At 49.4% G+C, this 72,089-nt stretch overlaps 1 protein-coding gene across 1 annotated transcript; it reads left to right on the forward strand.

Annotated features, from left to right (window-relative positions):
- Positions 1–11,793: 11,793 nt before the first annotated feature.
- Positions 11,794–33,448, forward strand: vg (vestigial). The gene is made up of 5 exons (XM_068774490.1): positions 11,794–11,877; positions 16,675–16,951; positions 17,364–17,522; positions 26,413–26,691; positions 32,877–33,448. The coding sequence occupies exons 1-5, from the start codon at positions 11,794–11,796 to the stop codon at positions 32,924–32,926; spliced, it is 849 nt and encodes a 282-aa protein (XP_068630591.1). The 3' UTR covers positions 32,927–33,448.
- Positions 33,449–72,089: the final 38,641 nt, after the last annotated feature.

Here is a 72,089-nt window from a genome sequence, read left to right on the forward strand (position 1 = left end):
TATGGCGATGTTTATTATTACATCTTCAATGGAACTTAAGCAAATCACTTTAATAGAAAATTGTGAAACAGCTATGGAAATAATGACGAAACTTTAATCAATATATGTTCTGTTCATAGTAGTGAGTTGTGTAAAATGTTAATCCATGAAAAGTTTTATCAGTATAAAATGTCTACAACTGACAGTTGAAAACATATCTCCAAAGTTGAATCGTCGGCCAAGCTGTTGAAAGAAAGCGGTGAAGTGTTAGTGACATGGCTGCGATTACAAAAATACTTGGAACACTGCCACCAAAGTACAGATCACTCCGTCAAGCATCGATGTCATTGGATCCAAAGCAACAGACTCTTGTCAATCTCACTGCGCGCTCGCTAGACGAAGAAGCTAGTTCACAATGTGAAGAGGAGCAGGAAACTGCTCTCCTTGTGGCTAACAGAGGTTAGAAGAATAGTCCTAAACAAAGTGAGCCAAATAAAAGTGCTTGTAATTCAAATCAGAATAAAAACACTGAACATAGATTTAAATGTTACAATTGTGGAAAACGAGGATATTTTTCTCGCGAATTTCGTTATCCAAAGAAATCCAAGAACAGAAAACATCAACAAAATGATGCAGATATGTTAGCGTTCAATGTAGAAACAAGTTTGCATGAAGCTAAACAGAATGCTTGGATTTTATATATTGGTGCCTCCGCATATATGACCTTCAGGAAGGAGTTATTTGCAGACCTTTTTGAATGCAATCAGAAATTATTGAAATTAGGAAACAAGCAATCAGTGGAAGTGGCTGGCATCGGCAAGGTGTTAATAAAGAGATATGTCAAAGGACAGTTGGAGAACAGTGAACTACACGGTGTATAGTATGTTCCGAATTTGCGACGAAATCTATTCTCGGGGGGTGTGGTTATGCGTAAATCCTATACCATTCTCAAGAAAGACTCTAGTGCATTCATTTACAAAGGCAATAACTTGGTGATGTATGCGACAATAACTGAAAATAATTTATATAAGTTGAAAATAAAAGCTGTGGTCTCTGATACCCGGAACTTAGTTCAAAGTGGTCAAAATAACATTAAAATGTGGCTTGAAAGACTGGGACATGTTAACCTGCAACAAATTAAGAATATGAGTGCTAATGATGTGGTAGGAGGTTTGAAACTGAATGAGAGTGATGCAACTGTTTTTGTCTGCGAAGCACGTGCATATGGAAAGCAGTGCAGATTTAGATTTCACAAATCCGTAAGAGGAGAACTGCAGCCAGGTGACCTTATATGTAGTGATGTCTGTGGACCAATGAGTCATACATCTATTCAAGGTACAAGATACTTTGTATTCCACGTGTAGGCCACGTGAAGGTGTTTGGAAGCATTGGAAATGTCCATATTCCTGGCCAACTAAGAACAAAACTTGATAAGAAGAGTGGGAAAATGATATTAGTTGCGTATGATAACAATAATTACAGGATGTTCAGTCCAGAAACCAAAAAGATTAAAATATCTAGAAATGTTATTTTTGAACAACATAATGTTCCAGAGATTATGAAAAATATTACACAAATAAACATTGATGATGAAGAGAAGACATTAGAACAAGAAAATCAAATGCAAGAAACCAATGTAGAGGATACTCTTTTAGAAATGTCATCATCAGAAAATGAAAACAGCGTGTTGTGTTGTAGTAGTTGTGACCCTACATATGAACTGTCTCCAGAATTAGATGATGATTCAATTCAAAGGAATATAAATTTGAGACCAAGAATTAATAGGAGGTTTGAAGCAAATCTTGTTGAACTGTCACTGCCTCAGACTTACGCTGAAGCAATGAAGAGTCCACAAAGAAATGACTGGCCAAAAGCTATTAATGAAGAACTGCTTCCGCATGAAGAAAATAATACTTGGACTCCAGCTGAGAGGTCTGGTCAACGTACGCTTACTACAAAGTGGGTTTTTGTAATAAAAAAGGAAAAAAATAATCAGGGAAAAAGGTTCAAAGCTCGTTTATGTGCACGAGGTTTTAATCAAATTAAAAACATAGATTATCGAGAAATATTCTCTCCAACAACGAGATACGGCTCTATAAGAATTGTTCTTTCTATTGCAGCTAAATATAAATTAGAAATTCAACAATATGATGTAAAAACTGCTTTTTTGAATGGGTACTTGAATGAGGATATTTTTATAGAAGTACCAGAAGGAAGTTAAAATGATTATGTCTTAAAACTTAATAAATCATTGTATGATCCGAAACCGGTATCACGTTGTTGGAATAGAAGATTCACTGAGTTTTTGTGCAATCTCAGGCTGACAGTTGTGTTTATGTAGGTATTTTAAAAGGGGTAAAGATATTCTTAATAATTTATGTTGATGATGCACTTGAAGTCTTTTCCAGTTCCTCGATGATTAAAATAATTATGAAAGATTTGAAACAAGAATTTAAAATAAAAGAACTAAAATTGAAATATTTTGTGGGAATGGAAATCGAGAGAATAAATAATGGTATCAAATAATAGAGAAGTTTTGTATGAGTAATTCAAATCCTGTCAATACCCCTGCAGATGTAAATGCTGTTATTTCAAAGAAAATTGATGAAGATAGAAGATATTGTTTATTTTCCATGCAGAGATGATATAGGCTTCTTGTTATTTTTAAGTTATGTTTCAAGACCTGACATTTCTTTTGATGTAAATGTTTTGAGTAGGTATGTAAACAATCCAGGTCAACAACATGTTAAACGCCATTAAACGTGTAATTAGATACCTAATAACTACCAAGGAGTTATGTATAAGTTACGTAGAAAGTAGTGATCTCACTTGCTATTCAGATTCAGATATTGCAGCGACATCGACACGCGTCACAAGTCTACTACGGGTTACATTTTCAATATGAATGGTGTAGCCAGAAACAAAAGACTACTGCTCTCTCCACGACTGAAGCAGAATTTGTAGCAGCTTGTGAAGCTGCAAAAGAGATATTGTGGTTAAAACAATTATTGTTAGATTTAGGTGGAAATATTGAATCTGTTCCGTTGTATGTTGATAACCAGAGTGCAATCAAACTAATCAACAATCCTGTTTATCATAAGAAAACCAAACATATAGATATAAAATTTAACTTTATAAGAGAAAAGGTTGAGATGGGTAATTAAGCTAAATTATATTCCTAGTAACAATCAATTTGCCGATATGTTAACTAAAGCATTACCAACTCAATAGATAAAAATCTATTTAAGAGATCAGATTTTGTTTTCTTTTCACAACTTTTGATTTGTGAATTTCAGTGGGAGATTTCTTTTTGAATTATTGTTGAATTTTAGTGGAGGTGTTGAGTAATACAGTATATAGTTTTTATTTATACCTGAAAATTGAACTAGGTGGCAACACTGTGTATGTTTTCATTGTAACTGCGTTGTTCTTGCTGTATCTGTAAAACTTTAATAAAAAGTTCTATTTGAAATCATTACTATTGTTTAATAATTAAATATTCTATAACCGTATAGGTTATTTAAACAGTGGTAACGAAACTCGCCATCCTCGGGAACCCAGCGCTCCGTCACACCTCTGAACACCCGCCAGTCACCTAAAATTCTGGTCGCCCCCTGATCTGGTCTGCAATGTTATGCAACGGTACTAGATGAAGTCCCCGAGGCAGAACTCGCGTTCAATTACTTTAAAGAGCCCGTGGCGTTCTGCCATCGCCGCGCCGTGCTGCATCGCGCCGTGCTGGGGCCGGCGGCGGCGGCGGCGCAAAGGCCGGCTCCCCGTTTCGAGGAAGCGGCGATTTGCATGTGCCGCACCGCGCCGCACCGCGCCGCACCGCGCCGCACCGCGCTCGTCTCGGGCCCCGGTAATAATCGGTGTAAATGGCCCTTATCGCGCGTCTCCATCTGCGCCGATTGGTTTGCAAGAATCGTATCGGTGTTTGTGTTTATTTTTAAACAGAAATCCCTTTCAGTGCGAAGTATAGTTTCGCTATTCCCACGTCGGCCGCGCAGACGATATCGTTTCCTCGCGTCGCCATAAATCTGCGCGGGCGCTCGACTCAAACGCGCGCTTTGCGGTGGCGGCCGGGAGCGGAGGCGCGCAGCGGCGGAGCGAGGGGGAGGGAGTGTCGGCGAGCTTTTGCTCTTGTTGCGGACTTCAGCGGCCTCCGATTTATTTGTCAACGGCGTGTAAAGCGAAGTCTGTCGGTTACGATTCCCGAACGTGAACATAACGCGGCCCCCGCCACCCGCGCCCCCCGCGCCTCGCGCGCCTCCCGCGCCTCCCGCGCCTCCCGCGCCTCCCGCGCCCCTCATCACACGGCCGGAGGTTTTTGCAAAGCATGGCTCGCCGCTTCCTGCGCAGCTTCGTCGTTCAGGTGTTATGTCAGTGACGAGCTGGTCCGATCTCAGCAGATGAGCGCCGTGTCGCCGCGGACGTTGCTGCCGTTCTCATCCTTGGACCAACATTGTAGAAAGATCAGATCAAATCGAATCAAAAAAATTGAAGAGAAAAGTGACCGCACGCAAGAGCAAACATCTGGCTTGCGAGTTTAGACATCCATAGAGCTCTTAATTTAAATATGTTTCCTCCGGCGCGCAATCTTCTTCTGTGCAAAGCTGTGCGCATAAAAATACTAACTTAAATTACAAATCTGTTATGCATGCAGTGAATTATTAAGTCGGTTCTAAAGACTCCAAGAGCCACGAAGGATATCGATGGCGGGCAATTGTGCAAATATTCTGTTACAAGAGAAAGCCGGAGCGCACGCTCGCTTCTGTCGGCGCTTCAAGCTCGTGGAGGTGCAGCGACTGTGGCCAGCGGTGCCCAGCGGTGCGCAGCTGTGCTCTGCTCTCGATCATTTCGTGTGGTCACGTGTGTGTGAACGACGAGTTATTTCGTTTTGTTTAAATTTCGAATAATCCGGCTGTATTTCGAATATTTATTCTGTGTCGCTACTGAAAAACCCACACTTAATTACTTTGTTTATACTTAATATTTAATTATCAAAAGTTTGTGAGTTTGAATGTACTCGTATGTTTGCTAGGCGTAAACTTAGAAGCGGCGCGATAGCTTCGTGCGCAACTGTGCGCACGTGACCCCCGCGCCCCGGATTAACATATGAGCAAAGTTTTACATTCATGTCTGCCGTTTGAATACAGACTTAATTAACACAGAACGCAGTTTCTTATTCCGCTGCGTTGCAAGTTCTTGATCGAAGTCTCGTCAAAATTAAATGCCTCCGACAAATCACAACAGACGCCAATAGTGTCGCGTAACCGTTTTCATAGGAATGTTAACACATTTGTATTAAAATGAACTTTACAAACTGTTTCTGAACGTTAGAGAGACAGGTCTAGAGGCAGAGGGGTATCTGAAGACCGCTTGACTCGTGCAGCCGAGTTGTTTTACATTTTGTTGAGGCAGGCAGCTCCCCCGCTACGCAACTTCAATATTACCGCCAAGTCAGACGCCAAAATATTATAATATATACACTTCGGAATCGAAGTCGCTACAGAATTAATGCATTTTTTTAAAAATTAAGTCGTAGTAGCTACCGATGAACGGGGGCCTGACTGCGCTCGTTGCCCGCGCTGCACCGGCCGCCGGCGCGCCCCGGACGCATCTCCCGGCTGGTACTTGGAGAGGCGTCGACATCGCTAAACAAAAACAATTGTTTGTTTATTTCTGACTGATATGCCTGCACTCAAAGGTCAAATATTTAAAACTGCAAAATTAAAACTAAAAATGGTTTTCCGCCATTTCTCGAAAATTAATGATTTTCAAAAGAGTTTATGGAAGTTTTCTTATAAAAAAATGAAAGATGAGTAAGTGCGGTTCGTGGCCGGTTTGGCAGCACACAGTTTAACGAAGCGCCCTATAATTACTGTAATACAATTATTACAAATGTAGAACAGGACGATTGGAACTGGGTATAAAACCTTTCAGAAATGAATGTTTAGCTTATTGTCAGCAAACACCATCAAAGTTTTTAGACCTTTTCACCACGTATGGGTGCGGTAGCTCTGAAATATGTCATATTAATCTATATTTTCCTCTTGTAATGCGACAGGCCAATAATTTCGAGCTCTAGAAAGTCTGCAATTACAGATTGTGAACAATAATTAATTTTAACAAGCAGTAATAATAAATAATAAATAATTGAGTTATTTACATACCATAACTTTAATATTTTGACAGCAAAGGAGTGATGCATGTAATAACTAAGCCTTTATTGCTGTTTACAATTTCACACAAATTATTTTTTTCTCGTTTCTCGTTCCCACACCGAGTCGTGCTCGGTGACGAGGCGTTTGTGCGCATGTTCACTTGTCGACGGCCTGTCCTCGCCGGCTCGAAATTTTTCCATATTCCTCTTGCCCGTGCTGGTGCAGCCACTTTTTTAAGGTTGTCGTTTCGATACTCGCCCTTTCTTTCTTTTCCCGATACCGAGATATCATTCTGTTGTGAATGTAGTCCACTTTTCATTAGTCTCTCTAAGCACGTGTCCTGTCCATCTTCGTTTTAAAGTCTCACGTGTCTTTTTTGCATCTTTAAATTTAGTTTTGTATTTAATTTCTTTCGGTATCACTTTGCTTTTCCTTTTTACATTTCTCTCTATCCCACTCTATAGAACACTTGATTGATTAGCTTTTAAGTTAATGCCCATGTTTTGCAGCCAAACGTCAAGCACGATGTATGCGTTGACGCATGTTTCATATAATTTTCTTTTCTCATTGATTTACATGTCTTTATTTTTGTATGACTTCTCTCCTCTCCTCCTCTCAATTTCTTCGTATGTAGTATCTATGGGGCTGTTAGCTGCCCTGGATGTACGTACTCTAGTACATATTTTATTTCTCGGAGTTATCTGTGAATTTTAATGACTGTGAGGAGTTCGCCATAATTTTTGTCTTCGCCGTGTTCATCATAAGCCTGGTTTTTACGCTCTAGTCCGACAGTTACTGTAACATTAGCTCCAGTTGCATTGGACACTCGGAAAGAAAAGTTAGGTCACCTGCAAGGCGCAGGTGGTTTGGCTTTTTAACTATTTATGTTCAGTCCTTCGTGACCCCATTACATTTTACATATCCCTAAACATATTTTCTAGGGACGCTGAAAACAGCTTGCGCCAAATAGTGTCTCCTTTGACACTTTTCCCAATAGGAAATTGTACTCCTGTGGTTTCGCGCCTGACCTGGGTTGTGTTAGTGGAATATATGTATGTTATGTAGTAGTCGTATATATTTTTCATGTGCTCCCTGTCGTTACTGTGCTTCCCGGTTGTACCCTTTTCTAAAGAGTCGAAGACTATATAATAATCAACAAATCCCCGCTAGTTTGTTTTGTTGTATTTTGTATAACTTTCCTTGAGTCGTGTTTATGGTCAATCGTTAAATATCTATTGCGGAAACCTGCCTGTTCTCTCTGTTGGTTTTCATTCAGGGTAGAGGTAATTAGCGCTACAATTATTTTTAAGGACCTTGTAGACATTGTACATAAACCTAATGAGTCTGTAGTTCCCTGTATCGCCTTTATCTGCTTTCTTGTGCAGTCATATTATGTTGGATTTAATCCAATCCTTGAAAATATTTTTCGTCTCCAATGTTCCGTTAAATATGTCAGTTGATGTAGGAGCAATCGCTGGTGCAGTGGAGTTTAGAAGGTGATTAGTTGTACGACCAGAGCCGAATGTCCCTTCCTTTAATTTCTTCTTCTTTCAACGTCCTGGGCAGCGGCTCGGGGTCTGTACATAGATTCCGCGGGACGTCTTTTTGATTTTGACTTCGGTAAAAATTCGATGGTAGTTTGTAGCTATTTTTTAATATTTCAGTTCTTTCATCTGTGTACTTGTAATTAGTGACAGTTTCAGCCTTCAGCGTCTTTTCTTACTTTTTATTTCTTTTTTTGCCTATTTGTATCCCATCAGTTTTTCCTTCATATTTATTTTATTAGTTTTGCCTTTTCATTTTATTATTTGTTTTTATATTTTATCTTTTCACTGAGCTAGATAGTTTTGGACGGTTAATGCTCTTTTCTTTGCTCCCTAATACTTCTTCGGCATCTCGTGGTATCGGATATGTTTTCGTACGACGTTCATCGATTCCTACTAGTTTTTGTTTTCTTGGTTTCTGTTTTCAACAAATGTATAAGTTTATAATATTGTTCCTAGATCGGTTTTGGTATCTGCCTCCTTTGAATGTTTTTTTTTTTAATTTTTTTTTTGCAAATCAATTCTACAAACGCAGTTTCATACAAACAGCTCAGCCACGTTGATTGTATGAAATTGACTTTTATTTTCAATGTGTGATCCTGTTGGATTAGCACGAACTATTTTATGACCTGAATTAAAATTGAAGTTGTGTGTTGTGGACACGTCTGTGGTTGCTTTGCTAGTGTTGCTTGTACATTTGGGGAAATTCATGTCCATCATTTTGTTTCTTTTACTTATAAAAACTGCTCATGATCTTCAGTTTCTTTTCTAAAAGGTGACTAGTCTGAATGAATTTTTGTTTCTTGCACCGTGTTCAAATTTTCCTTCCGTGAATTCTTCTTCACTATTGTTACCCATTCCGGTTTGCACATTGCTTATTACATTATTTGGGTATTAATTTTGCAAATTTGTTCTCAAGTCTTTGTAGAAGAAAAAAAGGGTCAATTATACAAGCATACTCATTTACGGAATCCGAGTTATACGTTGGCCCGTTTTAATCGTTTACATCTATTTTCAGCCAACCCTGTGTAAAATAAATGTAATGAAGCCAAATGGGACAGCAGCGGTCGAGCAGCAAGCGGCGCACTCGCGGCGCGCGCCGAGCGAACCGATCGTTTGTTTTGTAAGCTGAGCGTTCGGGCTGGCTGCTCCGGCGGCTCCGGCGGCTCCGGCGCGCCGGGAGCACGCGCTCGTGTAACGGTGCGCGCGGGCAACAGAAGGACCCGCATCTCGCGGACAGTCGGACGCCCGAGAGTGTCGCGACGGCTCCCGTCGGGCTGGATTGAATTGTCAGGCAATGCGCGTTGAGCCTATTTAATGCAAGGGTTTCCGAGTGAGCCGAACTTTGATTTTTCGGTAGCTGTTGCAGTTCAGTTATTTCTAATATTCTTGAAAGCGTTTCATGAGCAACGTTTCTGGCGAGGCTTTGAAGAAAACTCGCCGAAAAGTGGCGGCACCTCTTGTAAGGTTGCGCACGCGCAGCCGGGAAAAGCGAGGGCTCGTCGCGTGGCGATTTGTTTTTGTTATCCTTGTTTCAGATGGCGCGCGTTAAATTTTCCGTAGCGGCATAGTTCTGCAAGTTTTCGCTAGAGCCAAATTGTGTTTAATATCGGGTACAAGCCGTCGTGCCATCGTGGGCACCTGCGGCTGCACGCGGGACTGATGTATGACGCAGTGCGACGAATGCGCGCCGCCGCGTCTGCGCGCGCGCCCGCCGGCCGCGTCCTGTGCACTTTATCGGCAACAGGCTCCCCTCGGCGCGACCCCGCCGCAGCCGGACGCCCGGTGCATTGGTACTCGACTAACTGTTTGATGGTGTCTATATTGTTATCAATTAACGTCGCCGAGTTGACGTTATCATTTAGATTTATTAAAATGCCGGCGCGCGAGTTTTTATGTTTTGTTTATTAGAATGAAAATATCAGTCGCGATTGCGTCGAGCGCTTGAAATGTTAATGCAGCGCGGGCTCGCGCTTGCGCTCTGTTATGTTTAACAAGGAGCTCGCGTCCGCGTTGCCCGTCAGGTGACAACTGCGTCCGCGGCGGCCGCGCTCTTGTTCCGGGCGTGTGTTGCTGGAAATGTTTACTCGCGCGCCTACTTCACTAATTTCCAAATCGCCGTCGATTTGTAGCAGAACGAGGCGCGGACAGGTTGCGCTCGTGAATTATCATTAGAAAATCGTAAAAATTCAATAAACAGTGAGCGGACACGCGCGGCCGGCTGCGCGCCGCACCTGCCGCGCCGCTGCTCCCCGACGCACGGCCCGCGCTGCGCTCGTTCGCGTTCGTTCGCGTTCGTTCTGAAGGAGGAGCTGAGGTCGCGGCCGCAATTGGTGCAACGAGCGCGCAGTAAAGACGATCTTTATAATTTCTGTTACCACAACTTGTTTCTTAAATAAGATTGTGCGTCCGGGAAAACATTTTCACATTAAGCTATCCGGGTCTCTAAAGTTGTAAGATAATTGTTTTGTTTCACGTGCACTCTCGCTCATCACTTTTCTCGTCGTATGTGACGTTGAGGCATTGTATGCAGTAATTTTTAAATGTTGTGTCATCTACAAAAGAATTCATAACAGAACCATTATTTATACGAAAACTTGTATCTGTTGCGCTACGTGTACCGATGGTGTACCTAAATAAATAGATCACTCGATAGCGGCGGCGACACCGACAACCATTCCGCTCGTCAGCCGCTCCCCCCGCGGCGAGGCGCGAGCGACAACTGGCGCAGCGCTGCACTCGCGGTGACGCTGCTCGTCACGGCGCACTTGCATTGTTACATTTAAGCACTTGATCACAAGCAAATCTAGTGATGTGACTGTCGCTCCGGCGGCGAGCTGCTGCGGCCGGCAGTGCATCCGCCATGTAATGGGATCGTTTGTATTGGCGCAGCGCGCGCGCCTGTAATAAGTTTTAACGAGCATAGCGAAGTACGGCGCGGGAAAAACTGCCGGCTGCGGTGGCCACGCGGCGCCTCGCCTCCGGGCCTGTCCCGTCTCGCGCGGCGCTTTGCAAGCAACGGACGTTTGCAAGCAACACGACACCGGCGGCCGTCGCGACCGAAGCCTGCGAATGGATTCAGTGCTCATAATATGGAACTTGAATTACACAGCCGTGGCCTTAGAACGTTTGCTGTTCACGTGACAAGGAAAGGAAACTCTGTAGAAGTCGGTGCGGTTAAGGTTCACTTTTAGTTGTTGCGAATTTCGAAAGGAAACAAATTCAAAGCTGTATGAAACCGTGAGTGCTTATTTTCTAACGACCTACTGTACAGCACGGCGGATCAATAAAATTGTAAATTTTTTTTTTAAATAAGCTCGCTATGTTTGGAAAGGACGAGAGCGCGGCAGGACAATCCGTCGCGCGTGGTCGTCCTAGCGGTCCGGACGGAGCCCGGGGACTATGTGTAGCAAGTTTTTATCGTTTCCGCGAGTTCTGTGAACGAACGCCTCGCGGATGCAGCGCGCGGCGCGCCGACGGGTTCCTTGCTTCTCAGTATGAGTGTATCGAGAGGCAGAGAACCTGCCGAGCCCGAGCCCCCGCCCGGCCGCCTCTCGGCTAGCGCTGCCGGTGGAAGCGTGACTTTGGCGAGACAGTAGTGTTCGCGTGGTGAACAACGGCACGACGCGGCTGCACAAAAGAAAACCCACAGAAAGTCTCCTGTGCACCTGCACAACGAACACAACGTACACAACGTAATGTGATAGTTTGTGATATTTGTTGAAGCGTCGTCAACAACACTACGAGCAGGTGTTCGCGGCCGGTCGGGCGCGTTCTCCGCCCGCCATTCACCGAGAATTATCGATGTGCGGGCCTTGAGGGCTTCCGCATTCACCGAGTCTAATTCAATTATGCGCGAGCGCATAAAAACTGCCGGCGCGGGGCGCGGCGGTGGAAACCTGCGCCGACCTTGCGCCGGCCATAACCACATTCATGAGCACGTCGCGCGTCGCTTTACATTGGCGGGCTGGAGCTGTTAGTTGTAGAGCTGTGCAGGCGTGGAGCGGGAGCTGCTGGAGTTGTAATGCGAGTGGCGTGTGCAGGGGCGGCGGGCGGCGCGGCGGCATGGCGGCGGGCGCGCGTGCGCGGCGCTGAGGCGCGGGATGTACGGCGCTTACTACCCCTACCTGTACGGCCGCGGCGCCGCGCGCTCCTTCCACCACGCGCCGCACTTCCAGTACGACCGGGTGAGCCTTTGTTTGTCATTTCATCTTGTATCCCCAGTACAGGCCGCAGGCGACGTGAGAGACGCATCCGGCCCACTCGGTGACAAATGAGCGCCGACGTTATTCCAAGCTACAACAACTAATGCACAAGGAAAAGCTAACCAGTACGCAACTCGCAGCTCACTTAAAAGGCAACGGGCGCGTCGTTATGCAATTGCTTCGTAGGAAGTGTCAGAGCTGCGCGTACGCGGCACCTGCTGCGCGGCGGCATCACGCGCGCAGAGCACGCGGCGTCATACGATACAGACAAGCATAGTTCTCTGTAGTTCTGGGCTTAGTAATTAGTTTTGCACCAATAGTCGCGAAGCTATTTAGTCTGGTTAATATTCTATCCTCTTCTTGTTTGTGACCACATTTCGCGTGCGTGACGTTTTTCGCATACGCGCCGGCGAGCAAACTGCACAGACCATGACCATAAAGAAAACTAAGCCGCGGCCGCGCAACTGCAGCCGCTTGTACGCACACACTTGCCGCCAAGCGTAACAAAGACACCGCGAACGCTTACAATTCTTGAGACGGTTTTTGTTTGCTTCTTCTGACCTCTGACGTGTTTGTGTCGACGCATTCGGAGACAAACTACAAACTCCGTGCAAGTAGACAAACAAACCATCAAACGAGTTCGCTTCCGTACGCAAGGGGGCGGCGGGGCGGCGCGGCGGAGGGGCGGCGGGGCTCGCTGCTCGCCGCGCCGCTTTTTGCCGCGCCGCTGTCAGTGCGGAGCGGCGACACCGATACATTACGCGGTGACGTTCATTATTCCGCGCGGTGCTTTTTATTGCGCCTAATGTGCGCGGCTCAGTTCAAAGGTAAAAACGACGACGCCCGGCTGCACGCGCGCCCCAGTGCACCAACTTACTGTTCCGCAGGCACCACAGCCTGAGCCTCGGAAGCGGCCGCAGAGATTTGCATGTTATGAGCTAACTTCTGGCTTTAATTTTTCATTTTCAATTCGCATCCGGCTGCCGCAGGAGGTGGCGCACCCGGCCGTCTTCTAAATTACAAATGCTGCGCGCGATGCGCCCGACTACTAATATTTGAGTTACCGTTTTGCGCGGCGACAGTTTCGTTCGCGGTGCAACACTCGGCGGCTGCGAGATGCAGACGAACATCTGATCCGTTCGTGAATGCGGAACATGTTCCACAACACACGACCCGTGGCCGGGCCGAACGTGTGGTACTAATGAAAATATAGAATTCGTCGCGAACAGCGTGTACACGAATCCGCTCCACTCAGTGCGCAAGAGAGCGGCAGCTCCGGGGCTCGCCCAGACCGTTGTGATAGAAATAATGAAGAATATTAAATTTGACTTCTACGTTGGGAAACTATGTTGCAAGTATGAACAATGTCGTAAGTATGCACAATGTCGCACAGTAAATGCTGTCTTTTGAAGTGACGAAGCTCATTTTGAATAGGTCAAATTTCGTAATGTCATGAAGCATTAGTGCCGTTATTGGAAAGTAATAGAATAACCAGGCCACACGTCGCAGAAGTTCGACGGGTCCAACAGCGACTGTGGCCGGTACTACTTACCGGCAAATGTTGAACGATTATTTCGTGCTACTATTGAGAGAAGATTGTGGTTTAGTTCTCATACGTGGTACCAGTAAGGTGATGCCACACCCACACGGCCAAAGAAAACACGGCGCATCTTCTTTATTTCGTTCTCGCAAAATTAATAAGTCGTTTTGGCGACATCCCCTGGCCAGCTGAGTCAGCGGATCTTACTCCCGTGGAGTCTTTCAAATTCTGTTGACAGATACATAAACATTGAGTTGGCTGCGTGCCCCGCCTGCAGACGTGCGTGTCCTGCTTGCGTCGCGGCTGGTTGTGGCGAGGTGCGGCGGGGTGCGGCGGGGCGCGGCGGGGCGGGAGTCACCCCAACTGGTCTAGTTGGGAAGCCCGGCTTTGGAAGCGGCGACTTTTTTTTCGTTTAGAACACTCTATACACATTTTTAATTGGTTATTATGCGAACTTGTAAAGAATCAGCGTACCGAGCGCCGCGCCGCCTCACAGCCGTGCACCGCCGTAACGACAAGTTCCCGTTTGGCAGTCCAAACAAATAGTCCTGACACGGGTGTCTTGTCTCACCGCGACGGAACCGGGAGACGGTTACTTACAAAATGTACCGGACAACGTTACGCGTCGACGTCTACGCCGAAGCCGGAGCAAGAGCGCTGTCTGCGATGCTGTCGCAAGTGTTGTCTCGAGTGCGTAGAAAAGTAAAACTGGAGCTAGGAAAACTACTTATATATTCAAAATGTTCGCTCATTTTTCAACCATACGTTTAGTGTGTGCGACCGGTAATCGATCGCTGCACGCACTATATCCATGTCCGCTGCCGCCGCGCTCCTTCTCTTATGGATTACTTCTGGCTCTCCACATGTTATGTGCTAGATTTTATGAAGTTTAACAAAGATATTAGCTCCCAGACTCGGCCATATTTTGTAATCCAAAATATTAAGCTCTGGCCTAGAGGAGAGCCAACCTTCACGTTCGTTGAAAACAATTCTTGTCTTGTGCGGTGCGCGGCCCCGTTCGAGCAGCGTTGTGCCGGTGACAATATTGATCCAAATAAAGACTAGCTATCATCGCTGAACACCGCATGAAACACTGCCAGCTTTTAGCGCAACTATGTGACACTTTTGTTACGAAGAAAATATTTTGTACCACATACTTGAACCCTTTGTTTGAAGTGTATTCGTATGGTTTTTGTGTGGTTTCATTTTATCGTAATTTCGTTGTGTTCGAGTGCCGACAAACTATCGCCGGTTTTGTATGCGAGCTCCGCCGGGGAATCACCGCACGCACCGCACTCACTCCACTCACCGCACTTGCATCACGAACGACTAGCTGTCGCGCATCACACGATCTGAAGTCGCGCGGGTAGTTTACTGCGAAGATTCGTGATAGTTGGAAGAAGATTGGATAGGAATCAAAGGAAAAGAAATTTTTTTAAGGTGAAAGTACATGGTTTCATTCTTTAAGGTCTCTCTGCCCCCTCTTTCTGGTAGTTCACTTGCCGCTACTGTGTGAGCTGTGTGAGCTGTGTGAGCTGTGTGAGCTGTGTGAGCTGTGTGAGCTGTCTGAGCTGTGTGAGCTGTGCGACTGTGGGCCGCGGCTGCACTGCGAGGGTGCGTTAGCGCGGAGTCCAGTGTCGCGCCTCGTCGCGCTGCACACTGCCACCGCCGGGCCCGCTGCACCCGCCGCACCCGCCGCACCCGCCGGACCAGTTTAATTGGGCCGAAAATGATCGCTACTCGTATTTTATCGCTGTTTTGACATCGACGCCAATGAAATAGGACCCGTCAAAATTCATTGAATAAATGAATACCAAAAAAATGTAAACGAAATAAGCGGCGATTGGCGGCGGCAGGTGTTTGCCGGCTTTGTTTGGTCGGATTGGCACTTTGTGTCGGCGGGCGCCGCGCGCTCGCTGGACGCCAAGGTGTCGCGCAGCGCGCGCCTGCGGTGCGACTGCGCCTAAACTGTTCTTAATCATTTTTAATGGATTCAGGCGTTACATTGCGGAAGTCCATCCTAAATAAGAAAGGACCAATATCTAGCCACCTCCGCACATGCAGTGGTTGTCGTGCATGAAAGTGCACCGCCCGCCAGCCCGCTCGTAAATGCGCATGCGACAGACAATGCAAACTACACAACCGCCACCGTAAATTCACTCAACACGTGTTTCACCCCTCCACGGGGCATCTTCAGGAGTTGTTACACAGATTAGTGCTAAACACCGACTGACTCGGTAGATATTGTTCTTAATCAGTTTATAGTCAGTTTATTATAGAACTCCATTGCGTTTGCACCGCACCAGCCTCTGTCCAAGTTCTGATTGAAGCACCACCACTACCCTGCCGTAAGTTGTACGTCGTCGTATGTGGAGCTGATATAGAACAGAATTCAGAAATGGGGAGAAGACAATTCTTTGATTGTAAACCCAAGGAATATTTCTATATTTTGTTTACAAAGAAACAAATAACAATTGCCAGTACTTAGGCACTGTGTGGCAAAGTCATAACTGAAGTAAATTCCATCAAGGAGCTCGCTGTAGTCTCGGACTCGATTAAGTTTCATCCCTCACACGGGCACAGCAACAAAAGTTTGCTTAAATGTTAAGCTTTGCAGCTCGTGATAACCTTTTTAGAGCTTATTGAGCTGCAGGTTCCGTGCCATTTGCCTCGACGGCCCATGAAAGCTAACCTGCATGGACCCCACCGTCGGACAAACGTACGTTACACTCTCTTGTCTCAGGAATGTGCAACTCTTATAACAAAACGTTTGAACAATTGCCGCCATAGATATTTGTCGCGGTTCTTAAAAAGACTTTAGAAACCCTTCTTAATAATTCACTGCCTCCGTGACCGATTTTTAATTTCCATTGAGTATTTTAAGCACACAGCCTAGAGGAAGAGTGCGCGCCGGAGGAAACATTTTCGAAATAAGAGTTCTCTCGGTGTCTAAAGTCGCAAGCCAGATGTTTCCTCTCGCGTGCAATCTCTCGTATCTTCCAATTTTTTTGATTTCATGTGGTCTGATCTCTCTATAATTTTGTATAAAGCAAACTTTTAATGTCGTGTCACCTATGAAGGAACACTACCAGAACTTCTATTTTTATTTCTACGGTATATTTTAATGTACTTTTAACGTATGTGTACTGCTGGTGTATATTGTGGAGTAATGTATTAAGCTGGCCGCAAGCCGCGGGTGGTGCACAGCGGGCGCGTAGTAAGCAGTGGTCTCGTTGCAGCTGAACGTGCAGGGCGGCAATGGCAGCGAATATGCGGCGGGCGCGGCGGCGCTCAGCTCCGGCTCGGCTTCCTCCGGCGCGCAGTCGCCCGCCTCGCCGCCGCACGCGCACCTCCCGCTCGCGCCGCACGCGCACGCGCATGCGCACGCCCACGCACACGCACACGCGCACGCTCATGCGCATGCCCACGCGCCGCACGCGCACGCTGCGCACCAGTCGCCTCGTCTGCGCGCTAAGGAGGAGGACTTGTCCGCGCACGGCCGCGCCAGCGCCGACGGTGAGTGCACCGATGACTTCCACCTTACTCGACCTTGATCTGACTTATCGCAGGATTCCCGACGTACCACCGCGGCCACCGATGCTGAACATATTATTTAATTATTAATAATGTATCTATGTGCTGTGGTTGCTGTAAGAAATGCACTCACAAGGTACACGGAAGACCACGTTGAGATAGCGATCTCAGCTGCATAAAAGCGGAAGCGGCTTGCATCCAGCCTCTTCCAACGGGGAGACGCTCGATGCAGGCCGCTTCCATCCTTTATTGGAAATCTATGGGAGAGACCGGTATCCGGTAGTGGACCATTCGTGGCTGAAGTGGTGATAATGAGGATGATGAGTGAATTGAGTTTACGCGGCGGTCAGGCCGACGCGCGTGCGACATGACGGGAGGTCCCGGTCTTGTTCAGGTGGCGGCTCGTCGGAGTCGGAGGGCGAGTGCGGCGCGGGGCGCGGGCGCGCGCAGTACGTCAGCGCCAACTGCGTCGTGTTCACGCACTACGCGGGCGACGTGGCCGCCGTCGTCGACGAGCACTTCGCGCGCGCGCTCGCGCAGGACAAGCACAAAGGTCAGTCTCGCGCGCACTCTCACTCGCCGGCACTTACCAAAAATATGCTATATTTCCTGTCTGTATACACAACGACTCATGCTACAATTAATTAGTCGTACGTAGCGAATGGCGTACGTGACGTCACCGCACGGCAACGTCACGTTGCTCCCGTATTCACGAAGTGCTTTATCTAACGAAGCATTGCGCCCCGGACCGCGGGACCGGCGGGGCGGCGGGGCGGCAGGGACCGATGGAGGTGAAAGAGGGTCCGCGACCGACGTCGGATCAAACGGGCCGCGGCTAATTAGCGATTCGCGCGGAGAAAAACGAGGAGCGCCCGCCGCAGCTCCCCGCCGCGCCGACGCCGGTCTGACGACACCGCGCGCTGCTAGACCTGTGCAGCCCGATGTCCACGACCAAACCGGGGCTCTCATTGTATTGTGAAGTAGCGGAAACAGGCAGCGGAAAGCGATCAATCCGGCGCTTGTTTACCAAAGCGGAGGGTGTGCGTGTACTGCAAACGTTGAGAAAATAAACGTTAAAGAAAGAGCAGCGGCGAGCGCGGTCGCACGCACGAGCTCTAACGGTAGTGCAGTCGGAGCGAGAATGTGTCCGGACCTTATTTGATCTTTAATCGCCGTCTCGTCCGGCGACTTAATATGTCCGTCCGACCGTATGTTACTGCTTGCGACAAATTGAAATAAATTGACGTGACACTCGGATTGGTCGCTGAGACACGACTGTCCGCTGCGCGCCGACAGCGCGGCCGTGCAGCGTGAGCGCTGCCGCTCCGCCGCAGGTCAGCCGCAGGTCAGCCGCAGGTCAGCCGCAGGTCAACCGCAGGTCAGCCGCAGGCGACCGGCCGGTATCGCTGAGCGCGCGCGCTCACTGCGCGAGTGGAGGAGCAACAGAAGTCAGCGTGCCGGGCGCCTGGCGCCGGCCGAGGCAGCCCTGGGCCTTTATTGCGCGCCGCAGAGCCCGACCCACATTTATTCAAAGTTTGATGCGGAAAAACAACAACTGGACTCCGTCGCACACATTTTGTAAAGTTACTCATAAAAAGGTACAGTCGTCCGCGCGCCGGGAACACGGCGTGGCGTCGCGGGCGCTGCGCTCGACAATCCAAAGTCGGTACGAAGGCGCGCGCACGTCCGCAGGGAAAACTCAAGTGACTGCGGGAAAAAACTAATTGTGGAATGTCGACGTTGTTAGAGATATATGGCTAATGCAAGAAGGTGAAAAATTCCATAAATACGCGAACAGGCCGCGACCGGTTGCGCTAGTGCGGTGCAACGCGCGTGACGTCACACCGCCGCTCGCCGCTCCTCGGGTCGCGTGCCTTCACCGCTTTCTCCACTTCTCCTCGCTGCCAGGTGGGTCACACCGGGGCCCGGAGCTATTGGCTTGTATTGCCTCTATAGCAAAACACTGGTCTGCACTCAGTCCACGTGAACTCCGCGGCGGTGGACTTCGCGCGGGATCGTCTCTCGACGCTGCAAGCGAACGTACCCTCCTCTCCTCGCCCCGGCTACAGACAGAAGAGCCATTATCACGGCAATTAAGTTGCGCTGCAGCACTATGCCCCGCGCGCGCTTTCAGGAAAGCTGCGAGTCCGAGGGGCGCGGGGCGCGGGGCGCGGGTGGAGGGGGAGAGCATCGCCTGCAATTAATGGTCGTTAGGAAGGGCCGAGTGCTAATTTATCGGGAGCGTGTTCCGCGAACTGGACGCGCGTTTTTTCACGTTTCGCGGTAATGTCCGCGCTGCAGCGGGGCGACGCCGATTTCTATTGTCTGCGTTGTCGCGGCCGCGATTGATCACGTGCGTCGTACTGAGTAATATAGAGACGCGTAGTTTCGCTGATACATAATAAATGCTTGTACATTCCTGTGATCACTTCGGCGCGTACGAAGGTTTAAAGCTAACAAGAAGCACAGACTGAGGAAATAATATATTCAAGATTATAATTAAATTTCAAGATGGACGGACGGAACAAAACTGTCTGCAATGGGCAAGCAGCTGCGGCGCCGTTGCGGGCGCCGCGCTCGTGCCGTGCGTCGCGCCGATGCCATTACAAAGTACATCATCGGAGCGGTGGAACAGATATTAAGAGGAGTTGTTGCCTTGCAAGGCATCGCTCTCGGCGCGCGCAGATGGCTGCCAAAATGCAAGAAGTACATAATTCGGCACGTCGCAGTGCGGGATACTGACAATAGCTGCAGAATGTCACAAAAATTCGGCAAAGCGTGTCAGTGTCAGCGGTCCCCGCGTCCTGTAACACAGACACAGCTGCAATTGTCAGCTCGTCAATGGGTATTAAACCGATGTCGAGATATCAAAAGTTAGGAGTTATTTGCGTTGAAGATTTTTGTTTGCACAGCGGCCGCGTTGTGCACGCTTTCTTTTGAGTGGCTGCTGTGCCGACGGACTGTCGTCGCAGACGTTAGAAACGATCCGCAAAAACCGACTGCACGTCGTCACATTTTCATCACCATTGCTGACGCGACCTCGCGGGAGGGTTTATCCATTTATGTCCGAGTACTTCGCAGATCGAAACAAAGCAGGAGTAGCTCTAACCATCGGCGCTGGATACGCTGGTGTGTGGCTGTGAATATACTCCGTAACGTTCGCGACGCGGTCGTCGCAGACTGGGCAGCGTTGCAACAAATATTCATTTGGCGATCCCCGTAAATATTTAAACGGTTTTGTATGAAATCGCAGGATAAGACTGAAGGGCACCAAAAGTGCCCCTAAACTTCGCCGAGGCAGCGCAGCGAGCGGGGCCTGCGCCCTGCGCCGCGGTGTGCGCCGCGGTGTGCACTGCGGTGTGCATTGCGCTGCGCATTCATTCATCTGCAAGAGCGCGGCGAGCGTGGCGCTTTTTGCGAGCAGATATCGCTTACGGAATGCGATTGAATATGTATGGCGACGCGCGGAGTACGCGCGCGCGCTTTGCTCGCATGCGCCCCGACAAACGCATCGCAGAAGTGACATTACGCGCCGCGCCGGGTCCTCCGGCCCGACCTCTGGGTACCCAAGTGCCCGCTTATTTAGCACCTGCACTGGTTTTCATTGTTGTTATTTGGTTTTTTCTTGTGCCAAATGACTTGTGCGGTTTGCGGTACTTCGCCACTAGGAGTGCTGTGCAGTGCATCGGCGACGGTTCGTTTTCATGGCCTCATACGCCCCACATACTCTCCTCTCCATTCGCTTCGCGTTACCTCGCGGCTCGTGGCGCGGCTCGTGGCGCGGCTCCGCAGTGCCTCGTTGGTTTTTCATTGTGTAATATCACAAGAAATGTTTAATTCGCTAACAAATCGGTCGAACAGTTTCGGTCCGTCTGTCAATTCGTCGAAACGTCAAGCCACTGTCGTGAGCAGCCCGAGGCTGCTTGGCGGGCTGGGCACGTCGACCGTTCCATCCGTTCTCCCTGGTAACTTGATAGTCGTGTGATGCTCCAGTGTTAGGGACCTTGGATTGTATATATTTATTATAAGCTGAGGGGTTCAAATCACCTCTCTCTGCCAAAAAGTGTTTGTTTTATGCCGTCTAAAAACTTTTTTATTTTATTTATTTAATATTCTTTATTTTAGGATACATTTAAATAGGTTCACAATTGTTGAAATTATATACAAATAATCATTAATTAATATACATATACCGCCATCTACAGGAACATAGATTGTATAGTGTTCCTACCGTCATTGTTATAAAGTGAAATGTAGGTATGTTTCTGAACATATAATAAAAGTTAGTTCTGTTCGAATCTCACAACCGGCGTTTTATTATAGGTTATGCGCCCAGTCGAGTTTATAAAATAAAGTGTTTTTATCGCGAAAAGACTTGCACAAGCGTGCCGATTAGTCTACGCAGATTGAGAACTATACGTTTTGTGAACTGTGAGTTGTGTTATATAGTTAAAAATGGCAAATAGCTATATCGTGAGCGTGCCTAAGCTGAAAGGTCGGGAGAACTACACAGAGTGGGCTTTCGCAGCGGAGAATTTTCTCGTGTTGGAGGGAACTTTTGATTACATCAAAGTTACTAAACCCGAAGAAGCCGTAGCCGACTTAAAAACTAAGGCGAAACTGATTTTAACTATTGATCTATCCCTTTATGTACATATAAAAGAATCTAAGACTACTAATGAGTTATGGGAGAAACTCAAAAATTTGTTTGATGATTCGGGTTCAAATCACTCAAATGTGTCAAAGTCAAAATTGAAGGTTATAAAATGCTACACTTGCAAACAAACAGGAAATTATCGCAATCAGTGCACCAGTTCCGATAAAGATTCAGAAAATAATAAGTCTTGTGAACGTAAACAATCAAACGCATTTAGTGCTGTGTTTTTAAATGGTGCCTTCTCCAAAAATGACTGGTATATTGACTCCGGAGCGAGTGCACATTTAACTGCCAATGAACACTGGCTCACAAATGTTTCTGTTGAGCATTCGATCAAAGAAATTGTGGTCGCGAATAAAGAAAAGGTGCCAGTAAAATGTTCTGGTGACGTATCGATAACAACCTTAACAGATAACTGCGAGTATGATATAGTTGTTGAAGGTGTATTGTGTGTTCCTAGTTTGACCACTAACCTAATTTCTGTGAGTCAACTAATTGCTAAAGACAATAGAGTACTGTTTAACAACAGTGGCTGTGAGATTTACAATAAATGTGGTGAATCAGTTGGTACTGCTACATTGCTAAATGGTGTCTACAAGCTAAGAATGAAGTATTGATGGCAGCTATGATGAATTCGAGCGATATTTGGCATCGCAGGCTTGGCCGTGTCAATAGCAACTATCTAAATAGAATGGAGAATGCAATGGAAGGAATCACATTAGATAAAAAGGCAAATATTTCAAAATTGTCTTGTAGGGTGTGTTGTGAAGGTAAGCAAAGCCGCTTACCTTTTCCGCAGAATGGCTATAGAAGTAAAGAACGTCTGCATACTGTTCATACAGATGTATGTGGACCGTCAATGCTTCGATTGGAGGATCCAAATATTTTATATTATTTGTTGATGATTATAGCCGCATGATATACATCTATTTTATAAGAAACAAAAGTGAAGCTTTTAGTGGTTTTAAAAGATATAAAATTCGTGTAGAAAACCAACTTAACAAGAAAATTAAAATTTTAAGAAGCGATAATGGTAGAGAATTCTGTAATTAAGAATTTGATGATCATCTCAAGAATTCTGGGATAATTCATCAAAGAAGTAACCCTTACACGCCCGAACAGAATGGCTTGGCAGAGCGCTTTAATCGTACTGTAGTAGAGAAAGCTAGATGTTTATTATTTGATGCTAAACTTGATGAACAATTTTGGGCTGAAGCATCTAACACTGCAGTCTATTTACAAAACAGGACTGTGTCATCAACTCTAAATGGGAAGACTCCATTCGAGTTATGGACACAAGAAAAGCCAGACATTAGCCATTTGAGAGTTTTTGGGAGCATTGTGATGATACATATTCCTAAGGAAAAAAGAATGAAATGGGATAAAAAGGTTGAAAGAGGAATTCTTGTAGGATATCCAGATGATGTGAAAGGATACCGCGTTTACAATCTGAAAACTAAGCAGATTACAACCAGCAGAGATGTCATCATTGTTGAAAAACCACTAGTAGCTGATGAAGTTTCTGTTCCAATCCAAGAAATACCTGCAGACTCCTTAGAGGTATATGAAGATTCAGTGGGGGTTTTTTCAGATTGCTCTGAAAATGAAGATATCCTTGATGAGACATATGTACCAGAAGAGGACTCTTCCGATAGCTTATGGAAAGTATTGTAAGTGTCGGTAGAAGAGATGTTGCATGTAGGCAGAGACGACTACCTGACAGGTATGGGCTTTCTAATGCTTGCATCGGTCATAATATAGAAGATAATAGTGAAATTTCGCTTGATGAGGCTCTAAAAGGACCTGAAAAAGAGCAATGGTTAGAGGCTATTCGTGATGAGTTACAATGCTTTGATAGTAACAATGCGTGGGAACTTGTTGATATACCTAGAGACAAAACCATAGTGCAATGTAGATGGGTTTTGCGTAAGAAGTGTGATAGTGAGAACAATGTAAGATATCGTGCCAGGCTAGTTGCCAAGGGTTTTTCTCAAAAGTATGGGGTAGATTGCACGGAGACATTTTCACCTGTTGTTAGACATACTACCCTACGACTATTGTTTTCATTGTCAGTACTATTGGAACTTCATGTTACACATCTAGATGTAAAAACTGCATTTCTCAATGGTGATTTGGAGGAAACTATTTATATGCAAAAACCAGATTATTATGATGTTGCTCGTAGCTCTAATAAAATATTAAAATTAAATAAGGCCATCTATGGTCTGAAACAGGCTTCAAGGGCCTGGAATAAGAAGGTAGACAGTTGTTTGTTAAAAATAGGTTATTGTAAATCAAAGTTGGAACCATGCATGTATATAAAAAAGGTTGATAATTTTAAGACTATTGTTACAGTATATGTCGATGACTTTTTTATATTCTCAAATTGTAAGAGAGAAACTGAAGAACTTAAGAATGTATTGTCAAATCAATTTCAAATTAAAGATTTAGGTCAAGTAAAACAATGTTTGGGAATGAACGTTAATTTTGACAAATTAAATAAGTCAGTAACTTTAAGTCAAGAGAATTATATTAATACTTTGTTAAGAAAGTTTAATATGACAGATTGTAAGGCTGTTGATACACCTATGGAGAGTAAATTAAATGTGAAAGACAAACAAAATATTAAATACCAAGTACCTTATCAACAGCTCATAGGGAGCTTGATGTATCTATCTGTTTTAACTAGACCAGACATAACTTATGCGGTTAGCTATTTAAGTCAATTTAATCGTTGTCACACTAGTGAGCATTGGGGTTATGCTAAAAGGGTTTTAAAATATTTAAAAGGGACTATAAACTATGGTATAAAACATTGATGTGAAATATCACTTTACTAGAGAATGTGTTTCCAATAATATTATTCAATTAAAATATTTGTCGACAGCTGATATGCCTGCTGATATGCTCACAAAGAGTTTGTGTTCTAAAAAGCATCACACTTTTATGAATGTATTAGGTGTAGTTGTAAAATAGATCCAAGTTCAGTTAACATATTGTCATTATGTGATTATTTGATATAGTGGGGGTGTTGAAATTATATACAAATAATCATTAATTAATATACATATACCGCCATCTACAGGAACATAGATTGTATAGTGTTCCTACCGTCATTGTTATAAAGTGAAATGTAGGTATGTTTCTGAACATATAATAAAAGTTAGTTCTGTTCGAATCTAAACCGGCGTTTTATTATAACAATAATATACAAAAAAGTACCATGGCCGGTCTTATCACACAAGGCAATCTCTTACTGTCAACGATAGTATGGAAAAGTAGAAGAAGTACAAATAAGGGGTAGTTGACGTGTACAAAACATACGTATTTACAAACAAACGTACATAAACATACATACATATGTATATAACATATATATATTTATAATAAATAAGGTATAATACAATAATAAATAAAAACATCAAACTGATTTCGATCGCACTTGCCTCAGAAAGAAACAGAGGAAGAAAAAGAAATGAATTAACTGATAGGTCGTAGGTAATCAAAGGCCTAGTGGATAGTTTTTGACCATTTCCTTGAAAATAGGTAGCGAGTTAGGACGTTCTATAATCAGCGAAAATTATTCCACAATCGAAGGGCCTGTGCGGTAAAAAAATTGACCATAAACGAGGAAGAATGCACCGGTATTTTTAATTCCAGGTTCTCTGATGATTTCAAAGAACTCTCATGTGTATCCTGAAGAAATTGAAACTTTGATTTGAGATAAGAGGGTCTACTACTCTGTAATATTCTTATATTACAGAATATAAAGGTGTTACAGAGGATAAAGGACGTAAGCATTCCGGCGAAGCCTTATGGGTAACCAATTGAGCTTAGCGCGAAATTCCGAAACATGATCATATTTTCGGAGGCCAAATATGAAACGAATACAGAAGTTTTGAAGGCGTTCAAGTTTAGTCAGTTGGTTTTCAGTGAGGTCTCGGTAGCTGACATCAGCGTGATCAAGTATGGCGACAAGGAGTGACTATGCAAAGTAAATTTTAGTCGTAATAAATGAAAAGTAGCCAAGACATTCTCTGTTCCAAAACTTAAGCAACATGCGTGCAATCATCACGCATTCTTCCCATAATTGATCATAGTGATGTGTGCGCGCTATTTTGATCTGAATGTAGACCTACACAACAAACCGGACCGCTTTCTAAAAAACTTCATTCGATTTCTTCTGACAAGCTTGCGCTTCAAAGCTCTCTCTACCGCTCTCGGCTCAAAGCGCCGCTCCCCGCGTGCACTAACTACATTTTCTTCTTTACTCTTTTCTATCACTTCACCTTCCTACTTTTCATCTCAATTCCAGGTCGTAGCCAGTACACACAAAAACACTTCGATCTCAATAGAAATCAAATATTTTAATTTCCCTCCTATAGCACTCACTTTACTCGCTCCCTCGCAATGCAATCTATTCTACTCCGCAACGCGCTCCCCCTCGACATCAGGATGATCAGGAATCGCGGCGCATTCAAAGCGAAGGCTCGGGAGCTGCTACTTGACGAGCTGACATAGCACATAATATAGTAGAATTAAGAGAAACATTTAAATATATGTATCACATTATCTTAAGTTTTTTTCACCTTCCCATTTTGATTTTTTATTTGACTTTTATTACATGTACTTTTTTCACTAATTAATCTCTGCACCGTCAAACGGTTGACTAACAGAAAAGCCTTCGACATTAAGTTCCCCGCATTGTATTCACCGGTTACATTGCACCGCAATGCAACCGAGTGCACCGCGACGCCCGGCGGTGTGTGACGGCGCGCTGTTGCAGAGGGCGTGCCGCTGGCGTCGCGCAACCTGCCCGCCTCGTTCTTCAACGCGGCGGCGTGCGGCGGCGGCGCGCCGGGCTGCGGCCTGGAGCTGTACGAGTACGACCCGTGGCACCAGCCCTACGGCTACGCGCGCGACTACGGCGGCCACGTGGGCTACGGCGGCCTGCTGCTGGGCCGCGGCGGCCTCCACGCGCAGTACAAGCCCGTCGAATGGGGCGCGCAGCACGCGCACCTCGACCCCGCGGCCTGTGCGCCCTACTCCTACCCCGCCGTGCCCGGTACGTGACGCACGCACACGCACGCAACCACAAGCGCACGCACATGCACACGCACACGCGCACGCACACGCGCACACACACGCGCACACACACGCTCGGCGGCTCCGGCGCGCTGGAGGACGCAGCCCAGGCGGCGGGCGGCGAGATGAGACGTGCCCGCGCGACCTCGCATTCCGCCCGCTTTTTGTCCGCGCCCGCCGCCCCGCGCCGCCCCGCGCCGCCCCGCACCGCACCGCGCCGCCCGCCGCGCTCCCCGACACATAGTTACGCCAAACTTTTTGCTTTTTTATTTGTTTTGCCTTCGCAGCTTCGGTCCAAGGAATTCGAGTCGGAAGCGCGGTCCGTTCCCACAGGCCGCGACGCTCGCTGACGCAGGACATTGTTTAAACACTAAATATTTAATTAAGGTCTTTCCGAGGTCAGAGCCCTTGGGCGCTAAACAATTTGTTTCCTACACATAAATAAAGGTGACGCAGACGCGTAGAAAAGTTGTACGTAATGAATGTTGCGGCGCGGGAGGGGCGCGGGCGGGGCGAGGCGCGGATGTTCCGACGCTCAAAGAGATTCCGCTCGCGTCGCGCATTCTTTGATTGCGATGAGTTGTGATGTGGGCGGCGCGCTTTGTGCCGGCCGCGCCGCGCGCTTTCGTCCACCAGCACTTCACGTACTCGGGATTAGCAAGCGCGCGCGGGCCCGCGCCGCGCTTGGAACGACCCGGCGCGCGTCCACAGCCGTGGGCAGCTTTGTTGCCATGGCGATGCGGAATGACCTTCAACTGCTCCAAATGCAGATCTCGCGACTTTAGTTGTTTCCGTTATTTCGACGTGCTTCGTCTACGACGTTTTCACTATTAAAAATACTACTGTACGAAATTCGCGCCGCGCACGTGATCTGTTCCAAGAGTTGAGTAAAATTTTACGCCTTTGAAGGGTGAAGCCGGTTGATCGTACCTTGTACAACCCTTTACTTTAAACGCATCGCCTCCCTCTGACGGGGAAGTGGGCACGTCCCGGCGAAAGAATTGACCCCCGCAGCACCCTCGCCGCACGGCAGCAGCACAGACACCTTCGCTCAGCCCTCGCCGCCGTCGCGCGCGGGCCTTTAACCCGCTCTAGTCGGCATGCACAGGCCGGGAAACCCCGAGCGCAATGTTTAATTATCCGCAGCTGCGGGGGGCGGCTCCGACAGCTGGACATGAGCTCATGCCAGCGTCTACTTCCAGCACATAAACCTCGGCCCCGAGCTCGACCGTCGGCGGGAGCGTGTTCTATCCAACAATGTAATTACATAAACAAACGCACGCCGGCGGGCGCGGGCAAAAACCGCGCGGCGACTTGAAAGGAGGCGGCTCCCTCTCTAATGACGGCGATTAAAATTAATTTGCGCCGCGAGGGACGCTTCACCGAATTAAATTCTTCAGTCCCCTCCCCCTCCCCCTCCCCCGCGCTCCGCCCGACGAATGAATGCACCCTCCAAATAGCTGACGATGATTACTCGAGAGCACGTCGGCCGGGGCCAGCCGACGGGCCGCGAGCGCGCCGCCCGGGATCAGGTTATTGAACTTGCCATTCGGAGTAGTGACTGGACTATATATTCTTACTTCGTTAAGTCGTGCTGTGGACATCAAAATCAAGAAGGTCCCTCACGGTCTGTTTTCGGGTCTGCCGGGGCAACCGGCTGCGCGTTTTGGTACAAACGTTCAGTCAGCGGCGGGCGAGTGCTGCAGTAGAAAGGGGGACGTTATTTACGACCTAATACATGTCCTCATCATTCTTTCCCGAGCGCCGCCCGCCCCAGCGCGCGTGTGTGCCGCGCCGGCGTGCGAGCGATCGCCGCACACAAATATTTGGTTCATAATTTTGTACATACACGAATGTTGAAATCGCCCGCGTTTTCCACGAGACATTCCTCCCCGAGGGGACGTTATGTCGCTGCACCGGCGTCAACAGAGCGGCGGGGCGAGCGCCGGCGTGCGTGCCTGAGACGTTAGGGTAGCTCGGTGCCTTTTCATTTATGTAATTATCCGCGTTTGCTCTCGCCTTTCTCAACCGTCTAGTCCTGCGCAACGTCGTACAAGTGCAATGTACCAGGCGTCCGCCTGAGTGCGCCCGCCTATACTTCTTTGAATGGATTGATTGAAACTCCCTGTTCGGTTCCATCTGGACCAGCGCGATAGCTCTGCATGATCCATGGTTGTCAACAACTGTGTTCCGTAGCTCCTTCTCAAGTGGCTGTTCATAGTTCAGTGTATTCTTAGGTCGCGGCGCCGGGCGGCGCTGGGCGGCGCTAGGCGGTGTGCGCAGTGTGTCGATTCTCCCGGATAATGCGACCTCGCTCGGTGGCTGCGTACGTACATGCTGTGTCGGTGTGTGCGTGCGTACGTACGTGCACATGCGTGGGGACAATATTGCGGCGGAAAGGACCCAGCCGCGCTCGCACCCCGGCGGTGTAGTTCGGGTGTGCGGGGTGAGGGGAGCGGAGCGCAGTGGGGCGCGGCCGCCTTGCACGCGTGCACTGCACTACGCCTTTTTAATATCGTAGCGTTTCGTGAGGGCCGCCGAAACACATACCCACCCTCGAAGCGTGCAGATCAAAAAGAGTTTGAATTTCGTCACCCTCCGTGTCATATGCGGTAGAGAAGGCGTTTTTATTTGTTTTTATGCGATTCATACGAATACGTAGATGCCGTCTATCGTCCGTGAACGCGGTGCGATCGGGCAGCGACCGACCGCGTGCTGTCGGTTTCGTGCGCTTTGCGGGATCAAATAGTTGTAGCAGCCTCTTCCAACATCCCGGACTTGTGAATACTTTTTATGGTTGCAGTGGAGGTGATCTGCTCGATGGGCACGAGGTAGGCAAAGGTCCCTTTATGGAAGCACACGGTTATTCGAGATCCCTACTCCATTTGCGCTTTGTAAAAAAGCCGCGTTAACTCTATCAGCAACATTTTTAAATATTAGTGCTGCTAGTGGGAGTTTAGAGCCAAATCCAACTACTACTTCGAAGGTCCCCTCGAAATTAGAGGAACAAAATTCTCCGGAGGGTCGCCATGAGGCGCGTCCCTGCGCTGACGTAAAATTGAAATCGCCTTGAACCTGGGGGACGAGAAAAATATCATGGGCTGCCTAACTCCGCTGCAACATGCATCAGCCTCGCTTGTAATCCAGAAAGTAAAATCGTGAAATACTTTGCGTTTCTGAACATAAATCAGAAAAACAGATCGCACAACACGACCAAAATAAACTTTTTAATACGTTTTTAACAGGACACAAGCGAGCGTAGCGCAAACAACTTGATTGCCTCGAGCACTTGCCACCCCTGCATCGACCACCGCCCGCCTCTAGCAGACAGTCAAACAGCATATTTTATGGCAAGCTACAGCATATATTTTACGTCTACAATCAAAAAGATATGATGAGATATGGAGGTCTCTGAGTCAATACGCAACTATAAGAAACCCATTGCGAAACGTTGCTGATGCGGACGCTACTTGCGCGCAGTTTAACTGGCCTCTGCTATATTTTTTTTTATTTCAAATATTTTATTGGTATCATTAATAATTTGCCACAGCAGAACCACGAATACATTCTTATCGACAACTAAACTCTTCTTCAAAGCAGATTAACAACGATAACAATCAAAGATGAATTATATCTGATGCATTCAAATGCCCATTTAGGATCTGAACAATGTATTGGCGATATGTTAATGTTTATTTTATAATATTATGAACTGACTGTTTACGAGTCAGATAAGCCAAAAAGAAGACAAAGAAGGGACCAAGTTCCATCCGGGTACAATCGCTACATCTGAAAGGCACTAAAATAAAAAATTAATTCACTCGCGACACGAAACAAATGCTGATCCAAGAAGAGACCTACGGACTAAATACAGCGGACGACACGGGCGTATCTCTCGTGTGATGAACTTCAATTAGGATCAAAGACTTGGAGAGTGCGGGACACTCCCTACGAAATGGAAGTTAGTATACACCAGCAAGATCTACCTCGACGACTCCCCTGGGGCGGCTGACGCAATGCAAGACGGGCGTGAGGGGCGTGCCGTCTCTGCGGCGCTGTCCGATGCTGTGGGTGTCTGTGGGGTTTGCTGCGAAGGTGTGAGACCCGATGGATCGCAAATGTCATGCTAGTGAACGCGACGGGACGTTGCCGTACGTGAACTCTCCAGATAAACCAGACAAAGACACGACGTGTGTCGAATGAGTTCACCGAGCAAAACTTCTCCGCGGCTGGCCGATGACAATTCTTTTATTTAACTGCTGCGCCACAATTTTACAAACCTGCACTTGGTCTGTGCGGGGCCTACTCTGTATTATATGCATACAGTAAAAAAGAACGAAGACGCGAGCTGCTGCTAACAATAGGCTTCACCGGCAACAACGGACCCTTCGCGGAGCCATAAGCGGGCTCTGTGTGTGCGTTTACGTGTGATCGTCGGTCGAGGGGTCCGAGAGTGGCGTCGGTTTGTCTGGGGGCGCGTCCGGCGGGGTGGCTCGGCGCCGCTGCGCCCCCAGCGGGGAGTGACCGCCGTGGAGGGGTTCCACCTTTATTAAGAAGTTTCGACCGCTGACTCTCCACGCGGCGGGAGAGCGCAGCGCCGACAGTTGTCTGTCGGTGATACTCCGGGATGGGCAGGCGGGATGTGCGCAGCGGTGCAACGTCTTGCGACGGTTGCACCGCTCTCCATATTATACACTCTTCATATTATTATACTCTAAAATTTTAATTGAATGAAATTAATTACAAAAGTCCATTTGACCAATTTCCATTAACATCTTTATTCCATACATATTTGACAATAAAGTTATAACAAAGTGATTGTGTCGGTCGGTGCAGGCGAAGTGCGAACGTTTGGCGCCGGCCGCGCGCCGGGAGCTCGCAACTGGAAGAGGACTCGGCGACCGCAGGTCACCGGTTGTAGTTGTGATCGTAGGCTTAAACGTTTCTCTTTTGTTATTATTATGCGACTGTTACAACACGAGACTATATAAATTATTCGATTCCAAAGCGTTGGCTCCGAACGCATCACCAGCAAGTGGTGGTGATGGATCTACCGACGCGTCGCCAGAGGCTTGCGGTGCAGGAGCGCTCGCGGCGGCACGCGTCCCCAGCGGTTACTGCACACACATAGATTATGCCATTAATAAATAAATAGGCAGCAATAAGTAATTTTTGTCGTATAAGTAATTTGACGACGTATGGAGACAATGGACGGCGCGCTGGCGACGGGCTCGAGTGCTCCCGTCGTCCTGTCCGGCATTCGTGCAGCCGCCCGGTACCAGGCGCACATAGGTCGCGAGAAATCGCGCAGTAGCCCGCGCGGCGACGGGCGGGGCCTGCACGCCCGTCCAATGGCAACGCGCAGCGGCTCCGCCTTCGGGCGGCGCGGCGGCACTGTCACTACATCACGAGTGCTGTCAATTACACCGGCGCCCCGCGCCCTGCGTCGCCCCGCGCCCGACACCACGCGGCCGATTTAATTAATACCTCCACCGCTCGCGGGCGCTGCGGCCCTGGTACCGCGGCCGCACTCATTTATCCCCCTACGTCTTCTTCATCACTTTCGACTGATGGAGGAACAACAAACAAACAATCACAACGAGCAAAAACTCCTCTTCCTTTCAGTTTATTTATCGCGCGTCGCACACCCGTCCATTATCTATTTTCGTCCTCAAGAAAAAGCAGGCGGCGAGAACCCGTCGCCGATTTGTTCGGACAAAAAAAAACTAATTTACTGCGCTAAAGGCGAATTCGGTCTGCGACCGGTCCGCGAGCAGGACCGCCGGCGGGCCCGTGAGCGAATTTCCTTCCACCTGCCGTCGAATGGAGGACGTCCTCCAAAGCGACGAGCTGGCCGCGGCCGCCGTCCGAGCGCGACCGAATGTTGATCGTAGTTTTGGTGCGCCTCTACTCGCCTGCTCCACGCGCTGCTAGATCGCGATCTGCTCCGTTCATTTTCAGGAATACAAAAACACTTTTTATACATACACATGCCACATAAACCAAACTTACCCTTTTTATTATTATTATAAATAAATATATACAAAGTAAATAATACGTAACGCAAGCAAGTAACTGCACACGTGCGGCGCTGGTCGCATGAGCCGCGCCGAACGTGGCGAAGTTGCTGTTAACATTGTCCGTGACGGTGTGTTTTGTTGACAGGTCTGGAGGCGCAGGTGCAGGACACGTCCAAGGACCTGTACTGGTTCTGAGAGCGTTCCGAAGGCCGCCTGAGGGCGCGCGTCGCTCACCGCAAGGCTGTAAAGAAAGACATTACGTTAGTTGTAGGCGTGCGCTAGGCAGCGCGCGGTCTAGACCTAGTTAGGCTTAGCTTGTACAAAAGGAGGCGCGTGCGCGCGGGCGGCGCCGCGCTGTACCCGCGACTCGTGTAAATTTGCTCCGCTACCCCGGCCGCCCCGCGCCCCGCACCGCGCGCCCCGCGCGCTACTCACCCAACTTCTCTAGTTTATTTTAGATACGAAGACATTCGTTGTTTCGGCGTTGCAGCGTAGTATTGGTCGGGGCGGCCAGCGAGTGTGATTGCGGCACACGTACCTGCAGCCGTAGACAGCGGGCCCTCGCACGCAGAGCTAGTGTACAGAGGTCACGGCACCGGAGAGACGAGCCTCGCGCCCTGCGCCCCGACGAGTAGAGAAATTGTAACCACGCATAAGTTGAAATCATGTAATAGATTACGTAAGTGATAATGTATACATAGTTTGGACGGAGAGAAGAGCGGCTCAATAAATGTATAATTGCAAACGCGCAGGCTGTTTTATTTGCTCCACCCCCCACCCCCACCCCCCCGCAACCCCGCACCCACGCACTGTACCCCTGTTCCCGCTGCACGGCGTCCCGTTTCCATACCCGCGGATCCCTTCTGTTACATGTTCATTTTCAACCACTTGAACAAAAATTGGTGCCATCTGCACAAACTGCAAGGTCAGCACACTCCCGCGCCCGTGGCGCCTGCACGCTCTCCGCTCCATGAAGAAAAAGAGCACCTATCACCGCGACCCGGGCAACTGCCCGACCTCCGCATCTTTTGTTTTCCGATTCTCTAACAACCACTTTAGCAGGTATAACTAGCTCAGATCCCTTCATGCGTCGCATACATAATAAAGTTTCACAAGATGTTTAGACCTTCTTTTTCTTAGTTTTAACTCTAAAAGTAGATTACTGAACAAACCTTATTACAGCATTCAAGAGCTCTCAATTGACAGCAATGTGCGCAACTTGGTTTGTTGACTCACGTGACTCACGTTACGACGGCCGGATATAATAAGAATACAGATATGTTGAATTTATCGGAAAGAAGCCGCACCGGCTCGCAGCTCGTGCGCGGCAGTAAGGCTGTAGAAGACAATGCCTTAGATCCTCCGGAGGCGACCGCGCCGGCCCGGCTCTTTGAGGCTATAACGAAAGTAGCAGGTTGTGTGATCATACACAAAATGACGACGGACTGCTTCCGCTGCGGGGAACGGGTCATTGGACGAGCCAAATGGAGTTACTGCTCCCGAGCCTCTCGGCAGCACGGGAGACCACCAACCCGAGGGTTTTGTTTATTTATTTATCAACAATATAACTGTGTACTAAGGCAAATTTTATGCAAGTCGAATAAATAGGAAATGATGAAACGTTGAACGAAAAAAACAACATCTCTTTGAAATAACCAACATAATAAAAAAAATAATACTCATATTAATGCCTGTTCTTCATAACAGTGATCCTCTTATAGCATGGTATGCAATATCCGTGTTACAGGAAAACACTTGGGAGGAGTATTTTCATGTAACGCCTGCTAAATGAGCGCGTACAACGAACTCGCCGTCACGTGGGATCATTTACGGTGATCTCTTGCGTGCGTACATGAGGAGAGTGCCAAGAGCCCAATTTGCCAGGGAACAGAATTAGGTTGAACCGCCGGCCGCAGCTCTGCGCCCGGCTTAAGGCGAGCCCTAGCTCCAATCCTTCGAAGGCGCGCCTTGATCGGGATTGATACAGGTTAACAATTTTCTTACAATCCAGCAAATATATTTTTAACGAACCTGCTGACAAGCTTGTAGTGTTGGGCGACTTCGCTCTTCCTTGTCTATGAAGCCCAGTAATGTCAAAGGCTCGATTCGAGTCATCGCGTTGGATAACGCATGGTCAACTCGTGCACTGCGCCGCGGTGCGGCTCAAGCCTTTATGCAAGCAATAAACAACTCGACTTGATGTTTTCAAATTACAACTACAACTTACTTACACTCCGCTTACATTCCTGCAAATACAGCTATTCCTCTACTTACTAAAATTCTTACAGAAAAATCGAAATGTCACTCTAAATAAAATATAACAAAACTTAGTTTAAAGTGAGAGCTAAATCCTCGTAAAAGCTAGTTCCTCTGAATACATAAAAGAGATTGAAAATAACTAGAAATAATCCCAGTCTCCTGATCTTATATCAATAGTAGAAAACAAAGTAATGCTTATCCCTCGACTTTCGAACACGCGCAAGGCCGGGGGCACGTTTGCGGTCAGCGTGCGCCTGCGCACCGGGAGCCCGCGCCGCGGTGCTCTCCTGCGTCAAGGACTCTGCAAAAGACGTTGGTCCAATACAAACCATAATGACGAATTATATAAACTACACTCGACGAATATTTAAATAACTCTTCCGGATCTCGTAATATTCCTCCTGTTTTTACTAAAAATGTGCTTAAATCCTCACCATCCTAATAGCCCGCTTTCCTCAAAGGTCACGGAACGAAGGACTGTGTTCGAAGAATTTTGAAAGCTGACTTCATTGCTCCTTTGCCCGAACCAAAAGATGAAGTCGTTAACTGTACCAATTTAGAAGCTGCTTACATTTGCAAAATATTATCCAACATCGCGTTCACACACAGCTGTAGCGCAGCGGTAGCGCAGCGGTAGCGTAGCGGTAGCGCAGGAGATTTTTTTTACTGGACCCCGCCTATGGGGACCTCCCGTACCTCTAGTTTATTTTTGTTTATTTTTGGGTAAGAGGCTTTTATTTTCTTTTTTAATATTTTTAACTAAATATTTTTATTTTCGTGCTTTTCTACTATGCATCTTTCTTAAATTAAGATATTTTATTCGTTTCCTTACTTTCTACATTTCATCTGTCTTACCCTTTCATTCCATTTTCCCTCTTTTTCGATGCCTTTCATCTTTCACCTCGTTTCTAAATTTTTATATATTTTATTTTTATTTTATTTTCCATAATTTAACTTATGTACATTATTGCTTACATATATTTTTATTTACAGTTTTCTTAGATTATAAACTCTTATTTCTATTTGTTACTTGTATAACATTTTTTTATTCATCTTTCTTGATAAACGAGGCTAGAACGTAATCGCAAATCTTAGTGCCTAATCGGCGCTCGGAGTCGACTCAGAGTCCTCGGGCCCACGCCCGGTTCACAGAAGCACGAGGGGTCCTCCTTGAGCTTAAACTGGTGAAGGTACTCAGAGACCCCCCCGTGCCCCGTGAAGAGCTGGACCAAGACCGCGTCCACCTCGATGCCGCGGAGCACGCGGTTGGCTGAGACGGCTTCCGGGACCGCAGGGAGGTTGGCGACGGACGCATTTGAGCGCTTTTGAGCAACCGCTGTAGTTAGCGGGGTTCCCAGAGGTTGTGTAGAGGGTGCATGAAGGCGGGTTCTCTGCCTCAGGTGTTCGTATGCACCATCATTATCCTGAGTACCATAATTGCTAAGGCATTTAACGCAACCAGGGCGCTGATCTGTGCCTGGCACCTGTGATATGTATGCCTTGGGATTTGAGATCGTTGATGATGTCGTCGGTGATGAGGGCCACCAAGACCCCGCGGGCGATGACTCGGTCGTGACTTTCTTCCGAAAGGGCGTCACAGCCCAGATATGACGGGTGAGCGAACGCTAAAGATTCACGTATGTGGGGTGTGGTAACGTATATCTTGTGCGGTGTTTTGTACCTCGGGGCACGAAATCCCTTGATTCCAGGCAGACCTGTCCTGTGACTGTGTGTATTTCTCTTAAGAGGAGAGGAGATGCAAAATCAAATTAAGTACATAATAATATTTAAGTAAATTTGTATCCAAATGTGTTGCTATGCGCCAAACTCACGGTCGTGCTGACAAATTTGTCTTTTTTTTCGTTGTTGCGGTACGCATAGGGTTCTCGTGTGGAGAAAAATGGAAAATTATAAGAAGTAGTTAAATCCATAGTTTTCTCTTCATGAACCCTGTGCGTGCAAAAACCTGTGCGTAGCTAAAACAAATTGTCGTCGAAAAAACTAAAAACGGTAGCGTTAGGATTAAATAAAAATTTAATAAATTTCGTACGTTGTTGCTACAGTCGCGCACTGTGCGAAAGAGAAAACATGTGTTTTTAAAGTAATCGTTGTTTATCTCAAGTTGTTAGTAATGACTTTGCACTGTGTTATATTTAATTATTTCGCTCCATTGGTTTGCGTCGGGCCAATAACCTTTGGTAGTACAAGACGGCAGCTAGATTGGAATCAATTTAAATCAGAATTTGTGGCCAAAATAAAAAAAATACCTGTTTAGCGTTGACAATTCTCGAGGCGAGGACGTAATGTTTGTGTTGACACCGACAGCGTCGTTTCTGAAGCTGCGCGAGTTAGCACCGACCGCCGGCAGAGCGGAGCGGCCTGCGGAGAGCCGCGCGGTGGCAGGAGCACGCAACAACTTTCGTCATATAACGTGGCTTGTGTCAATTTGGAAATGATTGTGTCTAATCGCTATGTGAGTAGCAGTACGTGATGCTCATGACTCATTAGCGAATAATCGGATCCCCCCCCCCCAATCCGGTCCCAGGTCCGCTCAGTTCGTAGCCCGCGTGACAGCCCGCGGCGGGCTCGCGGGCAGGTGCGCGCGCACTGTAGCAGGGACAGCGACGAAGCGCCGGCAGCACGATCTATTTCCGTCGGTCGGAATCCTTAAGTAAGACACTACTTAAGCGGGCATCACAAATTACGGCGTGTCCCCGGCGATTGTATTTTTAAGTGCGGGATTTGGGCGCGCTAAAATAAACAATAGGCCGGGGCAGCGGCGGCCGCAAATAGCGCCATTAGCCCGTGTTTGTAAACACGCACGCATTCCGCCCGCGACGGCAATTTGTCGCCGCGCTTCTTTACGCAAACTACCTAACGCCGGCCGCAACAGCTTCCCGCAGTCACCGCGCGCCGCGCCCCGGCGGCATCCGGCACCTCCACTCGGAATGACAAAGCAGCGCCGAAACTCGCCTCCATCGGGTCGCCCCGAGAATCCGCCTCAGAACAAACCAACATCGTTGTAAAATAGGCACAGCTTCAAGAGCTGCCGTTGCGTTCCTACTGCAGCGCCCGACCGTCGACGTTTGAGTAAGCTTCGTTGGATCCCGTTGTCCACACGAAGATCCGTAATAAGATACCAAAACGCTTGTAAGTCGTTAAACAGAAAATCCGAAACACGAGTGCTACAATTGATTGTGAGCAACAACTGCTGTCACGCGCTGCAGTTATCCGACGACGTGCTATTGCGCCGACACCAGCGCCGCGCGCGCACTCGCCTTGAGCGATACAAGTAACTATCAACGCGTACTATACCGTCGTGACGCTTTAGGGACCGTGTTTTTACAAAGAAAATTGTAATCAAAAAGGATTCTAAAACGCCGGCAGAAACCGATGGCGTCAGCAAGGCGGCGCGTGTCGTCAACACGGAGTCCGGTCGCTGCGGCTTGTTTTCTGGAACGTGTGACTCGAAGTGTTGAGTCGTTGAGTGCTAGACATTGTACTTTTTTAACGGATCCCGCACCGGAGCGCCGACGCCTGCCGCGACGCTGGAGGAGCACCGCGCCGTGTCGACGTCAATGCGTCGCAACGCTCTCGGTCCTGCCCGGGACTCGGGCGGGCGGGCCCGGACGCGCCGCCGGTCGCCCGGTAACACAAATGTCTTTATTTAGCGGGCGCGCGCCCCCGGGGAATACTAAGCGGCTAATTGAGAGGCGCGCGACGGACGTAAACTGCGCCTAACGAGCGCCGCGGCCGCCAATTGATTCCTTTGGAGGCGCGGGGGGAGCGCGCATTAGCATAGCGCTCAGCTCACGAACTGCGGCACTCGCCGCGGCACCGCGCGACGCTCCGCAACAAAGATTGAGCGCTTGTTACGTAACACGACGCATTTCGGCCGCGACTTGAGTTTTAAGATCCCCTTTCGATTGTAATACATAAATCTAAGACGTTTCGACACCGAGCACACGCATGAGCGACGCGGGGCGCGGCGCCGCGTGTTATTTACTGGCCGCAATTGTTCGCAACAAAACTTTGCAATTAGCACGCGGCTCCAAAGAACGGTCCCAGCCAGCTTCTGCGGTGTGACAGCGCGCCCGCGCCGCCGGTGCCGCGCTGCCATTAGTGCGGCGGAGCGCGTCGGCGCACGTGTGCCGCGCCCGGGTTCCGTGCCCGCTCGGGTTTCAGTGGGGCCGCCGGCCGGCCGCCGCATCTGGTTCCCACTTGTCTCGCGCGCTCTAAACACCGTCAAGCCGATTAGCTTAATGGGCCCGTTGTGACTGCCGCGCGATTTGTCGTCTCCCCCTCCCCCCTCCCCGCGGGATGCGCTCGCAAGTCGCGGGCGCTGCGCCGCACGTGCGTGCCGGGATTTATCTCCGGGCAGCGAGCCGGCCGCGCGGCGCACACAAATCTCCTCCCTAATTACCTGCGCTCCTAAAATAAACGATTGTTCGAACATTTCCCCGCTTCCAATGCATTAGGCCAATTAAATCTTTATTTATATAGCCGGGTCCGTGCGCGCTCGGCGGCCGGCGGGTGCGCCAGGTGCTGGGTGCTAGGTGTGGCCGTGCGCGACGCGTGCTCGCTCGCGACACCGACAAGTGCCGACTACAATTTTCCGTATGAACTACAACTCCCGGCACTAACGCTTTTCAAAGTGGCAGTGTTGTGTGATGGATAAACCTAGCACGCGCGGTGGAGCCCCCGCAATAACCGATCAATGAAAATTAATTACGTCCGCAAGTGATCCAGTCGATGAATGTTAACAATTACTAACAATTATAATTAAACACCTTCGCGTAGGCTTTATAGGTTTAAATAATTTAGTCCAGCTCTTCACGGGGCACGGGGGGTTCTCTGAGTACCTTGACCGGTTTAAGCTCAAGGAGGAACCCTCGTGCTTCTGTGAACCGGGCGCAGACCAGACCGCGGTCCACCTGGTAGCCCACTGCACCGCATTCGGAGGACTCCGGGTCGACTCCGAATGTCGGTTAGGCATAAAGGTCAGCGACGACTCTATGGCCTCGCTAATCAACGACAAGGACACAAAACCAACGTTCCTAAAAATGTGCAGAATAGTTGCGAAAAATGTGATAAAAAGACACACGAGTTAATTAAAAATTGTAAATAAAAGTGTAAAAATAGGCAATCAGATAAATAAAATCTAATATATAAAATTCTCGTGTCACGATGTTCGAACTTGAACTCCTCTGAAACGGCTTGACTAATTTTTACCAAATTTAATATGCATATTCAGTAGGTCTGAGAATCGGCTACTATCTATTTTCTATACCCCTAAGTGATAAAGGTTGTTCACACTTAAAAATTTTTTGTTCTTTTTTATGATACAGCGTACAAAAATACATACAACCATAAATTTTCACCCCTCTACGATCAACCCTTATTTTTTATTTGTAAATTAAAATATCAATTTTTTTTGCAAAACAACGTTTGCGGGATCAGCTAGTAATACATATAAAAATGTATACCTAGAATAAGTCATGTATCACATTTTTAATATAAACAGGTAAAAAAAAGGTGACGAAAGTGCTGTGTTTAATTACCGCCCAATTTCTGTACTGTCACGCTTCCCTGAGTTGTTCGAGTCACTTGTATATTCCACTATTGGTCACCATGTAGGTAGAAAGTATAATATGTAATACAACACGGTCTTCGTAAGAACCCTTCAACAGAAACAATAAATATATACTAAGCTCGACAGTGTCAGCGACCAATTATTAATAACCTGACGAGGGGCAAGCGGTATCCATGAGTCGCTGCTGTGCAAGCGGTGGCCGCCGGCGCACGACACCCGAGTGACACCCTATACATACAGAGAGCTTCTGCCGGGCACGTAGCGAGTATCTCCTACAGAAGTCCGTACATTCATCGTCTAAATCGGAAATAAAATAAGAAATAATGTTTCAAAGACTGTCGCTTAGCACTTGAAGTACTATTTTTGCATTATGTTTTCAATGGCCAAATCTCTCGTAGCAACCTTATAGAGCTTATTGAGCTGCAGGTTTCGTATCATTTGCCTCGACGACCCATGAAAGCTAACCTGCATGGACTCCACCATTGAACAAACGTGTGTTGCACTATCCTATCCCAGAAAGGTGCAGCTCTTTTAACAAAACGTTTGAACAATTGCCGCCACAGATATTTGTCGCGGTTCTTAAAAAGACTTTAGAAACCCTTCTTAATAATTCACTGCCTCCATGACCGATTTTTAATTTCAATTGAGTATTTTAAGCACACAGCCTAGAAGAAGAGTGCGCGCCGGAGGAAACATTTTCGAAATAAGAGTTCTCTCGGTGTCTAAAGTCGCAAGCCAGATGTTTCCTCTCGCGTGCAATCTCTTGTCTCTTCCAATTTTTTTGATTTCATGTGGTCTGATCTCTCTATAATTTTGTATAAAGCAAACTTTTAATGTCGTGTCACCTATGAAGGAACACTAACAGAACCATTATTTTTATAGTAATGTTTGAATGTACTTTTAACTTATGTGTACTGCTGGTGTATCTTAATAAATAAATAAGCAATCCAAAGCCAACGCAGCGCAACGCATCTTTGATACTTAGCACACCTGCCGAGCGCACACTCCAGTACATAACTGATGAAACGAGAGAAACGTGCGACAGAAACAAGCCCCAGTTCAGAGGTTAGTTTCTTCTCCGGAAAGGGGACATTAAAGGAACAGGCCGCGCGAACTGCACCAGGAAGCTATCGCATGTCGCAGTTTTTTATTAAAATTGGTTTAAAAACAGATATGTAGTAGTTTCGCGACGAGTGTGTGTGCACTTACGCATAGGTTTGTCGGCGCGTGCACGTGCGCGTCGGGCGGGCGGTGCGGACAGCGCGGCGCTCCTTGCTCGATATCCCTTAATCCGCAGCGCGAGCGCGGCCCGCGCGTTGAGAGGCGGGATTAGCGAGCCCCATAAACAGGCATTAGCGCGCCGCACGGGGTCACGTAGTGTCGCAGCGGGTTGCGCGGTGTCACTCTGAGACAATGACACTCAAGGAAGTGCGCTGATTGCCTATAAATAATCAGTGCTGGATATGACTTAAGACATAATTAGACAAAACATTTGAGTGCCATATAATTAATGCGCCAGAATTCTCCCATGGAGCCGCTGCAGTGCCGATGTCATGTCGGTGTCGTGTCGGTGTCGTGTCGGTGTCGTGTCGACGTCGTGTCGGCGTCGTGTCGGCACATTAATCCGGGGCGGCGGGAGCGCGGCACGTCCCCGGCGCGGATTAGCATCTCGCGCGTTAAGCCGCAGCGGGTCGGTTGACGCCATTGTTTTAAATTTAGTTCACTTATTTATACCCGCGCCGCGCGCCGCGCTGAGGAATTACTGCGTGATATATCTGTCTGCGGGCGGAGCCGCGCCAATCGATCTCTTGCTCGGCGCTCCGGCCGCGCTCTGCCGAGCAGCAGTCCCACTCGCTGCCGCGCCCTCAGCGGACCGAACGTTGGACCGCCGCAGGGGTAGCTTCTTCTCAAACAAATAACATCGATACTGCTTGCAAACGGCGGAAGCGGGCTCGAGGACACGAACCTAAAATATGTGTCGCATCCAGCAGCTCGCGCTCCACGCCCTCAGCCAGGCAGCGGAAGGTCTTTACTGCCAGAGACTGATTCGCTGGCGCAGCGGCTTATGTTCGCCGGCTAGACTAGACGAAATATTTACACCGACTTTCAACATTTTCCTGTTTCATCAGGCGTTTTGTTTCACCGCCAACAACAATTTGTCCGATCCGATTCTCCTTCAGCGGCGAGGGCGTGCGGCGGCAGGCGGAGCGGCAGGCGGGGAGGCCGCGGTGCGCACGCGCTGCGTCGTGCCGCAGCAGACGGTGCGGTGCTGCGCGGCCGCCGCAGCGCGGGCACGGCCGCGCCGTGATTTAAGGCGACGGCGGCGCTTCCTGGTGGCGCAGTGGGTCAGCGCGCTGCCGCCTATTTGCGGCGGCGCGTAATTGATGAGATGTCGATGTAACGGCGCGGCGCATCTCGAAGCGGCGATTTATCGCCTCCCCGAATAACGCGCGACCGATATAGCACCGCGCCGCCGCGCCGCCCGCTCCGTGCGCTCCGTGCGCGGTGAATGGACGCGCCGTATTCACTTCACAATAACTAATTCATAGCGAGAGTCCGCGGCCGCGAACTAGAACTTGCTCTTTACAACTGCAGACATCACGTCTGAGTTGGAGCGCGGCGTCTCGCGTACAGGAGTGTACCTGGTGTCGTGGACGAAAATTATTGTAGCTGTCGCGTTCTCAAAGGAGATATGAGCGGTAGCACACCAAATACACCAAGCGTGCGCGACAAACGCCCAAGGACCACACTCTCGCAGTCGGACGATCCGGGCGCGCGGCTCCGCGGTGGGTGGCCGAGCGCACCTGGCTGTCTGTTGCGTAGGCGTAACAATTAAAAAGACACATCGTTGAAGCATCAGTGGTTACTAGTGGGTGACAGGGAAAAGCACGGAAGGGACTGTGCTCGTTACAAATGTGTCTACAATCGGCTCCGCTGCGAAAAGCACTTTGTGACGTGAGCGAGCCCCAGCGATACGCGCACCGGCTAGCGGTTGTCAGCCAGGACTAAACACCTAACTTTTCTTTTCTATAGGAAAGTGCATGAACGTAATCCACACAGCACGGTCGTAAGGCGGCCGTGCTTTAAGAAAAACCACACCTACACCGCGACGATGAGATCGATATCTAAATAATATCGTTTGGCTTGATTTTGATGACACCTTCCGAGCGGAGGAACTCACGATGGCGCAGGTTTGATGACATCCGGTACTTCTTCGTCAAATGTCAATTGAAAGTAATGTCCTCCGACAGATCTCTTGTGCGGCGTTTAATCTTGCGGTCCCGGCTTCGTTCACGACATGAGTAACTTCTTATAAGTTGTTTGAGCAAATAAAATCAATAGGAAGATGCCCAACGAGTCCGTTGCAATCGCAGAGTGGTAATCCTGGACCCTTAACATGTAACGCTCTCTGGTTGGTGTACAAACAACATTTAAACCACCCGTTACGCGAACATTCAGTTCATCAGCTGGACTTGCGGCCTTGTGACCATCGCTCCAGATTTTTGTAGGAAGCCTACTCTCCCCATCCTTTCTGCGACTTGCAGCTTGTCCTGTCTTCCCTGCGTGGTAACAGACCTCTCATCTAAGAGTTTTATTATTATTGTTACCGTTAAAATAACAACTTCATAATTACATGTGACGATACTTTGTAGTAAATTAAAAGTTTTGAGTGAAGACTTGCAACAAATCATACACGTCGGCCGAGGAATAAGTACTCAGTAACGTTTACATTGTTTGGCAACTAATTAAAAGTACCGAGCGGTGTTACCTACCGCGGAGAGCGCGCGGCTCGGCTCCTCCGTCCCGATGCAGAGCAGCGCAGGCCTCGTCCGCGTGCGCTCCAGGTGGCGCCGTGCTGCACTGTGTCAGCCGCGCCGCGAGCTGGAGCACCGGTAATGGTTATACCAGATTCACGAAACTAGACTTGTGTTTAAGTGACAGGTGGACATAAGTAAACAAAATATATTATATTTCTGTACACCTTAATACCAATGCGTTTGTCTCATTGAGCCACAGGCATGTGCGCGACAGTTACAGTAATAGCGGCGCATTGTTTCCGGCGCACGTGCGCGCGCGTAATAAATCCTGCCCCGCCGCCTCGCACGCCCATGTCACGGTTATGAATGGCGCCGCACGCACCCAGCCAGCGGCCACGGAGGACGCGACGCACTGCCGGGACTCGCTGCCGGGACACGCTGCCGGGACTCGCTGCCGGGACTCGCTGCCGGGACATGCCGTCGGGACACGCCGCCGCGCCCCCGCAGGGAGAGTCTTTTGACTGCAGGCGACGGAGCACGAGGCGGCGACGATGCACTTCGCACTGCGGCAGTGAGCTGCGATGCGCCCGCGTCGTCTCGTGACGAACGTCAGGTCAAACGGATCAGCGACTGTACGGCAGGCTCGCTACGCCGCGTTACCTCTCATTCCTAGTTCCCTTGCCATTCGCTTCCCTGATCACGGCTTAATATAATTTCTTACAGATTTACGTAATTTACCTGTTAGCATTCACAGTTCTTTGTGATGTAAGAAGGTCGAGTGCTTAAATATTTGTTTAAACCATTTTGCCATAACTAAGCTCGTGATCTCCCTGAGGATTATCAATTGGGGCCGTCGTGATACATATTCCTCGCGGTCGGGAGAGCCCAAGCTCTGGAGTCGTTTAAACGTACTTTCGTTCGAGCTCTTATGATTCCGCTGATGCCAAAAGCGGTCACGCTGTGCCTGTGCGTGCAGCTTTTAACAAAAATGTAAACGGCACGGCCTCGAAACACTCGCGAGGTGCGCGCGCGCCGGGACGCGGCTTAATCCTTAACATTCTTAAGCGCGGCATGCCGTCATTACTTGTTCCTTTTTGTATATCAAACAGTGTTGTCGCTTATAAAATGTATTCTTAGTTGTAATTGTGTCGTCGGCTGCAGCGCCTGTCCGCTCGCGTTCAGCTGCGAGACATCGGCTAACTAGTTCAGGGCTGATCAGACTTTCAGTTTTCAGTTTTTAAGAAAAACCTAATCATCAGTGAGCTACTTAATGCCGTTCGTATACACGTTTAGGATTACTGATTACTGATAGTAATCAGATTCATTGCTCTATTGTTTAGTTTTGAGTGCAAATAAATTATGAAGGCAGGCGCGCCCGCCGGCCCGACGGGGAACAATCCGGGCGTTTGCGCGGCCCGCGTGCGCGCCGTGCCCGGCCGGGCGGTGGCGCGCGAGAAACAAGTGCGTGTTTTCATAAATGTTATGTATTAAAAACACTTTGTTGAAGTTTTTTTTTTACTTCGCGTGCCGACGTCCTTTGAGCAGGGCAAGCGTCGTGAGGCGGTGTTCAGTGGGCGCGCAGCCGTCCGCAGTTCAAAAAGCGCGAGAAATTATGTGATCGACACTGAAAGCGCGCGACAAGTGGCGCGCACTTTCGCAGTTTCCCACGAGTCCGGGGGCGTGGGGCGCGGGGCGCGGGGCGCGGGGCGCACGGTGCTCATTAGCTAGCTAATTAATTTCGCTCCAAAGCGAGAGCGCCGCCGCTCCATATCGCTAACGACGCATTAGCGGTCGTTTGGCGCGGCCCCGCGCGCACTGCCAAATAGATAATGACGAGTTCCGCGAAGCGACGCCCGCCGCCGCCCGCGCGCCGCCCGCCCGCCGCCCGCGCGCCGCCCGCCCGCTGCCCGCGACAATGTAGGCGCAACACGCGCGAGGGAAGCGGCCGCGGCACATAAAACTTCACGGCCGGCGCGCACTTCTGGGAAGCCGGCGTCGCTTTCATACATGGTTTCAATTTTTAACTCCCTACCACGCTTGCCGCCGAGTGGCTGCAGATGAATAATTCAAATAGGCAAGTGTAAACAATCAAAGTGGAACTCGACGCATTTGTTGAACTACTTGAACCTTAGTATGACGACGTCCCACGCGTCGAGGGTAGAGCTGCTCTATTAACAGACGACACCTGTATTTCTATTTTTTTGTGTCGCCACCAGCGCCATTGCCAAACGCCTCCAGAGCACAGGCAACGTCCTGTTTGGATGGTCGATGGTTTCAAAAATAGTTATAATCAATCCTTCCCAAATAGGTATTTACAAATCCGTGAATTCGAGTTTGCCGGGTGCAGGTGGCCACTAACCCCGAACCTCTCTTAAAGTACACTGCATCATCACCTCCACGGACTCCCCCGGGAGTAACAAGGCTCGAGGGCGCGACGGCTCGGCGCGCACTCGCCTGTAGTGCTCGGCTAGCATTCTGCCACCAGAGCTCCTTAGCGAGCCGAACGTCGACTTGCTCGATTGCTACAGCCTGCCTGAACAACTCTACCACCACTTCGGAAAGGAACAACGGAACGAGACACTCCAGAGACGCTTCAATCTAGTATAATCATTTGTTAATCCTGATCTGATTTGATCACCGTTAATTCAATAAATAAAAACCAGTTCTGTACGATCTGCAGTCTGTGAATGACACGCAGGTTCGCTTGCGCGAAGCACGGGCTCACGCGGGGCCGCGCGCGCACGCGTGTGCACAGCTATGCAGTGTCACTTTATTCGACAATGACGTCGCGCACTGAAGGTTAGTCTGTCAGCCAGTTCAGGACGACGTCTGCGTAGCGGGTTTAGCTTACCCGTGGCCATGCACTCACCGTCGATGTGATTTGGACTGGATAGTTATTGACATCGGCTCCTACCGTACGCGCCCGGTGCAGCGCCCGGTGCAGCGCCTCTGCCCCCGTGTCGACGCGGTAATAAATAATTGAACGACGTCGTGGGAGACAGCGACTGCGCGGGCCGCATGACAAATATCTCTTTATTATTTCATAATTTATCATCGGGTCCGTACAAGTCAAAGCACGGCGCGGCGGGGCGGCGGGACAGCGGGGCGCCGGGGCTGCGGGGAATGATCGGTAGCGTCAAGTGGTTGTGAGGTTCCGCTGGACCGCACTAACCTGTGCACGACGAGCGCGTCGTTTGCTACAACTTTATCGGCTTCAAGAAGATAAGCAAAGGGCTTCGCAGCGTCGGCACCCGGTGCGCCCTTGAAATGATTTGAACGAAATGAATGAAAATGATTCGGGAATTTGTGGTGGGGGCGGCCGGCACTCGGATTATAATTAAATCTGACCGATTGTGTTTGAAATTCTTCCATAGGTTTAAGGTTAATATGTTCTTTTTGAGATGGCTTGTTAGAAGTTGTCTTATAGCACGTCAGTAAATGGTTTCCTGACATGCTACAGGATTTGGCGCAGACGCAAGTGGCGCGCGCCCGGTGACTGCTGCCCGAGTCCAGCCAGTGCTGAGCTTCGACTGTGCGCTAAATAAGTTAACTCGCTCACACACGAGATTCCGAGCGCCGCAACACTTGCCGCTCGCTGCCAGCAGTGAGCAGTGAGCAGTTCCGCGAACACCTCGGCGGAGCCGGCGCGCACTGCCGTCACCGAGCCGCACCGTGCCGTCACCGTGCCGCACCGGCGCGCCACGCCCGGGCGAGCCGGCGCACCGCGGCGGAGGGCGTGGCGCGGACGCGGGCGTGCGCCGGCTTTTTGCACGGCCTGCAATCTGTATGCGGCGCGCGCCCGTTCCGCGAACACAATTACCGCACCCGCGGCCGCCATTTTGCGCCCGCGCCGCGCGCCCGCCCCGCCGCACGCCGCTCCGCCGCACGCCGCCCGCACCACGGACGCACCGATATCAAATGTAGCAAATTTCAAATGACTAAACACTTACCAGATCAACTCTTTGACATAGACTGATAATGGCAACCAATAGAACGAGGTGAACGCTTTTCTGGCGTTCGATTACCAATTGTGTAGAGACGAAATCTCCTCTTGTAGAGTCACGCGCAAAGGCATACGGCAAGGACACTTAGGCAGACCAGCCGCAAACCGAGTACTGCCACCGACGACGAAGCCTAACAAAACAACTAAATTTAGTCCGCGGGCGATTCAGTTCATTTCAGTCGCATGTCGGGGTTACTCCCAGCTGTGATATCGAAGCAGCAAAGGTCTTCGGAGGAAGTTACCGCCTCCCTCCGAACACCGCGCCGATATCAATTAGTCTTGTAATACAGATTAGCTAGCAGATTACGGGGCCGCGAGCCTTGAGTGCAAACAAGCTGTACAATCGAAATAATAATAATGTAACCATCTTGAAATCTTCTACACCGAGACAGGGTGAATCACCCTGTATACAAAATCTGGTGACGCACGGTCCTCAGCCCCATTGCGCCCGGCGTCATTTGCATCGAATGCACTTTGAAACAACTCAAAGAAATTCAAACATAACGATAACAAATTTCCAAATCTGCAAGTGTAATGGGTGCTAGCAACTGGACTAGAAAAGTACCCGCATTCTGGGCGTCACCTACCGCGACACTCTAAAGAGCTTTACCGTACGATAGAGAGTTAATATTCAAAAACATGTGCAGAAATTAAAACAATAGTGAATTGCTAAAACAAAACCCGATAACAGGCTATGCGGGAGTGCCTTTGTTGGCCTGTCAGCGTGTTAGAATGCATGTTTGTTGGTGGGTCAGCATTGTGGAGCGCATGTTTGTTGGTGCGTCAACATTGTGGAGTACATATTTGTTGGTGGGTTAGCGTGTCGGAGCTCATGTTTGTTGGTGGGTCAGCGTGTTGGAGCGCATGTTTGTTGGTAGGTCAGCATTATGAAGCGCATGTTTGTTGGTGGGTCAGCATTCTGAAGCGCATGTTTGTTGGTGAGGCAACGTGTCGGAGCACGTGTTTGTTTGTGGATCAGCGTGTTAGAGCGCATGTTTGTTGGTGGGTCAGCATTCTGAAGCGCATGTTTGTTGGTGAGTCAACGTGTCGGAGCACGTGTTTGTTTGTGGATCAGCGTGTTAGAGCGCATGTTTGTTGGTGGGTCAGCATTCTGAAGCGCATGTTTGTTGGTGAGTCAACGTGTCGGAGCACGTGTTTGTTTGTGGATCAGCGTGTTAGAGCGCATGTTTGTTGGTGGGTCAGCATTCTGAAGCGCATGTTTGTTGGTGGGTCAATGTGTCGGAGCGCGTGTTTGTTTGTGGATCAGCGTGTTAGAGCGCATGTTTGTTGGTGGGTCAATGTGTCGGAGCGCGTGTTTGTTTGTGGATCAGCGTGTTAGAGCGCATGTTTGTTGGTGAGTCAACGTGTCGGAGCACGTGTTTGTTTGTGGATCAGCGTGTTAGAGCGCATGTTTGTTGGTGGGTCAGCATTCTGAAGCGCATGTTTGTTGGTGGGTCAATGTGTCGGAGCGCGTGTTTGTTTGTGGATCAGCGTGTTAGAGCGCATGTTTGTTGGTGAGTCAACGTGTCGGAGCACGTGTTTGTTTGTGGATCAGCGTGTTAGAGCGCATGTTTGTTGGTGGGTCAGCATTCTGAAGCGCATGTTTGTTGGTGAGTCAATGTGTCGGAGCGCATGTTTGTTTGTGGATCAGCGTGTTAGAGCGCATGTTTGTTAGTGAGTCAATGTGTCGGAGCGCGTGTTTGTTTGTGGATCAGCGTGTTAGAGCGCATGTTTGTTTCTGGGTCAGCATTATGGAGCACATGTTTGTTGGTGGATCAGCGTGTCGGAGCGCATGTTTGTTAGTAGGTGAGCATTGTGGAGCCTATGATTGTTGGTGGGTCAGCATTTTGGAGCGCATGTTAGTTGGCATATCAGTGTGTTGGAGCACGTGTATGTTAGCGTCTTAGAGTGTTCTGCTATATTTAGTTTATGTGTCTTATGAAATGGGGTCAGTGCATGGGCTTGACATTTGTAGGAGGTGCTCTAAACTCTAAATATAAAAAGTAAAAGTTAAAGCGAAAAAAAATTATAAATTATATAGGTGTTGATGTGAAAGGATAGCTTGATTTTACGGCGAGACACACTGTACCGCCGCCTCGCATGTGTACCACCGACACTTCGAAAATGTACCTCTATAAAAACTTTTTGATTTTAAATAATTATTTACCAATCGGGTATCAACTGGTAAACTATTCATAAACAACTGGCCGCCGACGCAAGCCGCCGCGGGCGCGCCGCCGCCCTCGCGCCGCCGCCCTCGCGCCGCCGCCCTCGCGCAAGCATGTGACGTGCAGCACGTAGCTCTCCCGCAACGTATTACGACTTCTCCATTACAAAGCAGTCTGCCCGGATGGCACCAACTGCTTGACATGCGCAGAAGTACGAATAACGATTTTAAGATGTTTTTTTTTAAAAAAGCCGTTGCAGCCTGTTACAGAAGAAGTACTTCGTCTGCTCTGTGCTGAGACTGACTGTCGAGTAGTAAGCAAAAGTTTCCCGCGGCGCCGCTCGTGTGCTCATCTAAGCGCACGACCATTTGGCTCCGTGCTTTCGCTCTTAACCCATTCGTGTATCCCAGCCCTTACATATTAACTCTCCAAATGTCTACATACTGGAAGGAAATCTTTTTATACCATAAAAAAAACTATACACCGAGAAACCCGCTCGCGCGCTTTACGCCCGTTTACTCAAGTTGCTTCTTTTAGCTATGTTATTTTTAACACCGTGTCTTACTCCCGTACATTTTGTTTTCTAAAATATTCTGCAAAATAGTCCGAAACGCTGTCGATCTGAAGTGAGGGTGGTCGCGCTGACGCCGCGTACCCGGGGGCTCCTGTGGCGCACGCTTGCAATCGCCTTGTTTGTGAACTGCCTGCACACGGCAGTCGCTCTGCGCCGCCGGCTCCACTGCCCTCACTACGTCGCTACCACGCCCAGCGACGCTCCAGTGTCAACTGATGTATCCTAACTACCCGCTGCCGGAAGCCGTTGAGTAACTCACAGCAACAGATTAAATAAGTCCTGGTTAGTGACGAACTCTATTACAATTTTCCACGTTCCCTGTGACTTTTATGCTTTATGAAAACTTTATTATCTTTTTTAAAATGTTTATGTATAGCAAGACCAGTTCTTTGTTACGAAATTGTTTCTGTATCGTAATGTGCCTTTTGTTAACAGCGGCTGAAACATGGGGCATGCGGGCATTTCCTATATTGCTTACATATTACATAAAGTTTATGTGTTTGCTCTTGCCTGCTCCCAACGGCATCCCGTTCGAACCGAGATGTCACAAGGGCCGGTGTCAGGACCACGTCTGCATACATTCCATACGAGCGATATCCCGCACACCTAAAGTGCACAGCTGTACCTATTAATTGACGCCGTCAGACTGCAGGCGATACTTCATTAGGCTGTTTCTAAAAACGGAAGATCGAAATAAAACTCCTTTGTAAAGCGCTTCTTCTACGGTGAAAGAACTTCACGATTAGGTCAAATCTTGCTCATGAACTGTCCAGCTCTATAAGTTTACAAAGTACGACACCCAAGAACGAAACAAAAAATGTTACTCGATATTGAGACTTTGTCGACTTCGAAGAAACTTAGAACCGCTCGCTAAAGTTTTAAAGATTGAAATACAACAAGGCGGGTTCTTTTCCGCGACAATTGTTATCGTTGTGCGAACGACGTTGAAGCTGAAAACATCCGAAGCAAAGGCAGGTGCGGCTGTGCGCTGCAACACCGTCGCAAACAATAATTGCTACTACAGATGGAAAAAAACAGTTTTTGTAAATTTTCAAACCGAATTATTTCGCTCAAGTCGCGTACGCTGGGCGCCTCACTTGTCGGTGCGCACGCACACACACGTCGTGTCTTTATCTGGTTTATCTGGAGAGTTCACGTACGGCAACGTTCCGTCGCGTTCACTAGCATGACATTTGCGATCCATCGGGTCTCACACTTTTGCAGCAAACCCCACAGACACCCACAGCATCGGACAGCGCCGCAGAGACGGCACGCCCCTCACGCCCGTCTTGCATTGCGTCAGCCGCCCCAGGAGAGTCGTCGAGGTAGATCTTGCTGGTGAAATCGTGTTATTTTTATCTTGATAACGATATATAATTATATTTAATTCGTATTATTATCCATTTCGTGGGAGTGTCCTGCATGAAAGTGATTCTACGTTGAAGTGAGCAATTTTTTAAAAGCAATGGCCATATAGTGGCAGGGCCTTGGCGCTCATTTATTCCCGTGCTGTTTTAGTGCCTAAGCGGCAGCAATTGCACACCTATATCTTCAAATAACAGTGACTTCCTGCAGCTCGCGCTTCTCGGCGGGAGGTCAGGAAGGCGCGGGCGGTAGCGCGCCGGGGCGCGCGGGCCGGGCGACCTCGTACTGTGTCTACGAAGATACAGTCTAGGGGAGGGGAGGCTCGCGCGCCCTGAATTCCGACAGCTCTTATGCGTGGAATAATGAAAGCTAAAAGTTTGTACGTGGACAGGCACGAGGCGGGCGGAGGAGTGGGACAATAAATTATTTTAATTAATAGCCGCCGCTGAGAAATTAGTGCGCGTCACGCACCGCGACGTCGCGCGCCTCCGCCCCGCGCGCCCGCCGCCCCCGACAACCCCGCCGTCACCGGCACCAGCGCTAGAGGAGCGATCAGATCTCGGAACGGCAGGGCGATCATCAATTCCGCTGTCAGGTGCGGGCGCAACAACACGTCCTCGTGGCCACATTTTCTTCGACTTGAAAATGAGCAGCGTTTTAAGCATTTTCAAAGTTTACCCTGCTATGTCTCGCCTGCTCGGCTGCATCCATTTAAATCGGCGAAGCAGCCGCATGATGTACTATATAAAATTGATTCATGTAATAGAACCGCGACGACACCGCGCTGAGGGCGGGGGGCGGAGGGGCGCAGCGCGCGCTATGCGGACGGGTGTTAATCAGCCTTTCCGCCTCCTAAATCATATTCGTAATTACGTTTTCATAGAATTCTTGCAACGCCTCGTGACTCTAGTCACGTGAGGACCCCGCACCGCCGCGCGCCCCCCGCACGCCCCCCGCACGCCCTGCCGCCGTTAATCTTTTTCATTTGCATTTTGTTGGCGCAGCAACGGCATAGTGCGGGCGCCGCGACGCACGGAATGCGGCCAGGCGGCCGGCCGCGTGCTGTTCCAACACCGGACCTGCAGCAAACAAACGAAATTACACAAAGACATTAAATAACGTAAAAACAATAAAAATAAATTGGAAAGTCAGTAAAACGCGCGCGACCCTTTTCCTACAAAAACATTTAATTTTCCTCTCACATCTGTTACAGCGCTTCGACAGACCTCGAGCGTACGCTGACGGACTCGCAGATGACACGACATTCACGTCGCCTCTGACATTGTAACCGAGTAATGAAACTGTAGGCACGGGCTTAGATTGAAACCTCAAGTTGGGTTCGCGGCTTCGTAACAAATAAACTATAACAAAGTTCGGATTTGTTTCCTTTATTGAAAAAATTGTTTTGGCAGCAAAAATTAGAAGCGTAAACTTTTGTTGTTCTTGATAAGGTGTGCTGCTTCCGTGTACTCTGCTAACCGATTGCAATCAGTTCTGCCAAAATTGTTTGATTCTTGTGAAAACGCAGTTTCTAGTGCTGCCATTGATGCGCGCACGGGATTTCTCGCATTAGCTTTTTCCAAAATTGTCTCCGTGTTGGCCCGTGCATGCCTGCATGTGCATGCATCGCATCCCAATCTATTCGAAACATTGCAGTACTTTTGCAGCGGCGCGGAGCTTATCTTGCGCCCGCGCCGATGCCCGGGCATTACCTTGCATGGCAATACAATATTCGCCTTTTAAACCACGCGCAGCACGTGAGCTTCTGAAACCTCAGTTATCTAGCTTTATGCCGCCAAACCCCCTCTTTTGCCGTTATAATGAATCGTGTCGATAAATTGAAGTTCTGTTCGTCTGGCCATCGAAATGCTACTCCCCACCATCCAGGCACCGCTTCCAAAGCGAGCAGATTGGGCTCAAATCAACTTGGTGCACATTTCTCCCCACGTCAGCCATAGAGTATTCTGCAGCCGCATGCGCCGTTTATGCGTGTCAGGCCGCACGCTTCCGGGCGCACGACACGGAGGCGCTTTGCTGTTTAGACATAACAACATGTTCGCTCGCGAATCTAAACGCACTTGTTTGTGCGCCGCAGAGAGAGCTCTGAACCATTTACAAAGACATAAAAAAATAAGATTAGATTTCAAATCGCATTTCATTTGATAAAAGTAATCCGGAACTCATTACGGCAACCAAGGGCTAGGCGTCGCCCGCGCGCCCCGGCCGGGGACCCACAATCCCGGCAGCCCGCTGACATGAATCACCAACGCGGACGTAGGGCGTCCCGCCGCGGGCACGCAGCGCGACCGCTGCGTGCCCGCGCGGCTGGCGGCGGTGACTCGGGCGCTCTTCCCCCGCAGACTCCCCCCCTGCCGTCGTCCGCGACCCCCTGCCGCGGCGAGCGATGACGTCTATGATAAAGACGTAATTTAGTTGGGTGCCGCGGCCGCAGCCGGCGCGCCTGCCGCCACAAAAAACCCTTTCCTTCTTCTTTTGAACTCAAGGTGCCCTCGCCGACAACAGACGCCGTGTATCTCAATGGTTCAGCGTCGGCGGCGGCGTCCTTTCGTTGTGTATGATCATCGCGCACACTCTTCGCAGTACGTGCTATGCCACCCCAGCGCTGTCCGTGCAGGTCCGCAATGACCCGCTGCCGAAGTCGCGTTCACGTTGTGCCGGGTACGACCATCTGCCGCTCGGCCGGCCTTCCAGACTAGCTCGCCCGGTGACTAGCAGACGAGGAGAGCGGGGCACGAGGCGCGGGGCGTGGGGCGCGGGGCGCGGGGGCCTTCGCGTCCGTTCCCACGTAAACGGCCGCGTAGTTTACTAACGAACGGACCCGAACCAAATTAATGGGTCGATTAAAGAGAAGAATTTAGTCAATATTTATTTACAAGCTGCTCATAACCGTCGCCGCGGAGACAAAAAGCCGCACGAATCAATAAGCATCGTTATCGGATCGAAACAGAATTCCTAATGGCCGCGCGGCCTTCCCGGAACCCAAAAAACGTTCGCGGCCCGTTCCAATAAAATTAGAGACTATCTATGCAGATATCCCAGATATGGGGAAGTGTCGCCTGCCGCACGCTCACAATGTAAAGAGATAAGTGAACATCGGAACACGGCCCTGCTGCGCGCTGCGCCTGCACGCCGTGCAACTGCTTATTAAATTGAGCAATTGCGAAAAATAAATTCTTCGGATATTGACCTCGAGCACCTACCTCCTAGGAATAAACATGTGCACGCTGCCACTAAGAAAACTGCGAAAATAAAATCTTGCGAAATGGCGCACCTATGCATAGACGTTGAAATGTGCCGCCGCCGCCGCTCCGGGCTCGCGCTGATTGCTGATGCGACGCCGTCCCGCGACGACGCCCGGCCACCGTGCTCACTTTAATGTTAATATCACACACCGGAGCGTCGACGGGCGAAGAACAAAGCTTTCTTGAGTACTGCGCGTGTGCCGGCTGCGGGCTCTGGGCTGGCTCCGCGCGGCACACTCTCCGAACAAAAACTAAAAAGCCGAACAGCTTATGTACAAATTAAATCCGCTTTAAAAATTTAGGATTGTCAACAAGTACCACGTTTTTAAATTAAAATTAAACAAGGCGGTTTAAAAGTTACATTACACAAACGAAAGTTTGTCGTAACCGTACTGAACGTTCGAATCCTTAGTGTCCGCAGGAAGCATTCCGCTGCGTCCCCGCGCGCCGGCTCAACAAGCAGCGGCATCCCCGAGCCTTCGTTTTTTCAGGCGCTCATTAAGATAGCGCACCTTTTTTCGACGAGACTCTAGGTCTCGGGGCCTCGTTTAGGACTTTTTCGTCGGCATTGTTTCTGAACCGCAACCACTGGGCGAACAGTTTTTGTTCGTGGACGGGACGGGGCACCTCACCCGCTGCATCACGCGCCGTAAACCACTTGCTCTCATGGCGGACATCAAAACACGACCATGCGCTAGGTGATCGAACACAGAAAGCGCCTAGCTTAAACTTGTTTAGCTTAAAGCCTCTCACATAAATATAATAGTGCGCAGCTCGCTTTAATTTTTGTTATCCTCGCGTCAAGCAGGAGTCCAAAGATGTGTCTCCGCTTTCGGAAAGCGCGGCGATTGAATTTCCCTAGCTGAAGAGGGTTGCAGATGGTTGCAACTATGCCTAGAGGCTTGGATTGACAACAAATACAGTACCGGTGTGCTTGTTTAAAAAATTGGACTGATATGGCAAGCGGACGGTGCGCATGATGCTTTTCATCACGCACGTGCCGCGCACCGCTGAGTTCAGTGCGACACGTCATAGTTTGGCGATGCATTTCATTGCATTCATTTAAGAAGACTCATTAGTAGACAGGGCGCGCGGCGGGTGCGGGAGCGCTCCGTTCTGAAAGAAAATGGCCACAGTTTGCGCATCAGTAGTCCGCAATAGAAACTTCCGTAGGCGGTTTTGAGCGTTTACAAATATTGTTAAAGGTGTCAGAAGACTTTTACTGCCGGATAAGTGGGTGGGACAAAATCATTTTCTGCTCTTCGCGCATTCCCTTTCGGCCGAGCGAGCCGCTTTCTGCAGCTCAGCAGTGACTGCCGCGCTGTGGCCATCACGTCCAGACAGAGAAGGGTCGCCTTCCACCCGCGTTAATTAATAACGATATGACAAGAGAGTGCGCACATGTGTTCAGCGGGGCGGCGGGGTTAAGTTTTTGCCTGCGCCGGAAGCGTAGTGCTCGCCGCGTCGATCTTCCTTTTTGCAATAAATTCCACGGTATACTCACACGGGAATAAATTTCTAAACTGGCAATTGCACAGCCGCAGTCGAATGCAGCCCCCGCGCCACCAGCGCACTGCCGGCGGCTCTTTCTGGTTCAGCGGTGAGCAGCAGTTTTACAAAAAAATTCGTAAAGCAAAGAGTCTTGGAAGGACGAGTCAACCTTGCGTAAGAAATAAACAATTAGAGCCGGGTGTGCGGCGCGCGGGGGGAGGGGGGGCGGCGGGGCGCAGCGGCGCGCTTTGCGCTGCCGAGGCCGGGGACTCGACGCAAAAACTACGAATTTGGCAGGTAATAGCGTATAGAAGGAATCTGTGAGGCGGCGGGCGGCGCGGGGCCGCGCGGCCGGTTTTTGCGGCGGCGGTTGCGACCGCTTTGTGGCCGCCGCCCGCACTTAATTAATCGGGAGGACATGAGATGTCTCGTGCGCGCGCGCAGCTCCGGCAGCGCTGCGCTTGCGTCGCAAGCACCGGGCGGTACGCGCAACGCGCCTCGCTCGCAGGCACAGTAAAGAAGACGTTAACAACGTCCAAGCGCGTTGTGGACGGACCGCGCGGTGCGGTGTCGCGTTGTTTTGTTTCAAACGGCAGCCGGCGCGGGTGCAGAGGCGGCCGCGCGCCTGATTAAATTTATAGCGCTTATCGGCGGCATCGGCGTGGGAGCGGCGCGCACCCGCCCCGCGCCCTCCCCGCGCCCTCCCCGCACCCGCGCGGCACCCGCACACGCAACTCCTTGGTCCGGAGCGGCGGATATCGGCAGGGTCCTCTCCACTAATTTACACGCGCAACCGCGGTCAATTAATTGTTTAACGAACCTACAGCTTAAAAGCTAATAAATTGTTTGAATTACGAAGCGGCCTGTTACTTCGATAAGCCCGGAGCCATAAAATGCGCGGCTCCAGCGCGTCTGCCGCGACGCCGTGGCTCTCCGCTCTCTGACTGCACGCGCACGTAATTCTTAATCATAAATTAAACAAAGCGGTCATAAAATTATGAATTTAAAATGTAAAAGCGTAAGCGTACATGATTAGAACAAGAAATAAATGTCGGCGGGACGACTACAACTCCGACAAACTAAGAAAACTTAATCGACGGATTGATGAGACTTTCGCGAGTTTACGGGCGCAGGCCGCGCCGCCCGCGGGGGCAGCCGTGCCAGCAGGACGAGGGGGGAGGCCGAGGTGCAATGATTTGGCAAAACGCGACGTCACGGCGCCGCGGCTGCATCATTTTTTAAACGCGCATCTGACTAATGATGAAGTGAAGAGCGCAGGGCGGCGCGGGACGGCGCGGGGCGGCGCGGGGCGGCCGCTCGACACTAAGATTGATGTCGGCGCGCGCGATAGGCATCTGCTCGGAGCGGTTTTTGTATCGCTCCCAGGCGCAGCGGGGGTCGCCCGCGCGACATCCGTCTTGCACTGTCACCGGCCGCGTCCGCGCGCCCGCCAGGCGCGCCCGGCCCGTCGCGTCACAGTGCACAACGAAGCAGCTTACACCCTGCGGCGGTTGTTTGGTATCACCACCAACCGCAGTTCGGTGGTGGAGGACTATTATAGCTTACAGCATTGCCGCCGCAGCCGGAGTGTGGCCCGTGTGCGCCCGCGCAGTCATGGAGCGCCGGGAGCGCGGCTCAACACAGCGTCCTCTCAACAACAACGAAAACATTTTCACCCGACGGGCTCTCAGCTCTGTGTTAGCTTGAATAAGCTCCCCTTGGGCAGCGTTTGGGAAGATTCGCGATTTGGCGCCGCGGGCGGCCGCTGCGGCGCAGTGCACTCTCTGCCCTGGGCGGGGAATAAGTCGTATCGCAAGTATTATGAATAGTTTCTCTTCAAACCGATAAGCCCACTACAAAGCAGATAACTCCTTCAAAGATATCTATGGGGGACAGACTATAATCTGCTGCGATTGGCAGTCGGGTTGGCGACCGCAATATGATGTAATGGTCCGCGCGGTACGCTGCCGCCCGCCATCTGGAAACGTGTTTGTGAGCCGTGCCAATCCCACAACATTAAAACACAAAATGTGTAAAGAATTATGTAAGGCTGCATAGTGGAAATCAAACCCGCGACCTACTATCAACTACTAAAAAGTTTGGCCGGAGCTGATGACGCAGCCGCCGCGTAGCTGTGTCCTCGCACAGTTACGTTTCCACTTGTTCCGTTCTCTTCAAAAGTCTTTAGGTAGTGTCGGGCCAACATTAACATGAGCCTGTCGGATCTATTTGTTGTGGTGTATCTTCATTGCCCTTAATGATTTTACCAAAAGACTAAATTTCTACAACAATGGCACCGTGTCACTGCCTACGTGATGACAAAAATCGAAAAAACAACCCAAACACCGATACATGATAATCAGATGTCAAAAAAAAATCTAAAATTTATTTTGAATTTTCATACTAAATACGAATCATGTTTTTTACTGACCTAATAATATATATGGCAGGTGTAGGCATAAGTTCTTTCCGGTTTTTTTGGTAAAAACACTTAATTTTCAAAAAAAAAATATTACTTGAATAATTATTACTTAATGCTTATATTATTAGACATTTCTGGTATATGAAGACATCAAAAAATCGTCGCCCGCTTTTCCGATTTCAAGCGTTTCACAGGAGCCCCCCGCGGCCCGCTGGGCCAAGCACAACGCATCAAGTGAACTCTGCCGCAAGCGACGTGGAAATATTATCAAAAGATGCGCACTTGCCGAGTGAGTGAATTTTGTTTAATAAATTGCAGAGCGGGGCGGCGGACGGCGGGGCGGCGGTACCGGCCACGTGCTCGAGCGCACCGAATTAATTCGGGCCCCTCGCGCACCGGCCGCCTCTGAACAGATTATTGCGCCGCGCGCCGGCCGGGACGCGCTAATTCGGTTTCATGAGATGCCAAATTGATCTCGATGAGCCGCGACGCGAGGGCGCGCGCACGTGCGCGCTTATTGAACTTTTGATTAGCCGTGCCCGCGCCGAGCCGCTCGCCGAGCCGCTCGCCGAGCCGCTCGCCGAGCCGCTGGCCGCGCGCCCCGTGCGACGGGCTGTCCGTCCTCGACGGACCGACTCGGCCCGCGCCGCTCCGGCAACACTTCCGACTCGTTGGCGCAGCAAGGCGGCGCAGAAGACAAGTACAATGTGCTGGTAATTTTATTAGGGCCATATTGCTCCAATTCATTGGAACAAGGCGAGGGGGCGCGGGGGACTCCGCTCGCAATAAAGCGGGACACGTGCGCTGTTATTTGATTTTTAATTCGGCGCGGTGCAGCCGGAATGCACTTATTGAGTGGCCCGCGAGGAGCGCCGTCGCCGCGACGACTGCGGGGCCGAGTGCCGGGTCGAAGGGGAGCGCGCAGCACCGACCTTTATTAGTTTTCCGCGGCGCCCGCACCTGCCCGCGCTCTCAGGGGCTGCGGTTATTACAGACCTGGCGGTCATCTATAAATAAAAAATAATTGTTTGTCCTATAAAGCTTAACCAGGTCCGGACAGAATATTTATAACTAATATTTGTTTAAACATTAAATTTAATTCTTCTCACGCAAACCAAAACATTGGATTAGATTGAATTAGATATCCGTGGACCGGTCGCGGCACGAGCCGAGCGCCGTGCCCGCGCCGTGCCCGCGCCGTGCCCGCGCCGTGCCCGCGCCGCGCTGCCCAGCAGGAGCCGCGCGCGTAACCAGGCGACAGAGCCGTTCCCCCGGTGCTGTCGCACGGTTCAAGCGCGCGGGTCCGCGGCGCTCTCGGGCTCACGGGCGCAGCGTCCGCGAGCCGCGCGCGGCCGGAGCGCCCGGCTGTCCTTTTGATTAATGTTGCGGAGGTAATTGAATTTTATGTGATGCGTTCTCAGTAGCGACGAGCGCGAGGCGGACCCTTCCGTTTCGTTTTCTCTTTATTGCTTTTTTTATTGCATTCTAAAGAGGGATTCAAACTTTTACTTATTTAATGCGCCCCCGACGGACGCGGCCGTCAGCGCGACCCGCTTCATTTGTTCGTTTAATATTGGAGCCTCTCGATTGTCGCTTGACCTCTCTTTGAGAAATTAGAGATGTCGCTACTGCGCAGTGAAAAGAACGCAGCGCATCTATTCGGTTGGCGAGTGGACTCGGTCGCCAAGTCGCCAGGAAGAAGGTTGTAATAAGTTTTATATTATTACAAATGTAATAATATTTGGAGGCAAAAATTAAAACGGGAGAAAATATTTAATGTTATCCCTTTTTCGGAAACATATCAAGAGCTCGCAACGAATTAACATTTATAAACACATCAATGAACAATTTATGTCCATATTAAAAACATTCCCGTCATTGACACCAATACCCACATCAATAAATGTAATACACTGAGTTCCGAAGGGTTCCGTCTCCCAACTCTAGGACTACAGCCAGCGACATCGCTACGGCATTATCTTAGTGCATAGACCAAGAATTAGGCTAATGATTACGCTTTTTTTAAACACACAATTGCCGTAAATTTGAAGTGAATTCAACACAGAGAAAGACAACAGAGATGTCCTCTGGCCTTCCAAAACTCGCAGGAACAGGAGGAACTATCGCTTGTCCGGCATGCATAATTCCGGCCTAACCGCTACAAAATAACTTTTATATCAATCTGGTGTGCCGACATTCACAACGTGAGCGTGGTACGTGTTTACTCGTCGCGCGGGGCGCACGTCTGTGGAATGGACGAGCGCATTGGCGCCGGCGGGCTCGGACCGAAGCGCTGCTGGTTGCTGTGGATGCGAATGTGAAGGTTTTGAGCGGCGCGGTCGACGCCTTAGCGAGGTATCCAACGCCAATAAATACTAGATTGTGTGTGAACATACAGGAACCGGTGACATGTTGGAAAAAAACGCCAATGTTACATTTTACATTTAATCCCTTGTAACAATTAGGTCAAAATATTTATGAAGCCGATAGCATTCATGTTATTTTCTCAGGCGTCATCCCAAACTTGAAAATATGATTAGTTACTTAAACTATGACCGTTCAGTGAGAAAACAAAAAAAATATTTTGTAGCAGACGTAAAGGACCGAGTGAGTAGAGCACAACACCAACTCTCGCACCATTCATTAAAATTGTGAAGTGAACTGAATCTAGATTACACAGGAAACTGAACGGTATCTATAAGATGCTAGCTGTCGGTGCATCCAAATGGTGAAGAGCTTCAATAAAACCTCACCGTGTCAGTCCGGCTACGGGAGCCGAGCACGAAAGCGATCCGCTCGCACAGAGGTGTCAGACGGCGAGACGCTGTTTGTCCGGAACTGTCCGCCGCCGCATTGCTGCATAAACGGCGAGTACGTCACTAACCCTCGGTGTGCAGATAACACGGTCAAAATGGCCGCGACCATGGGCGATCTGAGTACACTTTATTAAAAATATGTGTTCATATGTGATGTATCGATTTTAATTTAGAAAATATGAAAGCCCAAGATATTTTTAAAGGTTTTAAATTAATCAAAATTGAAAAATCCGGCATCTGCGGCGTATTCTGCTGACGATCTCAAATCTCCGATTTATTTTCTCGCACTAGTTTCATCTGCGATGCGCCGATAGTTGCAGAGATATCGGCCACTGGCTCGACTTAATAAAATGTAGCAAGCCAACTCCTATGTACAAACTGTTGACACTGCAAACCCCTGTAGGTTAAGACCTATCTCGGTGCTACCACCATTCAGTAAAATTTTTCAAAAGTTCATTTCAAAATAATTCTACAAGCATTATCATAAATGGAATATCACACGGAAAACAATTGTGTGCGTCTGTGCGAGTCGCTGGACTGCCGGCGCTGTATTCGAGTTGATACAAAACGTGCGTCGGGTCCGGGATGGAGCACGTGTTGTCTTTTTTAATTGTCCAAGGTCTTTATTTAGGTACAGCACGAGACATCGGTCAAGGAACACCGACACTGCGGAATTATGAACAGAGCTCTAAGTTTATTAAGTTCTTTTTTAAATAGAATGCGCGCGGTCGATGTGAACGGAAAACGTTTCGCGCGTTCGCCGGGTAGAGTCGGCTCGTCTTGCGGGTTTTTATCGTTCATTAGGCCTTTCTTATTTTTCATTTGTATCTGACCGATGACTTGCCTCACCGCGTAAGAGACAAACGCGCGGCTGCATTTAATTTTTGAAACTGAAAGACGAGAGCAACGCTAGACAATGCGACCAACAGCCTCTGCGCAGACGTGCGCTGGCTTAGGTCCAATCGTTAAGTGTTCAACGAGAACAAGACCAAACGCGCGATGTTCACTTTATCCAGCAACAAAACTATATCAACCAACACGCAGCCCGGCAACGTGGGAATTAGTGTACTCGATGTCTTATTTATACAGACAAATATACAACATGGAGTACACTGGAAATTGAGGCATGCCATGTTGAGGGAGCACAATCTGATTTTAGTTTCCGTTAAAATGTTCTCTCTTGGCACTCTTGAAGCGGGCAGCAGCTCCCACAGTCGCCGCTCAACACGACGAGCGCAGAAACACGGAGGCCGCGTGGCGCCGTGCGCTGCTCCACCACACTCGCGGGTGCTTCCGACTGCGCGGTGCTCGCATTAGCGGCCCAGACAGATCGAAACGCAATCAAATACGAGAAGAGATCTTTGCAATCTGGTTTCATCTTATTCATAATTCAATAATAGACATTAGCACAATAACAATATTAGTAACATGTTAGTGTCGTACTTGTCAGCCCCAGTCGGCAGTTACTCGAGTGAAGAAGCTGGCGGTCTCCGGTCTATTACCATTAATAAACAAAAACAGGAAAAGTTCCGTCAGCGGGGCGATACAAGTCGGTAGTTTGTCGGTAATCGAAAGCATCCTCAAAGCTATCAGTTACCGTACGGAACCGGCTCCCGCTCCGGACCACGGACACTTCGTGGTGCGTGCGCGGTCAAAGCTTGAACAGAACTTGTGCCCTGTCACTCCGTGGAACGTTGGGTTAGCGGCCTAAGAGTTTGCATATAATGTAACTGCCCCGCCCAGGAGCTCGGTCATTGAAAAGAAGCCGTAAACGCCACCTGACAAACAGCATTTGTCCGCGGTGAAAGATAGAGCTCCTTGCGCTGCGTGAGAACTTATTTGCATCGGCGCTCTCTCCCGACGCGACAATCGGATATTATTAGTGGAGCGCGCGAGCGGCGCCGATTGATTTACGAGGCGGGAGACGAACGCGCGGCTCGTTAAAGTATCGGCACTCGGAAGCGCGGCCCGCACTCCCCCCGCACTACCCCCGCACCACGCCGCCAACACCCGCCAGCGGACAGGGCTGCAGGCGCACGGCTCGCGACGCACTCGCACGCCGCGGCTGCTGCTCGCGCGTCGGCCGCTGCGCCGAGTACCGGCCGCCGACATGCACTAAGCGATACTCTCGGCTTGTTGTAGCGGGCGCACGTCGCATCTGCGAGCCGGGCCGGCGGCGCGGTGGCAGCCCTGCGTGTGCGCATTGACAACCACTTAAATTTAACTGCCGATAATTATTACGAGTAATAACTTCACGCACTATTTAGTATTCGTACTTGACGCCGTTTAAAGGCACTTAAATGCAGGACTTTCGACACGGCGCACCGCCCCCACCCCGCCACCGCCCCGCGCCCGCCGGCGCGTGCACTGATAGACGAATGCATCATCACAATGCGCGCGCGGCTCTGACTGCGTCACCCGGAAAGAGGGCGAACGAAACGGAACTCGCGGCTTAACACCATGCCCCGGGCGTCCGCGCGTGGGCTGTTGAAGGCTCTACCAAACTTAACTGTACTTCTCTTGCACAATGAGCTGCTGTTCGGTAAAACGAAGTTTCTTAGAAAAGTTTTCTACTTGTTGCGTCCGCTCGCACGGGATTGGTGAAAGTGCTCAGGTTGCTGACATACGGTTTTGTCTTCGAAAACGTGAATCAGACTAACTATACCTTTCTGTAAATTTCGATCAAGCGCTGCACCGTTAAATACATTCTCATATTAAATTACTGCCGAAAATGTTCACCACTCCATGTTTGCGGTCGTGCGACGCTGCGGCCATTCGGCCACGAAGTGGCACGAGCGCCACCGACAATCCGCACAACACGATCAGCGGCCGACCACGATTGGCTGCTGGGCGCGCCCAAGCTTACCCGCGCCCGCTTCCTTCCGCGCTCGCGCCGCCTATAAAGTCTCTCCCTTACCGCTGCTCTACGGAGCGATAACAGGTGCCTTTGGTATTTTCATTCCCCCGTGCGTCGGGCCGGGTCGGGGTGCGGTGGGGGGAGCGCGGGGTGCGGCTTCACTCAATTTGCGCAGTTAGCGCCGCCTCAATTTTTCACAGTTATCGAACAATTTGCCGCCGACGAAGCTAAATAAGAGTTCATTCAATTTTCCTCGTTTCCTTCGTTGCGTTGCGTCGGCGTGAACGCGAGGCGGGGTCGCGTCGGCCGGTCCGTTTGCACTGCTGTCTCCGGTGCACGCGGGCGCGACATGTGCGCGCCGCATTGTATGCAAATGCGCGGCTGTGGCCGCAGCTGGCCGGCCACGCGCCGCGGCTCGCGCAAAAACCGCCCCGCGCCCGCACCGCACCCACCCACCCGGAAGCGCTGCAATTGTGTCGCAACGCCGCTGGCTGACAGTTTCCGTCAACCGCGACGAGTTGAGCCACTCGCGTTTTTATGCCGATCATGCATAATGCATTCCCGCAGCTCGGCGTCGCGAACTGATCGCAGCTCCCCCGCAGCCCGTTCGTAGCCCGCACGCAGCCCGCACGCAGCTCGCACGCAGCCCGCTAGCAACACATATGCAGTTAATTACACGTTATTAATGTGTCGGACGAGCCCCGATGTACCCACTCCCGGCGCTCCGTTTCCACGTGCGTCCAGCACTCGCAACGCACTCGATGCTGTTCTGAAAAATACGGCAGGGAGGTGGGAGTTCGGCACAGCGCGGGCTCGCAGAGCGCGAGCGGCCCGCGCGAAAGTTTTTGTGGCTACGACAGCCGGAGCGGCGCCCGGCCGCGGACAAAGGCAGCTGCGCCATTGTGTGCTAATGCCCCCCGCGTCCTTTCTTTGTAACGTCTTTTAGCTTCCTTGTAACGCTTCCTTGCAACAGCACTTCTGACAACGACACGGGCTAGCCGCGAGACGCGCGCGCCCCCTCTCGGTCGACGTAACATTATTTTATCGAGTATCAGTTCATGCTCGCAGCGGCTCTCGGTTCTCCAGGGGTCCGTGGACTCCTAACTGAACCGACAGACCCGAACCATCGCCTCTGTTCCTGCATCACCCGTACTTGAGAATTGTTCGCACCGCAACCGTTATTGTATCGAGCCGCGGGGCTACACACCGACCAATCCGCGAGTGAGGTGACCAGTCGCGGTCATTCGTTGGACCGTAGTGCCGCGCTCTTGTTTGACGCTATTTGTTCTTCAGTTCGCTTATTGAGGTGAAGGTGACTTCTCTTGCGCGGCGACCTCCGCGCCGTCTCCCGCGGCCGGCGGCGCTGCGAAGCCGGAGCGCACGTTGTCACCCAAACCAACAAATATATTTTTTCTGAGATACTTTGTTCTAAACAGACAGTTCGGTTGATCATGAAGTATCCCCGCTTCTTAATTAAGTCTTGAGTACGCGGAGTGCCACGCCCCCCCGCGTCCCGCGTCCCGCGCCCCTCGCCGTGCGCCGTCGCCGGGCCGCGTTAACAATTGCTATTATTCCATTATAATTTAAACAAACACAATAAGTCAGCGGCGCAGCCGGCAGGAACGGCATTACAAGAATTAGTTGCAATTAAATTAGTTTTGAGCTCAGCTATTCGAGATTACTTCCCGGCGCGTCGGCGCTCAGCGTAGCAATAATTAATGGAAATACCGCCGCCGACCGCAAATGAACACATGCTCGCATTGAGTCGGAGAAAAATTTTCAAAACTGAAACGTTTCAGAGCCACTGTGCCTGAATCGCCCCGGCCGCGGGGAAGGGGCAGGCGCCGTGCGGGGACTCTACGCGGGGCCGCGGGACGCGGTAATCCGCGCGCCACCTTCTCTAATGGAGCACGAGATTAACTTCCGCGAACTTTCGCGTTCGACTTGAGCACGTGTGTTAATAACTTAAGCCCCTGCCCCCCCCCCGCTCCCCCGGCACACACGCGCCCCGTGGCGCTGCTGCCCGCGTTTTCGCATAATTAGAGAAATAAGCGCCGGCACTCCGAGCGGGGCACGGCGACGCTTGTAATGGAACACTTGATCAACTCCGGCCGCGCGGAGCTCGACCGGTTGTTTGTTAACGCCTGACATCTGTCACGGCATCAAATATTTACTGCATCAGTATCAGCTGCTGAGGTTACAGCAAAACCATGTCTAGTGACCATCTCGGGTGCGCGGAATCTCTATTATTACAAACTGTATTAACTGATGATTGGTATAGGTGCGGGCCTTCTCCGTCAATTCACATGATGAGGCTTTAAAAGTGACACCATTCCTAGCTGATCCCTCTGACTGACATTATTGAAAGTTTGAATGGTGAATGAAAAGGTCAATCTTGGACATGATGACCAATAGAATCCTGGAAATCTAACTATCCCAACTCATTTACTTGTTGCTACACTTCCCTCACTAATTATATCGTTACGGACGCCCGGAAAAAAAGAAAACGTTCGATAACTTAGCACTTCTCAAACCCTAAAAGCCCAGGAGCCTTTCCTCGTCCTGCCGCCCTATCGGCTTCCTCGATACTTTGGGGAAGCTTTATACGCGCAGCATTCTTAAGCACCTCCAAGAAGCAGGAAGTGCTCGAAAATCTTAAAAAGTATACGGACAAATAATGAACAATTAAATTTTAAATTTATGTAAACGGGTTCCCGATAACCAGCTTCCGCCAATTCTAACTAACTATATAAGCATATGCCGACAAATACAACAGACGCTTAGAAGTTTCAGATATGTCGGAATAGAAGACACAACAGAAAATATTCAACCGGTCACAACATTAATGTACAGCTTGCGCTCAATGCCGTGCGGCAGCGCAGGGCGTGAGACGAGAGACAGTTCTGACTGAGACTCTGCGCCGCGCCACCGGACTGTTGCTGCGGAATAGTTCCACGTATAAACGTCAAAATAAAGCAAATGAAACACAATAAGGACTGCGAATCCTTCCACTGGCGACGCGTACTCCGGGCCACGCACAAAATAACCATCAAATATTTGAATATATTTGAGAAGATTAGGTTCCGTTGAGACTGCAGCGATACACCGCTGCGTGTGCTTTGTCAACGACTTTATGCAGCCAGAGCTGATGCTCGCGAACAGCTCGAAACCTGTCATTGCATTAGCTCGACTAACGCGGGGTCTACGAATTGCATAGGAGCGAATGTGTATAGCATTATTTCTTGAAAATTTTATTTGATCGAACTGAGGTATGCTTGCGGTAGACCGAGCTGAACTTTCTTCGATTTGCAGACCGACTGTTCGAAACTTGTAACTAATGTTAATTTAAATCAGAATATCTCACGCACTTTAATTTTGTCAGACAAGAGCGCGCGGGCGCCGCGCGGACTCAGCGGCTTTACGACAGAGCGGTGCACAATCTGTCACAAGCGCAGCGCCCGCGCTGCAGCCGCGCAAGCGATCACGACCGCCAGCCGGACGCGCAGACAGCGCAAGCGCTGTGGCGGGCGGGAGCGGGGCTGGGTGCGGGGTGGGGGGGTGGAGCAACTAATTGGTGCCCGTCGGGCCGGCCGACCACCCACGGGGGCGCGCTAGATTCCGCGCCGTCCGTTTTTTTACGCACTAATTAAGCTAATTTATCGAGACAAGGAGGGAAATTATCGGCGGCGGCCGCACCCGCCACCTTTACGAGCCACATTAAATTGTCGGGTTTAGTGCCGCTACCGCGCTACCCCGTCGCCCCAATAAATATACCGCAGATCCCATCAGATAAGCGCGGCCGCCCCGCAGCCCGCGCGCGCAGCCAGCCGACGTGCGTTGCTAGCTGGAACGAGTTCCCCGAAGCGCAGCCACCTCCGCGCCGTTATTGACGCCCGGACACATTTTCTTGGCGTACCATTAAATTTACGGGCGGCCCCTCGACCTCTGCGCTGATAACAGTCGCTTCTTTTAACAAACATTTATTATCTTCCATATTAACGACTGCATCTCATCGTAGTACGTACGCAAACCAACTTGACGGCAGTTAGAAAACGTGACGACACCGCTGCGCGCGCAGCACGCGGGCCGGCGGTGCCGTCGGAAGACACCCCCGGACACGGGAGTGATGCGTTTGTCGACATCCGGCGGCAGCGCGCGACACAGCGCCCGCGACCCAGTCCTCGAGGCGGAAAGAAGAGCTGCTAGGTGGCACGCAACGCAGCGGCGGCGGTCAGGTCGCGGCGGGCGACACGTCCGAGGGTCGTGGTCATTTTTTGTGTCCTGACGGGGAAAAGTCCTTTCGTAAATAGTAGCAACATATTATATGACCTTTTCGGCTGTACTGTTAGCATCTGTCTGGTTTTTTATGATACTAAAAAGGTTACATTTAAAAAAGGGGCACGAAATACTAAAATTTTGTTTCGATCTGTATTTCTATTAGTTTTTTTCTATTAACATATAATGAAACTAATGAATTTCATTTTGAAATAAAAGCAAAAAGTAATTACAAGGAGGATAGAAAAAAATACTTTTAATAAGGCTGCCCAGGCGACGGAAAAAATTTGTAGCCTATTTGAACCTAACGTAGTGTCAGTAAGAGTAACGCGAAGTTGGTCTAAACGTTTGCGATCTGAGAATTTTGAAATAATTTTTTTTAAAAAATATTTGCGTGTCACACCAACTCAACGCGTCTTTGTGATTCTTTGTTAAGACGTAATAAAACCGATCTGTTTTTATTACGTTTTAACAAAGAAAAAAATTCCTTGTAGCGTTTTTGTTTTTTTTTTATCAAAAAAAACAAAGTACCAAAAAGGTCTGCAGCAGCGACATCACGCCAATGTGACCAAGATGCCAAAAGTCATCAAATAAAACGGCACCGTCTAAACACTATAGTTAAATGAAAATAAACTTAACAAAAACATATTACGAGTTTTCATATATTTTATACAAATAAAAAACACCTTATTTTATTTGTTTAAAGCTAATCAACGTATACACCTTTACTGCGTTCACCAGGCCCTACTACGGCGCGGCGCCGCAGCAGGGCCTGGTGAAGAAGTTTAACAGCCAACAAAGCTTATGTCAGCGGCCATAGTTTTGGGGTCGTCTATAGTTGTTTTGCTGCCGGACGGCCACAATTATAGCTAGAGTGCTGGTCCCGATTGCCAGCTCCCGGCAGAGGCAACGGTCTGTCACGTGGCGCCGAAAAATGTGCTCATGGACTGTCACGAGCGCTATTCCGTGCGCAGCTCTCGGCGCGGGCGTTTCAATTAAGTTTCAGGTACATTTTATATTGGCTATAAAGCAATAATGCGAACTCAACCGATCCTTATTGAAAAATAAATTGTTATTTAATGAAGGTGTCAGTGCAAATGCTGATTGTCAACAGTAATAAAAACAACTCGGCGACACGCGCGACGTCCGCGTGCGGAAATAATGAAACGGAAACATAATTAATTAGTGAGCGATGCATTCAAAAATTGTGGTCCCGCGAAGTCGGCGCGCGCGGAGGCAGCGCCGCCCCGCCGCGCGGTGGCCGTTGGCACTGCCAAGGCTCCCGCCGCTCGCGGCGCCCGTTCGCCCCGCCGCCAGGTGGCGGCCGGCGGTGGCGGTTGCATTTTTATTGCTTTGAGGCGACAGAGAAAATATTGGAAACTTAAGATATTGCGTTACAATGCATACGTTTACATTGCGACAAAAATAATACCTCCCCAACAACCAGTTGAACATTTTAATGCAACAAAGTTCAAATCCAAAAGTATGCAATGGGCAATTCTGGATCTTTCTTGTTTGAATCAGCAGACTCAGGTCGGTCTATTGAAAATGATACATATTCGCCATGACGGACATCCCTGGGGGCATTCTCCCGAAGTTTTGCTAAAAATCGTATGCTGTAAAAGCGGTGACATTAACTTCTGACTTATGAGGTGAAAGTACTTGTTCCTGTCGAAATATGGCACGAGCTACACGATAGAACCCCACAATCAATATTAGATCTGCCACGAGAGAGGTTTAAAACATATATACAGAAATATTATATTATCCTATGCAAGAATATACCGATGTTAATGCGTAGAATTAAATGTTGTTGATATGCAATCGGGAAGCTAACTGTTGCCGCGCACTCTTTATAAAAACTATATCAACCGCAAGAGCAACTGTTGAGTTTTGCGCCGGCTCTTCTCAGCAAATCTGCCTCCCGAGCCGGTGGGAGCTTCCTGTTGGGACAACAGTGCCGACATTTTATGTTCATTGACAATTCGAAAATGCCTATAATAGCTTATTCAAATTAAGAATGATTTGACTTCGAAAACATGGCTACTAGTGCGTGACGGTATGTGGAAATTGTTACAGAAATAGCTGCAACGACAGCAAGGACCATTCTATTAACAATACGGGTAACTTAGAAATGACAATTTGTTTTACACTTTTCCTTATAAAAAAACTCACGTGTATGTTTTGACATTTTTCAATGTCGGCAAGAAGAAATTAAAGTGAATTCGGAATTACACAAAAAAATATTTAGTTAAAAATTTATCGAAAACTTCTTATGTAATGACTTTTTATTTCTTTTCCCGCGGAGAAAAAGGGTTTATTTTATTGCGAGCCAAAAAGACAATCAGTAATCGGAACTAAAAATATATATTCCAGAGCATTTATACCGAAGCAGTTTCAAACATGTAAACAGAAACAAAATAAGTACAAACCCCGTTGCTGGAACTGCAGTGGCTCTTTAATGTCACCAACACAAATTAAATAAATCGGACGACGAAGTTGAATCGCCCGCTG

This window comes from Battus philenor, unplaced genomic scaffold (assembly GCF_028537555.1).
Source record: "Battus philenor isolate CCGP_79_NKW_IND1 unplaced genomic scaffold, ilBatPhil1.0.hap1 SCAF_7, whole genome shotgun sequence".
NCBI classification, from domain to species: Eukaryota; Metazoa; Arthropoda; class Insecta; order Lepidoptera; family Papilionidae; genus Battus; species Battus philenor.

Coding starts and splice junctions, on each gene's coding strand:
- vg (XM_068774490.1), top strand. CDS start 11,794: ATGTACGGCGCTTACTACCCCTACCTGTACGGCCGCGGCGCCGCGCGC. Junction 16,952..17,363: donor CGGCCGCGCCAGCGCCGACG/GTGAGTGCACCG, acceptor GGTCTTGTTCAG/GTGGCGGCTCGTCGGAGTCG. Junction 17,523..26,412: donor CGCGCAGGACAAGCACAAAG/GTCAGTCTCGCG, acceptor GCGCTGTTGCAG/AGGGCGTGCCGCTGGCGTCG.